The sequence below is a fragment of the Berghia stephanieae genome, chromosome 8 (assembly GCF_034508935.2).
Source record: "Berghia stephanieae isolate SIO BIC M18660-M18661 chromosome 8, UCSD_Bste_1.3, whole genome shotgun sequence".
NCBI classification, from domain to species: Eukaryota; Metazoa; Mollusca; class Gastropoda; order Nudibranchia; family Aeolidiidae; genus Berghia; species Berghia stephanieae.
Window position 1 is genome coordinate 19,976,145 of NC_088367.1, and position 72,089 is coordinate 20,048,233.

A 72,089-nucleotide genomic window follows, 5' to 3' on the forward strand; every position below is an offset into this window, starting at 1 on the left:
GTAAACAACAACAATGATATGACTCATGACCAATGTGTCATTTCACCACATTAAAACTTGTATGAAAATTGCTCATTTTTTGGTATATATCGATGACTCGGAACATGAAATAAGCACTTATGTCCACACTTGGTCAGAAGTATCATAGCCACTTCTTGTAATGGGCCATCTATAAGATATACCTTTGAGAAAAAAAAAGAATCTAACAATAATAAAAACAGATTATAGAAAAAGCACCATATAAATCCAGATTCATTCATCACAATGCCTCAAATCCACACCACGATCATCAATTTATACAATAAAACCAAAGATTACATTAAATTTCTGTAAGGCAAAACAAAAGGATGAAATAAGATATACATTAGGTTTCCCTGTCATCAATATTCAAAACCGTTTAGACTGTTTGTTTCAATCTTTATATCATACACGTAGTTATATAGAGCCAGTGACACAGACAGGTCATTGAGTCCAAAAAAAAAAGAAGGGAAAACAATGTAATATTCCAAAGATTTTTGAGTTTATTATTATTACCTCTAAAACTCAGACAAAGGGGAATGGTTAGAACAGATAACAGCAATTTCCTGCCCTAGAGTATCATCCAAACTCATGAATGGGACAGCTGCCAAATGGGATGCACTGAAACAAATACAATTCCTCATGGAGCCAGAATGTATCCCTGTTTTGTTTTAAAGGGTTTTACGGCGCTTGCAACACATTTAGGTCAGATCAGCGCCAGTAAAAAGGAAGAAAAGGGATTGTAAAAAGTTATAGTATTACAATTAAAGCACCCAAGAAAAGGTACAACAAAGGGGAATTGGTTCAAATAGGAAACAGATGTAGATTCCAAGAGCACACTATCAAAGTACTTAGTTTGAGATCACCTAAAAGTCTCATCCAGACACAAGCACAGGCTCCCATCTATACTTTTTGACTGTTTCCCTCTCAGCAAGGGCATCCAGCCAGGGCCAGGACAAAACCAAGTAATCTCATTCCAAGACAAAGACACAAAGTAATCTCATTCCAAGACAAAGACACAAAGCAAGTTGGAAAACAGATATAGAGGGATAGAATACACAGTAGGTACCTCCCTGCCCCCTATGGGAGGTAGGGAACCCCACCCAGTATCCTTGTTTCTGTAGCACTAAAGGAACAATAACAATTGCATGCTATCCATCGAAAATCCATCTAAAGTGTGACTGGTGTCAAGAAAGGCAACCTCCTCATCTATCTATTCCCCCGAGATGACATGCTCAATAAAATCAGAGAAAAGTTTCACTAACCAAATAAGCTCACAATTCTCTCCTAAGTATGGACCAGTTATCAAACAACGAATTTAACGTAAAAATGATCAGTCATATCAAATTGTTCTCTGCAAGTTATTCAACTAAAGTCATTCTCCATATTAACACAAATAATTTTAACCCTAGTTTTACATTTTCGACTTTAAATTCAACTTTCACCATCGAAGGCATCCTGACATAAAAATACAATGAAAAGAATAATATGGAAAGAACACCTTTCGGTATTCATCTTTTCATTGGCATTTTTACGATCCCCAGTCCCCATCATTCTCTACTTTTCCTGGCATAATACCATTTTGAGACAATGGGTACCATTCTTCAGTCATTTCATCATAAATATCTTTGCATTTTGATTCAGAGGACACGGGGGGAAAAATTAATAATTTCCTTGTTTTGCCTTACATAAATTGTATAGCTCTTTAGTTTTATATTTCCATTGGATTCATTGTTACAACTCATGCAACATACTCGTATCCTCAAACTCTTTCTTTAAAAATATACTCAATATTAGAACAATACAATAAATGCAAAATTCATCATCCCTGCATCTATCATTCACGTGCACAATTAAAATCGTTTTATCATGTTTTATACAAGTGTCTGTAAATCTAAGAATATAAATGTATATATCATTTATCTCTCTATCATATATAAAGTGTATAATATAAAATAAATTATAAAATAAAACTAAAAGAGATTTTATTTCATTCTCTGAAAAAATGGCAACAGCGAATAATCTTTCACAGTGCTGCATTTATTTTACTAAAGGTTAATGAGGTATCTTGCGAATCAAAATAGAAAACAAGAGGTAGAATTGTTATGTAGTTTTAAGGGTTTTACGGCGTTTGCAACACATTTAGGTTATAACAGCGCCAGTAAAAAGAAAGAAAATGGGATAGTAAAAAGTTCTAGAAATACAATTAAAGCACCCAAGAAAAAGTAAGACATAGGGGAACTGGAAACAAATAGGGATCAGATGTAGATTCCAAGAGCATACCACCAATGTACTTAGTTTGAGATCACCTATAAGTCTCATCCGGACATAAGCACAAAATCCAACAAAGAGGAATACACTCAAATGCTTACATTATACATTCAAAATAACAAATATAATAATACATAACAGAGAGATGATTTACAAGGAAAATAATATCATCTCTCAAAACAATAACTATGCATTTGACTGTTTCCCTCCCAGCTAGGACTCTCGCCAGGGCCAGGACAAAAACAAGTGATCTCATTCCAAGACAAAGACTGAAAGCATGTTGGAAAACAGATATAAGGGGATAGAAGACACAGTATGTACCCCTCTGCCCACTATAGGAGGTCAGGAACCCCATCCAGAGGTAGAATTGTTAGTTGCTTCTTCTTTTCATCATCTCAACTTACTGAAACAGAACACAGTCAAATAGGGTAACTTTGTCTCAATGGAGAAACTCTTTGCATCTGTGAATTTGGAGAATTTGAGGCTGCTTTGCCTTATTTCACTTATTTTCCTTGTTAGAAGACTTGGATTCTTATGAAAGGAAATGACAACAACAAAACTAAATACATTCTTAGTGATCCAAAAACAAAGACAGAATATTTCCTTTTGAAATGAAGTTACATGAAATGATGGCTTTACTGTTACTGCACATTAACAAAACGTATATAGTGCTAGTTTTAAAATAGTTCTGGGTCATATTAAGAAGAAGAATACAAAAATACAAAGAAAATTATGACAGATTTACAATTCAGAGCTTACAACAACCTATGATCTAGGCAGCCTAAGAAAAAGCATGACATATGTAACTCAATGCATCAAACTGGCATTATGTCGGAGTGAAGCGGGTGCCAAAAAAATGGAATCAATGTTGATCAACAGTTTATGCACTGTAAGAATCCAGAAACATTCTACTTAATAAAACATACAGACTTTATCCAATTTTTAAAAACTAAAAATTCAATTATCAGCCGAGATAGTATCATTAACCCTCTCCTTACCAACTACAGGAAAAATCGTCAAATTTGTTATGATACAATGAACAATTTTCTTATTCAGATTCACAAAATTTGAAAAAAAAAATCTTTGTTGTAGCTATAAGATTTTAATGGTGTTATGTAAAGGTCGTCTTACTGAACATATTGCTTTTGAATTATGCAATAAAACCAATTTTGTGATGAATAAGTATGGCATTTTGGGAAACATCCTGAAAAAAGTCAATAAGGTGAGAGTTAAGAAACAGTGGGTTACATAATATGATCATTATTCCTAAAAGTAGATCCGATCCAGTCCAGCAGGAATTTAACTTTGTACCCCATCTTAAGACTCAAACTTGCCACAACAGGATTCCAACTGAAAGAGAGACACTCAGCTTTTTTTAAATAAAGTATATCACATATATTGTTGTAACTCACTGAATAGCACGAAGTCGACAATTCTTAAGTGGCTTCTATTGGATTTAGATAAATATTTTCAAGTTCAAGTGCTTTAACTGATGTCTGCTTTAGAATGCATTTGAATAAAACGCCCATCCGGATAACCAATCATCAAAACGCAAGATAAATTGTAGAGAATATATTTTGTAGTCTTTAGTTAAAGCTTCCCTAATGTTTGGAAATTCTACACTTCTCCCCTTCACATACATTTTCACCATATTAATAAGCGATCTCACACTTTCATTTATTGAGAGGATGGCAGCTTTGAGCAGAGTAAAAGTTTTCATAATTTTTAATCTTCATCATATAAACCTACTGACTCATGAGGGGAGTTGGGGGGGGGGGGGGGACAAGTATCGTACAAAAATAAATGCAGCACTGTAAATATAAATATATTACCAAAAAAAAAAATAATAATCTTATTCATTTCTTACTACTTTCACTCTTCTGCTGCTTTCATCTGAAAGATGGTATTCACACCAAGAAAATGACAACCTGGAAAGTTCCTGATTTTGCATTTTAAAAAAAATACTGGATGTTTTCTGGCCTAAGAAATTATAGACAAAACTTAAAGAATTTTCAAAGACAAATGATTTTTTAAAATGTAATTAATAACCTGATAAACTAAAGGATGGATATATTTGTTGTAACTGAGGAGTAATTCATAAAATCTTTAGTTACTACCTGCAAAATATGCAAGCCAAAGGATTAAATGCAATTCACAACTTTATTATTCTCTTTGTTGTTTGTTTCTTGGCATTTAATGGCACATTCGCCACGATTAGATCATTTAAACAGTCAGATTACTCTCTTTGATTACTCTTAATCTTTGATCTTAGAATGTTACTAGTAATTCATCCGTAATTACTATGACACGGCATGCTCTGTATTAACAGATTATAAAGAAAACAATCAAGAGAGATATTAAGATTTAAATATAGATCCGTTGAAATTGCTCTGTTAAAAGATTTGTCCCAAAATTTCTTGTGATTCGTGGAAATACACACTTCAAGATGAAAGCAGCAGAAGCATTATAAAAAATTCTACCATTATTGTGATTGAGCATCAATAGGATTTTTGGGAATATCGTAAATCTCTGCAAAGAGAGGAGGTAGAGAAATGCGATGCCATTGTGACCTGTACCATCGCAGAAGGTCATTGTGTCTTGACCCCAGTGTGCGAAGTTCTGGCGCCTTCATGATGATGGAGGCAAACAGGTTCTCTTCAGTGGAGTGGCTGCGACTGATTTGTAATTGGAGGGCTTCCACAAGCTGGTCTTGAGTTCTCTCCACAGATGACGGGTCACTTAGGCCTTGTCGATCTGAGAATGGGGAGGAGACATAATAAAAGATATTAATTATTTGATTAACATGCTTTGAGGTAGTTCTTCTTCCCACAAATTGTGCCCATAAATGGAAGAAGTGCAATAGTGATGGAACATTCGGCAACCTTTATATATATATTTTTTTATTTCTCACTTTTCTGACAGGCTATTGTTTGCCAGCTTAAATATTTGGTGATGAACATGAAGCCATGTCTTCTGCCATCTTCTTTCCCCTTAACATTGGTCAGTTTTGACTAGGAGCCAAGGGGTGATTTGTAAAGTAATATACTGATGCACAAAAGAAATGCACCATTGTAAAGCTATCACCACAATCCTGATTTTTCTTACACCTGTGTTTGAAAAGATCTCAACGCGGTAAATAAGAACGATAAATAATCACATTTTTAATAATGGAAAGTGTGCGTTTGAGGTGCAAAAGCTTAAAACAAGACATGTGGCATGTGCAACTTGATCGGTTGCTGTGAACTGAACAAAAAATTGTTGTTCAGTAGTGTTCACCATGGGTATTAAAAGGCCACAAAAATGAGACTCCTATTCATTCACATTCAATGTAAACAAGATGCCTAGATTAAGCGAACAGCGTATACCAGCAAAGAGAGATTGCAAGATGGCTAAATTGTTCTAGCACAACAATATACCGCTTCCTTTGTTGCTATGAAGAAACTGAGACCAGCAGCGATATGCTAAGAAGCGGTCGACCAAGTGTGACAACTCGACGTCAAGATCGCTATATTGTGAGCAGCCATTTACAAAATCTATTTTTAACAAGCACAGCAACCTGTAGAGAAGTGGCTAGGAAACAAGGAACCGTATTGTCTATGACTATTCGATGCTGTCTTTCAGAAGCTGGTTTGGTATACAGCAGGCCTCATATTGTTCTTGATTTGTCTTAATTCTCCTACAAATCGTCGAGAACTGGAAGATTCCTTGCATCACGAATGGAATAGCATACCGCAAAAAATGCTTCAAAGACTTGCCTTACCCATGCGCACACTGTGTCGATCCCTAATTCAAGCCTGCTGAGGTCATACATGGTACTGAAGTGCAGTTAAACACGATTTCTCCTTGAATTTTGTGCATTTTAAAAACTGACACCTACTTCTACATTTTTGGGTACTGTGATTTAATTTATTCCCCTATCATTGTGAATTTGGATTCATCTTGAAGCAAAATGATTCATCTTTCAACACTGACCTAAAGTTTGACACCAGATTTCAGTAGATATGTTAAATCTTCATTGAAAGAAGTGGTGGGTTACTTTTGTGCACCAGTATATTTTTCAAAAGGTGCTTGTTAGTCTAGAAATTCTCGTAAGGACTGTATGTCTCAGCTTTGTATCCAGTATTGAGAATTACAAAACAATTGCCTAGAATTTAGTGATGAAAAGAATTTGGCAAAAATTCTTCAAAAGAATCACACTTTTTTCTTTTTGGAAAAACCTGAAAATGTCATAATAAAGTACCCGAAAGGCATCTTGGAAAGATAAAAACAAGGAGCTGACTTAAGGATATCAAGAAGTAATGACTGCCCCCCTATAATCAGGAAAAAATAATAATTAAAAAATAATTTTTCTAGGAAGACAAAAATCCACTGTTACAAGTTATGAAGAGGAAAAAACTTAGCATACCAGCTGTTGTGAGCACGATACCCGTAAAGAGTCCAATCTCAGTGTCGTTCAAATTGAGTAGATTGAAATTGGACACCATCTCAAACATGGACGTTACAAAGTCAGGCTGGGGATAAGAAATATTACATTGTTGACAATAATACAAGATTAATCACAAATAATGCAGAAGATGCAAACTTGAGCTTTTTTTTTTTTTTTAATTCTGTCGCGCAATATCCACTAAACACGCTCAAAGCGCTTTACAAAGAGTCCCTGACCAACAGAAACACTTAACATGTAGAACGAGACACGACACCTGTTAGGCAGTATTACATTTTTTTTTTTCTGACAGAGACAACACTGTTGATGACCAGGTACTCATTTTACACCTGAGCATTGTGAAAGAATGTGAGTAAAGAGCCTTTACCAGGGACTCAACTTTGCACCAAGGCTCGAACCCTTCCGATATGAAAACAATTGTCATTCCCCCAGACCACATAGCTGCACTAACTAAATATTGAACCTTTTAAATAGGATGCTGTTCTATTCTTTGACTTTCCAATATCTAACAGACCTAGCTACTGCTGGGAATACAGTAGGCTCAGGAGAAAAACATGAGATAAATTGAGCTATCAAGACCCCCGTACTGGGAGACTGTATCCTCCTTGCCAAATGCATTCACTCCATTTCAAAAGGAATATAATATCTACTTACAGCGTAGACCACAGCCAGCTCATCCCGTGGTATACAACTGCCATTTTCAAAGACAACAACTCCGTCTTGCTTGAGAATCATTCGTGACATGCGAATCAACCAGATCTCAAAGAAACCCGTCTTGATCAGAATCAGCTGGTCGTCCTGGGACAACTCAGAAAAATCTGGGTAAGGTAAAAAGATATAGTTTTATAAAATAAAATTTTAAAAAGTAGTCCTTGGAAGACTTTGGCCACAAAAAAAACAAAGTTTATTCTGCATTCTGAAGTAAAAAAAAAATGAAAAGCAGAATCAAGGGTGAGAATGACTGGTCACAAAAAAAGGAGGAAATTACTAAGCGTGTAGATCCAGACTCATCCATGAGAACAAAACCTGTGAATTTGAATTTCATTAAAATTTACTGGTAAGCATTCCAAAATGTATCTCACAGCAATTTCTGACACCACTCGGTGGAATTTGAAAAGTTGAAAGAGTCAATTACAACATATGGTGGTTGTCGTGGTGGTGGTAGGTATGATGATGTGGTGGTGGTTGTAGTAGTAGTGGTACTAGGGACGATGATGTGGTGGTGGTGGTTGTAGTAGTGGTGGTAGGAGCGATGATGTAGTGGTAGTTGTGGGTGTAATAGTAGTGGTGGTACAGGTGTTGGTGTAGTGGTTGTGGTGAGTGTTTTTTTTTCTATCCATTAAAGAATAATTTGACTAGTAGATGAGAGACTTAGTGGCCAGTGCAATTGCTTGTTGATCACTCTCTCTCAGCAAGGGTTGGCTCTGACACCGTAATATTTATAATCTCTGTTTTTATCTGTCACTTCTCCATACCTTTATATTTCTCAAGATTAATAAAAGCCTTTCACTTTGCAAGAAAGGACACCCACAGTAAAGCTGTATTTTTGACTCATTACCTCATCTGCTGTTAAGTTGAATTAAAACTGTTACTCAAAATTGAGTTTAAAATCTAAATGATAAAAATAAACTTAAATTTATATGCTTTAATGTTAATTCTTGAATTGAAAAGGAAAAAAAATGAAAGAAAGGAAACCTCATTTTTTTTTTTTTTTAAACCTTCAAAATTTCAATATTGTTCTAATCATTTCTACTTTAATTTTTCGCTTTCAATGTCTGGCTCCCCAAGACCAAAATTGCATACTTACTAGGTACCCGTTTAGAGAATTCGACAACGCTGTGTATGGATGGAGTGATGAGGTAGGCCAGCTGTTGCCACATGTACAGTCGCTGCATTTCCAGCTCCTCGTTGGTAAATATCACTTGACCTTGAGGGATGCGAATCTTTGACCTCTGAAATAGGGATGGTGGAAAAGAGTATTAAATGTTCAATGGCACAGACAATACTCTCTCATTTTAGTACCAAAGAAAAAGGAATATGATATATAAAACAAAAAGTTAAACAGGTTAAATAAATCACTCTATAGAAAATGCAGAAGAAATTTTGGATGCTCGATGGCAGTTAGTTGAGCAAAATCATAGAGAGAATAACGCTGAACAAAAGTTGTATCTATCATTTCTCTACCACAAATGCTAAAAATCAAATGGGAGGACCTATCACTAACCCAACCAATCACACTAAAACCTTACTTCTAAAAGGATCACTAACTGCAAGCTAAATCTCAAACAGATCTTCAAGAACTACAATACATAGCACCCAACAGAATACCTTGGAAGTCATAAGCAAGAACAATGAGGGGAAGTAAAAGCTGTGAGGCCTATATGGCATAAGGCAAATAACAAGTTAGGGGAAAAGGGCATTTCTTATTTTCACTTTGCATCATCAGGCCGTTTCATACTCTAATCATATTCTCGTGGAAACGATGACAGAGGAGACTTTTGGCGAATATATCAAATAGCAAACTAACCTTATTCCATCAAAGACCTTGAATAATTTTAAGAAAATGAAACCCTGACAAAAAGTGGAAATACCCACGCCTTTTACATCTAGTGCTGAGAGATATAAAAATTAAGCTCAAGTAAAAACTTGGGCTTATGGATTTAAAAAAATTAAAACAGTCTTTTAGAATCATAAGAAAGACTAAGATGCTGAAATGTATCCTTATGTGGAACCAAATGGGCAACAAAATTGCTTACTGCCCTAAAGACAGGAAATAAACATATCGCAAAATACTTCAACCTGATCGAACAGATCCAGCTCTTAATCAATGGTGGCAGGACAGATAGGGGTCATTCTCTGCCCTTTCCCCACCAAAGTAAAAACTGGATTCTGTCCCCGGAATCATGTTCTAACAAAACTGACATTTTTGGGTAAATTGATTAATGACAACTACAAAATTACCCAAGCAATGTCCTGCCAATTCACAGAACGGTCCTCTGTGTCTCAAATAGCTGCAGAAGAAATGTGTAATTTGCAAAATATTATAAGCAAAAATATAAATTAAAAAAAAAAAAAATTAACCAAGAGTACTCAAGACTAAATCAATAGTAATGAAGTGTTATGTTAGTGCATGATTCCACTTACAAAATCAGCCATTCAAACCCATGTGATGAGAAAAAAAAAATAATAAAAATAAAAGAGAATTGCTTTTCCTTTGCCATCCTTACCAAAGAGGCTGGATTTCGAGGTATATTCTTGATTTTGTCTTCGGTAATGGCACAGTGAGCATGGTGAGCCTGTGATATATTGAGTATGATGTCATAGATGGCAAGCTGCTTGGATTCCACTGCTGATTGGTCCTGGCTGGAATCGGTTGATGACACGCTGTGGTCCTCTACGCTTCTGGAACGTTTTGGAACACGACCATATCGGACAGCTGAAAAATAAATACACCACAAGAAGAGCTTAGCTTGTTTAATCAAAAATTACAGTTAACTTAGGTGGGCAAATAAGTGACTGATCATTTCAATCTTGTATTATTATTCTAGTTCAAGGACGAAACAGTCTTGGAAAATTGAGTTAAAAAGTTAAAATAACTAGAATTACAAAATTTGATATTTTGAAGAGTACACATTCATTGTCTTTAACATGGTTAAACAAGTTCAGATGAATCTAATAATTTAGACTTTAAAATAAAGTATATTATTTACATCTCGTTCACACACTGTCATAATCGAAGATAGAGTAGATGCTCATCAATATGAAATTTGTTGTGTCAATGAAAGATGATAAATCAATTCTTAAGTGAACATGGTAACTTATTTGACGATGAGGGAGTGCTATAATACTATGACTATGACAAAATGTTAGAGATAATAATATGAGAGAACATACTGTCACATATGTGACCCACCATCTCAAAGCAGTAACATATAGGAATGATTTAAACCCCGAAATGTGAATACAGAATCAAAATGGTATGAAATAGTGATGTTGAATTTTTCTTTTGCAATATAAGAAATTGTATTCGATCTCTGAGGGTCTGGCATAAAAAGAATATATGCCGGGAATAGCTTCTCAAAGCGTTTTTAAAAATTAACAAAATTGATGCTTTGTCCATGTTGGTTTGTTACAATAATTATTAGAATTGCTTAATATTGGCATCTTTTTGTATCAAAACAGCACATTTCACATTTTAATGTCTACCACAAAGACTGAAAAATAAAAGTAAGAAGAAGATAAAGATTTAAAAATGATAAGATGTAATTGACTTACAATCCCTGGACATGCCAACTGCCAGACACTTCTTGAATCGACAATACTGGCATCGGTTTCTATTGAGTCGTATTATCATACACTTCCCATCCCGCAGACAGCGGTATTCTATCTGTTTTTGGATACTGCGACGGAAAAAACCCTAGAGACAGAATTTTAAAAAGAAAGTAAATTCACTTTTTCTTTTCTTTTTTTGAACGGTTCATTCATAAAGTTAAGTTCAACAGTTTCAGTATCACATATTTTTTTACACTTTCATCATCAGACCTCAGACAAGCTCTTCCTCATCCATAACCAATACAGAAAACACTCTCTAGAGCGCAACAGAACAACTGAAAAAGACTCCCACATACTACAACAGTGCACAAGTTCAAAGGCCACTGGATTAGAGACAACAATAGAAATACCATCAATAATCCGTCTAAAATGAGCTAGTCATCTATAGACTTTCCATACATGCTAAACCAATCACACACTTTCAGTCAACTTCAACTTGCAACTTCAATCATACATCTCTGTGCAGCCGAAAATAATTGCGACCTTGAAGTGTGTGTGATGAGGACAAATGAACATGCCTAAGCCTCCATTTTGATCTATCTATTTTGCGGTCAAATTCCAATTGGTCATTATTCTTTTGATATTTTTGGGCAAGGAAATTCCATATTCGGATGGTCCTTGGGAAAAATGAGTTGAGCATTAACATCGGATGTCATGCTATTCTCAAGAATTGAGAAATCAAAAAAATATATAATAAGAGTAACTTTATCCCTAATTAAGATATTTATAAAATTTTAAGTTGTATTTTACTCAGAAAGAATCGCCTTGAACATTTGCCCTAACTTCAGGGATTCCAATTTTTTCACATGAGGCATGTTTTATCAGGACATTAAACAATTATTATGACAAGATCATCTTTGCTTTAGTTTGATTTTGTCAGTTAGAGGCACTGGCAGGAAAAAAAAAAGGACAGTTCGATTAATTTATAATTATAATTTGGTGCAAGAAACAATCTTTGGTCACCGCACATGAAATAAAAGTAAGACATGGGAAATGGTTCTCAAATGTATATCCAAGCAACAATCAAACCCTAAACCAAACCTAAAGTCACTCTCAGTCTGGAAAGATGAAAGCACGAAATCCCCACCCACAGTGAGACCCTCGGATGTTTTATAAAACTAATACAGGTCACCACAAAGGATTATTTAAAAGGAAGAAAACCTTATACAATAACATCAGATCAACTCCCCTCGGGAAAGAAGGACACCTGTCTAGATCTGGACAAAATCTCATTCACAAAGTAGGATAGAAAGTGACCAACCAGGAGTCTAAAAAATAAATAAATAAATCTAATTTTCATCTTGGCCAAAAAACTAAAGAAATAATTTAAGTTTGTGACTAGTTGACCATCTTAATCCATTGATATATAAATTAAAAGTTTCCTGGCCATTATTTTTTGAAGGTGCTTTATCAATGCAAGTCAGATCTCACTGTAGATCTATATCCCAAGCCTGTCCTTGCAGGACAATTTCATTTAAGCAATTGGAAAGCCATTAGATTTTTAAAAAATAATATGAGCTTTTGTATAGCGCAATATCCACTAAACATGCTCAAAAGCGCCTTACAAGGGGTTCCTGGCCAACAGCAACACTTAACATGTAGGAGGAGACATGACGCCTATTAGGCGATATTACAATTTTTTCGGACAGAGACAATGCTGTTAACGGCCAGGTACTTATTTTACACATGAGTACAGTGAGAGAATGTGAGTAAAGAGCCTTTTCCAAGGACTCAACTATGCGCTGAGGGAGGCTCGAATCCAGGACCTTCTGATCAGAAAGCGAGTGTCATACCACAAGACCATATAGCCGCACAAATAGCCCCCAACAATCACCATGGGTGAGAATGACTGGTCAATAAAAAGGAGGAAATTTTTCAGCGCTTAGATCAAGAACCATCCATGATAAAATAACCTATAAATTTAAATTTCATTAAAAGTTATTGTGATGAAATCCAAAATGTGTCTCCCAGCAATTTCTGACATCACTCGGAGGAATTTCAAAAACTGAAAGTGTAATTATAACATGGTGGTTGTAGCAATGGTAGTGGTAGGGATAATGATGTGGCGGTGGTTGTAGTAGTTGTGGTAAGGATGATGATGTGATGATGGTTGTAGTAGTAGTGGTAGTCGCCACATATATCTCCGGTATTCACAGATTCACTAATGCACACATCCCATTGTTTCAAGTTGACCAGAGACGCCAACTTAAAATTTGGCTCACGTAAATTTCAGAAACAATTCCGAACAATTTCAATGCTTAAACAGGAATTTCTGCATACAAAATATAATCTATTGAGATCTATAGTCATCCTAATACCCCTTGTTTCAAATCAATTAAAGTTCCAAAACCAATTTATGGCGTATAAAATATTAAAATGAATGGTAGTTGTGGTGGTAATAATGATATGATGGTGGCTGTTGTAGTGGTGGCAGTAATGATAATGTATGTGGTTGTGGTGGTTACAGAAGTGGTGGTGGTGATATTGTTGTGTTGGAGGAGGTTGTAGTAGTGGTGGTAAGGATGTGGTAGTGATTGTTGTTTTTATGGTGATAGTGTTGTGATGATGTCGTAGTGGTGGTGGCAATGATGGTTATGATGATGATGTGGTGGAGGTGGTTGTAGTAATGGTGGTGCTTCATGAAATGATGGTGTGGCGATGGTGGTGGTTGTAGTAGTAGTGGCAGTGATGATGATGATGATGATGATGATGATGATGATGATGATGATGATGATAGTGGTGGTGGTGGTGGTGATAAGGTGTGTAGTCGAAGGTGAAAAGAGAGAATGATGGCTGATGTGAAAAGGATATGATCCACTTTATAGATTTAGGTTTGTCTGACAGAAGGAAAGATAGTGTGTGTTTGTGTGTGTGTGTGTGTGTGTGTGTGTGTGTGTGTTTTGTTTGTTTGTTTTTAAGGGTTTACAGCGCTTGCATCACATTTAGGTTATATCAGCGCCAGTAAAAAAGAAAATGGGATAGCAAAAAGTTCTAGAATTACAATTAAAGCACCCAAGAAAAAGTAAGACATAGGGGAACGGAACAAAAAGGGATCAGATGTAGATTCAAAGAGCATACCACCAATGTACTTAGTTTGAGATCACCTATAAGTCTCATCCGGGCACAAAGAGGAATACACTCAAATGCTTATATTATACATTCAAAATAACAAATAATATACTAATACATAACAGAGAGATGATTTACAAGGAAAAAATAATATCATCTCCCAAAACAATAACTGTGCATTTGACGGTTTCCCTTCCAGTTAGGACTCTGGCCAGGGCCAGGACAAAACCAAGTAATCTCATTCCAAGACAAAGACAGAAAGCATGTTGGAAAACAGATATAAGGGGATAGAAGACATAGTATGTACCCCCTTGCCCACGATGGGAGGTCAGGAACCCCGCCCAGGTGTGTGTGAGTGTGAGAGAGACAGGGAGACAGAGTAAGAGAGGGAGGGAGGGAGGGGGAGAGAGAGAGAGAGAGAGAGAGAGAGAGAGAGAGAGAGAGAGAGAGAGAGAGAGAGAGAGAGAGAGAGAGAGAGACTGCCCAAAGTGAATATAGTGATAGGTACAGAAAGATGAAAGTGAAAACTAACCGAGGTTAAAGTACAGAGTGAACGTTATTGTTAGGTGTGTGTATGTGCTTTATTTGTTAATCGTAAATATTAGTTAACGTATGTTTCATTTTGGCAATTGTCAGGAAATTAACATTTTAATTGAATCCCCCCCCCTCTCTCTCTCTCTCTCTCTCTCTCTCTCTCTCTCTCTCTCTCTCTCTCTCTCTCTGTGTGTGTGTGTGTGTGTGTGTGTGTGTGTGTGTGTATCATTGTTAAGTACATGAAGATGAAAAGTGAAAACTTATCGAGGCTAAAGAAATGGGTGCACTTTACTGATTTGTGTGTGTGTGTGTGTGTGTGTGTGTGTGTGTGTGTGTGTGTGAGAGAGAGAGAGAGAGAGAGAGAGAGAGAGAGAGAGAGAGAGAGAGAGAGAGAGAGAGAGAGAGAGAGAGAGAGAGAGAAATAGAGTTCAAGACCTATCTATGCGACGATAACGTATAAATTTGAATTTCATTAAAAATTTACTGATATACAATCAGAAATGTGTCTCGCAATAATTTCTGACACCACTTGGAGGAATTTCAAAAGTTGAAAGCGTAATTACAACATATTGTAGTAGTAAGAAAAGATGGCGGTAGGGATGATGATGTGGTGGTGGTTGTAGTAGGGTCGTGATAAGGATGATGATATGATGGTTGTGCTGTAGAGGGGTTGGGAATGATGGTGTGGTGGTGGTTGTAATAGTTGTGGTAGGGATGATTTGGGATGGTTGTAGTAGTGATAGTTGAGATGATGTGGTGGTGGAGGATGTAGTTGTATTGGTAGTAGGAATGATGATGTGGTGGTGGTTGTTGTAGTAGTGATGGTAGGGATGATGATGTGATGGCAGTTGTAGTAGTAGTGGTTGTAGCTGTAGTGGTGGTGGTGGCAGGGATGATGATGTGGTGGTGGTTGTAGGTAGTAGTAGTGGTGGTGGTGGGGATGATGATGTGGTGGTGATGGTGGTAGGGATGATGATGTGGTGGTGGTTGTAGTAGCAATGGTGATAGGAATGATGATGTGATGGTTGTTGTAGTACATGTGGTGGTTGTAAAAGTAGTGGTGATAGGGATGTTGATGTAGTGGTTGTGGTGAGTCTTTTTAAAAAGCGGAAAAGTGATGGTGATGGGCGGAGATAAACCACCATTTAGGCGGAAATCCGCCTTTAGGCGGAAGATTCTCAGCCCTGAATCACCAAGCTCACCTTACAGCCCTCACATGACGTAACTCCATAATGATAACCGGAGGCTTTGTCACCACACACTTTACATGGCACGAAAGGACGCTTGGAGCTGTCTGGCATGTCTGGAAGGACTTTGCTCTCATCATCTGGAGAAGAAGAAAAACAAATTAAAATAAGATAAATTAATACAAAAATGAATAGATAAATATGTAAATAGATAAATATATAAATAATATAAATTTTATCAAAAAGTTTAGCACTATTATTTTATGAGTTTTGTTTTTATAATTTTATACATTTGCTCTAGTTCTACTTGTCCTGTCGAGCAATTTATTAACCAAAAATAAATAAACAAATAAATCAATCAATAAATAACAAAGAATTGTCGATATGAACAATTTGACATCAATAGGATTAAATAATATGTGAAAGTACTGTAACCAGTCTTTCCTTCTTTAAAAATAGCGAAATAAAAAAATCGTTGAATCAATGTAGTTCTGCAATTTGAGCTAATAGATAATCTGTCATTCCTCGCAATTTTTTCTAGCTGTACGCAGGCCTGCAATACGAATATATTATCTTAATAAATAATACAACTAATATTTTGATTTTTAAGTTAATTGTACCTCAACTTTTGAAATATCATATCATGAGATATAAAATTAAAATGAAATCGATACAAAAACGGGGAAAACAAAATAAAAACAAACAAAACATTTTTTAAAAGAACCCAAAATAAACAACAAATAAAATAAAAATTTAAATAAAGAAATAAAAAAAAATAAAACAAACAATACAAGATATATATTAAAAAATCATTTTGGTTATTTATAACGTTTTCACTACCTTCAAGACGCTTCAGAATACTATATCTGCCCCCCCCCCCCCTCCCCCGCTCCCTAAATCGCCCTCTTTTGTACTTAAGTCCCCTTTTAAAATGATGTGTGATTTTTTTTTTCTTCTTCTCCTTTTTAAACTACAGCACTCAATACTTAGTCAGGCGGTGGATACCTTAAACTTGTGGAATAATGACTGCTGTTGCTTCTGATCCTGATCCTCCTTCTCCTCCTCCTCCTCCTACTACTAGTACTATTACTGCTGCTACTACTGCTGTTGCTGCTACCACCACTACCACTACTTCAACTACTCGATACAGACGACGTCGACGACGGCAACAGTGATGATAATGATGATGATGATGATGATGATGATAATGATGATGATGATGATGACGACGACGATTAATACGGTGATGAACAACTTATCATTATTATCATCATCGTAGCAATTCTTAACTGGGCTGTGGTGGTATGCAAACAATAGCGACCTCAATATTGGACCACGGAATGTGGGGTGGGGGGCGAAGAGACACAGAAGTATGTGAGAGGGGAGTAGGTCTTCTGGCGCAGGATGGCAACGACTAACTCATTAATAGCGAGACTAAACTGCTATCAAAAAATAACGTCTCGCATTATTTATCCGGCTGTGAATGCAGACCCCTACCACACGCTTGATAATAGTCTAGTTTGTGGATCTAATCGCTTTCAGAGAGAGAGAGAGAGAGAGAGAGAGAGAGAGAGAGAGAGGGGGGGGGGGGGGGGGGAACCCAAACTGCATGGTTTTTACCCATTTCCTTATAAATTGTCGTTTAATTTGACCATTTATATTTCTGAGCAAAATAATCACAGTAAATTTTCATCAATTTTTATTTTAAAATCAAATTTAATAATCCGAGGGTGGATTGAAAAAAAAAAATCGAATTTGGCCAAACTTATCTTGACCCTTCCCCCTTTATAAAAAACAACGACAAAACAAAACAACCCCCCCCCCCCCCCAAAAAAAAAAAAAAACAAAAAAAAAAAAAAACAACAACCACAAATCCGTATGAATAGCGATTAGAACTCTACCGACGTTGTAGACATTTGCAGGTCTGATAACCCAAGTTATTATCAGCTCGTTGTTGTAATGGAATTTATACTCTCAAACCAACGCAAAATATTGTCCATTGCCCATAAATGCATTCGGTTATCAGACCTGTAAATATGTGGACGTCGATCTGTATACCAAACGGAGATCTGGGTTCCAGTTGATACTAAAATCGAACCTGGACTGCTAAGGGTTAAGTAACCCATGATGACCAAATCTAGGCCAGTCAGTGAACGACCGACCTATCACTAACCCCTACAACTAACACTACCACATCTACACCGTGCCGCTCACTGCCACCACCAAAACCACTACCGCCGTCACTCCTTCCACCATCACCACCGCAGCCAATACTTCAAATCAGACCCAATAAAAATCGCCGAATCGGGCACTCCTAATATTCGGATATGCATTATTAATTTCAACTCGTTAAGCCGGTCACAGCAAGTTTCCCAAGTTCCCGTATCATGCGATAACAACATCAACAACACCCATCATCATCATCATCATCATCATCACCATCACCACCACCACCACCACCACCAACAACAACAACAACAACAACAACAACAACAACAACAACAACAACAACAACAACAACAACAACAACAACAACAACAATGACGCGATATAAATATCGAGAAAACAATGAGATAATTCATAGATGCATATGCCTATACATGAAGATCAGGAAGTTGAGTTATATAATTTTAGACAGCAATAAATCTCTCTCTCTCTCTCTCTCTCTCTCTCTCTCTCTCTCTCTCTCTCTCTCTCTCTCTCTCTCTCTCTCTCTCTCTCTCTCCACGATCGTGCATAATAAGGGAAGATAACATGAGAAGCAATCAAAGACAAAACGAAATACCGCCCGCAGTCTGACTCATTAAATCTATGGCTGTCAAAAAACAAACCCACAGACAAGCAAACAAACAAAAGTACCGTGGAATGGGGTGGCTAAGACCAGCCGCCAAAATGTGCTCTGTGATGAAGGGACAACTATATGCTTGTACGATATACACCTAATCCATTATAGATGTCCTTTTCAGCATCTTACTCTCCCATCATAGATGGGCCAGATTGCGGTGGTGGGTCACGTTTTTGGTTGTATTTGTTTTGTTTTTTTCCATTCTGAATGATATGCGTACGTACCTAGATGCATATATTAGCAGGTCTGATAACAGAAACGCGATTGTGGGCTTGATTTATCAATGTTGTAAAGAACAATATTAATTTGCGTTGGTTTGAGAGTATTTCCATTACAACAAGAGGCTCATAACACATAGGGCTATCAGACCTACAAATATGCACATATCAAATTAAGAAACTAGGGAGCAGGGACCGGTATAAGTATAAGATGAAGATCTGAACAAGTGTATATGAAAGTTGGCATACAAAGCAAGAAAGAAAAACACAACTATCGGGAGACTCTGCGGTGTAATGGTAGCACGTCTGACCGGTAATCAGAAGGTCTGAGATTCGATCCCCAGTTGAGATAGACTGATTTTTTGGGATAGTTTTTTTTTTTTTTCTTTCTTGTATTTTTCCTTCTTGCTTTGTCTGGCACCTTTCATAAACATTTGTTCAGATCTTTATCAAATATGTACACATCAGTCTGTTGCGTTACACACTAAAGCGTTATTAGGGACCCCAATAATAGTACCTATTGGAAAATAACGGATGGTGTGGCAAAGTTTATCCTTGTCATAATGTGTCAATACTACCATACAGCCTAACTCTGACAATACACACTATAAACATTTTGGCCAGACAACTTGTCCTCCAAATATCAACCGATTAAAAAAATGACCCTCATCTTGTACAAACTCTCAAACCTGGGATATCTGAAGTCCCAGGATTTAGAGTTTTTGACAAGGTGAGGGTCATGATTTTAATCGATTGATATTATTTGAAGGACGAGTTTTCTGGCCAAATTTGTTAAAATGTGTGTGTGTGTGTGTGTGTGTGTGTGTGTGTGTGTGTGTGTGCGCGCGTGTGTGTTTAAAAGAGTACTGCAATATAAAGTTAAAATCGTATGACATCCCTCGGGGGGACAGGGACGTAAACACCTCCAAACTGGAAGAGAAGTTGCCAGGCTTCTGTACCAGGAAGAGGAGGCAATGGGTCGCGGCGAATCAACTAAGGCCGAGAACGGTAGCGTCGCTTCATCAGTGCGGACCATAGATAACACAGGACGGTAGTCTGTGGTGTGGACTGTCCACATGTCTCACATCTACGCATTGTGGCAAAGAGCCCGAGACCGCAGAGTACCTAGTCGAGTGTTGCATTGTGACGAAGCTTCCGGGCGGGTTCGCGACCGTACACGATCATTAGAAACTGTTGTTATGACGTTTGCCCAAAACGATGTACAAGACAGTAGCGCACAGATAGAAAGAGTAACCACATGTATTAAAAGTAGTTATTTACTTCAGTAGTTCTTTATTCTATTTAAATTATAAGGAGGGCCGAATGAGACATCGATATATGCGTTAGTGTTTGATATTTCCATCGATCTGTTTTAAGCGTGCTCGTTATAAGTATGATCTATTGTAATTTTATGCTGGGGTCGATGGACAGACTTGATTATATCATTATATTATGTCAATGGTCTCGAGCCATGTGTATGCCTATTATTAGCATAAGTCAGGTCAATATTCTCAATGAATGTATGAGCTTTGTTCTCTCACAGATCTTGACTGTTTTTTTAGGGGAGGGGGGGGGGGGGTCGTCTCTCAACTGTTATTGAAACCATTGCAGTCTGTGTATGAGGTGTAAAAAAAAACAAAAAACAAACAAAAAAAACAAAAAAAAAAAAAAACAAGGGAATAAACAAAACGAAACAAAACAAAACAAAAATATCTTTTTTAAAACATGAGAAAATAATCAGACCACAAAAACAAACAAACAACCCTCCCCACACACACACACAAAAACAAAACAAACACACAAAAACCTCCCCAAAAAAACGAGACTGTCTAGTAAATCGAGCGTTGCTCTGTAATAATTAAGCTTTGTAGGCCACAGCTGCTGGTGAATATAAATTTCCCAATAAACGAAAAAAAAAAAAAAGTACCCTATATAATATGGTGTTTGAGTAATCCATGATGTCATTTTGAGTTATACATTGCCGTCTTTATGCTTGTGTTAGGTTTTTCCTGGGTTTAAACTCGCTATATTCCGATTTAAACGACTGGATCTATTTTCCTTTAAACCGAGTTCCTGATACCAGCGTTTATTTTCCACGTTCTCATGACATGCTTATCAACAATACGACCAGATCCACATGAATATATTTAGGCCAAGTTCGATCACAGCTAAATGAAGAGAGGAAAAAAGGTGGATGGATAGTGTCACAAGGTGCGTTCGCAACTCGCAATGGATGCGAAGGCCGCTTATGACCTTAAAGTGTGGAGAGGTAGACGTGGACGTTACAATCACCAACAGAACACCGTATCTGACAAGAGAGCCATTATTATTTATTTAAAGTAAAAGAAAGGGGAACAGCTCATAGTTATTGAGCAAAAGAGAATAACATTGCATATATTGACAGGAAAAATCAAAAGTACATACAAGTAAAAAGTAGTAATGCAATATAAAATTCATGTAAGTTTTAACCAAAATAAACTATACTTCACCCAGGTTCCAACCGTTCCATTAATTCCCACTAATAATGAAATTATTAATTACATATAGGGTCAAAATAAACTGTTCATATTCCGAAAGGAGAAAAAAATTAATCAACAAAATTGTTCACACAGGGTGCGGTGTTCCAGCCTGTTCAAATCCAAAATTGTTCCTAATAAAACACATAGATCGAGTGTTACTTCCTCATCTTTACAAACGTTACATTGTATTTTGTTCATATTTCTCAAAAATCATATTGTTCAAAAGGGTTCAAAACACATTTACCGGGCGCTATGTCCTAGCCCCGTCAGCTCTTCACTATATTAGAAGATAGATATAGATATATTAGTAAAAATGAAATTAACATAGACACAATGATAGCGTAAGTGATCAATTAGTATTTACTTAAAAATAATTCATTTAACTGAGGTCACGTTCTCAATTTCAACACAATTAAACTCAATGAATTAATTATTCACTAAAACAATAAAACTATATTATTTTAAACTTTAAGATAAGTGAAATAATTTTACGATATTAATCACTTAATCACTTGATGATTACTCAGCACATCAAAACAATATTATAAATTTTATATATTCTCACCGAGCACAAATTACAAAAACACAATATCGCTTAGAGCCCATAACCGGGTACGATATACAAAATACTGGCCATATTAGGCCCACTTCGGCTACAATACAGCCTAAAACACAATGCTGGCCAACACACAGGCCCAACACATATCGCCTGAGAGCCCATATTCGGGTGCGACATAAAATACTGGCCACTTTGGGCCCTTTTCACTGTGGCTTCAACATAGCCAAACAGAATTCCAGCCAACACACAGGCTGTACAGGTCGTTCTTCTTCGACCTCAAATCGCAGACTGCCAGTTGAACATCGACCCAAGCCGAAACATAGGACAGGGTATCTAACGGTATCTCGGTTGATGCATAAGATTGATGAGGGTGTCTTAACACTGATGGAACATGATAACCCTCCGTTCTTTCATTGCCTTCATAGTATACACCACCCACGGCGAAAACAAGGGAGTCCCTATTCCAACACCCATCCTACACTCATAAATCATTTAATTATACGGGTTGCATTCTACCCGAGACCTTGGTGGGTATGACAACTATCTCCCTTTGTTATATAGAAGGCATTTCTTTACATCACTCCCCACTGGAGGACAAAAATCCCAAATTTTTGATCAAAACTAAGAAATGCCTGACCACTAAGGCAGCCGAGACAAAAAGTCTGGACCATAATTGTCCGAACCTTTCACAGACATCAACCGAAAACGATACTGGTGGAGCAACAGTGACCATCTCATCAGACGACCATTTTCTGACTTGGCTTTTTTTTTTTTTTTGAGATACAACAAAGGAGCGTGGCCAGTCTCCACAATGAATTCTCTGCCCATAAGATAGCTGTTCAAACTCCTGACAGCCCACACAAGAGCTAAACACTCTTTTCAATCACTGAATACAGTTGTTCTCTCGGTAACAGTTTCCTACTGAGGTAAACAACTGGATATTTACCATGGTAATCTTCATCGTCAACAACAGCTGCCACGGCACATTGAAGAATTCCACTTCCGTTTATGTCCGCGGTGCTCCGGTCATAGTACCCTTTCAATAAATTTGCGTGGTACGTTTTCTTTGAAGTACCAGCCTGTATTACATAATTATTATGTCCAACTACACGTTGAACTTCAAATGGACCTTGCCATTTCAATTCAAGTTTGTTGTGCTTTGTCGGGAGCAACAACAACACTTTGTCACCTTCTTTGAAGTTGCGCATCTTGGCCTTTCTATCAAAATATGCCTTATGCCTTTTTGAGGCCTTCTTTAAATTTTCATGGGCCATATGGATAGTAGTCTCAAGTTTTTCTTTTAGGTCTACAACATATTGGTATGTTGTCTTTACCTCTTCGTCCTCAATAGACTCCGTCCACAACTCTCTGAGAATTGTCATCGGGCCTCGTACTGGGCGACCGAACAATAATTCAAAAGGGGAGAAGCCCAAGGACTCCTGTGGTGCTTCACGGTAGGCAAACAGGGCCGCATTGAGATATCGATCCCAATCTGACGGTCTCTCTTTAGCCAATCTCTTAAGCATCCCTTTGAGAGTGCCATTAAACTTCTCCACCAGCCCATTACACTGAGGGTGATATGGACTTGTGGTAAGTTGTTTCACAGACAGTAGTCTACAGACTTCTTTCATCAAATCTGAGGTGAACTGTGTACCTCTGTCACTTAATATCTCTTTTGGTATCCCCGTCCTACTGAAAATGTCGACGAGGCCTTCCGCAACTGTCGCGGTTTCTATGTTTTTCAAGGCTACAGCTTCCGGGTACCGTGTGCAGTAATCTACCACAGTAAGCATGTAGCGATTCCCTCTATTTGATGCAGGAATAATTGGTCCTACCAAATCTACCGCTACTCGCCTAAATGGTTCGTCTATCAGCGGAACTTCAGTCAGAGGCACTTTTGGGGTCATTCCTTTTGCCGTTGACCTTTGACATTGGTCACACGATCTACAGAAGCGGGTGACGTCATCCCAAATGTTGGGCCAGTAGAAATTGCTGAGAATGCGCTCAGTCGTTTTCTTGGCAGCGAGATGTCCAGAGAGTATGGACTCATGAGCTAAACGCATCACTGTCTCTCGCAAATCTTTTGGGACCATGACTTGTCTAATCACGTCACCGTGCTCAATCTTTGGTGATTGAAAATATCGTACTAGAACCCCTCTATCATATTCAAACCAACTTTTATTATTGGCACCAGTCTTTTTCACTTCTTTCGTAACTGCTGCCTCTCTCGCACATTTCAATGTCTCGTCTTTGGTCTGTTTTTCTTTCAAAACAGCCTTACTAACACCTGTTTCCACTGAGGGGGCAGTGATCAATGGTTTCATTCTCTTCTCTTTTTGTGCCCTCGTCTGTGCTGCTTGAGCTGAGTGCTCACAATCATTTCTCATGAGATTCTCGTGGACTGAATCAGAGTGATCGTCATATTTTATTGGCGTTCCTGGGCATTTGACTCCTGGTATATTTCCCAAAATGACGTCATACAAAGGTGAGGCCATTTCTAGAGCCGTCACTCTTCCCTTGTAATATGGACAATCAAGCCACGCTTCAGTTAGTGGGGCACTCACAGTCTTCCCATCAGCTAGACTGACCTTCACTCTCTTTTCTTGTTCTTTCTTTTCTCTACTCACAAGGCCTTTTCTAATCACAACACAACTACTGCCGCTGTCTCTCAACACTTTAACTCTTTGTCCATTTATCCAACCAATAGCGACCGGCATACCTGTCGTCTCTATCGCGTGTCCCGAACATGCTGCGGACACCGTAATTAATTGTCAAAATTCTTTATTTTCCCTCGGCGCTTGACGTTGAGAGTTAGTGTTGTTCCTGATACCATTGTTAGCAACATGATGTTGTGCATTGTTACAACACGGCAGCGGTTCTGGAGTATTCACAGCCGCTACTCCAAAAGTCTTCTTATCAGTATTCTCCATCCTTTTTCTTTCCCAGCACTGCTCAGTGGAGTGGTACCTACGACCACAGTATCCACATTTCGTGTCTCTTTGTATTGCAGAGATTTGTGGTCTGTTCTTACAATCCCTCTTCAAATGTCCAACTTTAAAACAGTTGTGGCATCTAATTACTGAAGTAGTTGGTTTCATGACAGGTTTGTGACCATCTTGCTGTTTGCTTGGAACCTTGTCATTCTGATATGACACAGTTCTTGAGAAAGCGCCGGCAGTCCCGTGCGCTTCGACATATTTCTCTACAGTGTCGACTACTTCCATATATGTATTTGGTTTTCTTTCCTTCAGGAAAACCACCAGCTCCTTGTTACAAACATTTACGAGCTGTTCTTTAACAATCAAGTCCAAGATGTCCTCAGGCTTTGTTCTATCCTTGCCGGACATAGTTATCCACTTTTCCAGATATGTGGATATACGGGTTCGAAACTGACCCATCCTTTCTCCTATTTCTGGTCTACTTCTACGGAAACGCTCTAAGAAGCCGTCTTCCGTTAAATTGTAGCGTTTCAATAACGCGCACTTTACATTATCATACTGGGTAGCGTCTACCTCGTCCAAGCGAGTGTACACGTCCAACGCATTGCCTCTAAGCAACGCCGACAAATGAATCGCCCAATCCTCTTCTCTCCATCGATTTACGGTTGCATATCTTTCAAACCTGAGTAGATAGCTATCTATCTGATCTTTCGATTCATCAAAATATGGCAGGCGAGGACTTTTAGCTCCACAACTGCCAGTCGAGGGTTCACTGTCAGTGGAGGAAGGGGTTCGAACCGGGACCACTGAATTTTCAATTTTTAGGCGCTCTAGTTCCAGCTGCCTTTCAACAAGAAGAGCTTGTTGTTTCGTTTGTTCTGCGACTGCATCACGCTCTTTCTCTTTCTCAAACCTATCTCTCTCCTTTTCCTCTCTGTCCCGTTCCAACTTTTCTTCCACCCACACTCTCAGTTCGTCGCCATGTAAACCCAACTTTTCCCCACATTTTAACAACCGTTCCACATCCATAATGACAAAATATTTATCGCAACGTACTTTTTAAAAAATCGATAGATTGAATAATATAAAAAGAGAAGGATCAGCTAAATGCAGATAAAAATCTACCCAATATACCTATTGTCAAACAAACAATAGCGAAATCAGTAATAACAGCTGACGCTTCGTCAGTTCAAAAAGTTAAAACATCAAGCGATGACCACTACATTATACCAAAACAACATTATCTAGACTTTAATCAAATTAAAGTATTAAGGCCCATCATACTGGCCTTTCATAGTTCGTGGTTCACTCGCTTTATGAACAAAACAATAAGTAGCGATACGCCGCGCGTACCCTACAACATCAGTGTAACCTTGTTACGCCTGAACAATTACGTGATATCATTTCACTAACCCAAACTATAGCTTTACATTACAGACAGTACATAGTCGTTAAATGATGAGAAGTAGCGCTTGAAATTAGATCTGACAGCCCAACCCCCTGATATGCATCAGTACAGGAAGCGACTCTAAATCCCCACAACAATAAGAGGCATTGACTTCTCAGAAACGAAGGTGTCTGTTGATGTAAAACGTCAGACCACCAAACCACACAATACGAAACCCTGCTCGCAGCGCCAATTCAAGTCACAAGGTGCGTTCGCAACTCGCAATGGATGCGAAGGCCGCTTATGACCTTAAAGTGTGGAGAGGTAGACGTGGACGTTACAATCACCAACAGAACACCGTATCTGACAAGAGAGCCATTATTATTTATTTAAAGTAAAAGAAAGGGGAACAGCTCATAGTTATTGAGCAAAAGAGAATAACATTGCATATATTGACAGGAAAAATCAAAAGTACATACAAGTAAAAAGTAGTAATGCAATATAAAATTCATGTAAGTTTTAACCAAAATAAACTATACTTCACCCAGGTTCCAACCGTTCCATTAATTCCCACTAATAATGAAATTATTAATTACATATAGGGTCAAAATAAACTGTTCATATTCCGAAAGGAGAAAAAAATTAATCAACAAAATTGTTCACACAGGGTGCGGTGTTCCAGCCTGTTCAAATCCAAAATTGTTCCTAATAAAACACATAGATCGAGTGTTACTTCCTCATCTTTACAAACGTTACATTGTATTTTGTTCATATTTCTCAAAAATCATATTGTTCAAAAGGGTTCAAAACACATTTACCGGGCGCTATGTCCTAGCCCCGTCAAAATTACAAAGTTCAAAGATGCAAACGCATTTACCGGGCGCTATGTCCTAGCCCCGTCAGCTCTTCACTATATTAGAAGATAGATATAGATATATTAGTAAAAATGAAATTAACATAGACACAATGATAGCGTAAGTGATCAATTAGTATTTACTTAAAAATAATTCATTTAACTGAGGTCACGTTCTCAATTTCAACACAATTAAACTCAATGAATTAATTATTCACTAAAACAATAAAACTATATTATTTTAAACTTTAAGATAAGTGAAATAATTTTACGATATTAATCACTTAATCACTTGATGATTACTCAGCACATCAAAACAATATTATAAATTTTATATATTCTCACCGAGCACAAATTACAAAAACACAATATCGCTTAGAGCCCATAACCGGGTACGATATACAAAATACTGGCCATATTAGGCCCACTTCGGCTACAATACAGCCTAAAACACAATGCTGGCCAACACACAGGCCCAACACATATCGCCTGAGAGCCCATATTCGGGTGCGACATAAAATACTGGCCACTTTGGGCCCTTTTCACTGTGGCTTCAACATAGCCAAACAGAATTCCAGCCAACACACAGGCTGTACAGGTCGTTCTTCTTCGACCTCAAATCGCAGACTGCCAGTTGAACATCGACCCAAGCCGAAACATAGGACAGGGTATCTAACGGTATCTCGGTTGATGCATAAGATTGATGAGGGTGTCTTAACACTGATGGAACATGATAACCCTCCGTTCTTTCATTGCCTTCATAGTATACACCACCCACGGCGAAAACAAGGGAGTCCCTATTCCAACACCCATCCTACACTCATAAATCATTTAATTATACGGGTTGCATTCTACCCGAGACCTTGGTGGGTATGACAACTAACTCCCTTTGTTATATAGAAGGCATTTCTTTACAGATAGGATGTATAACAGACAATGGATGGATGGATGGGTGGGTGGATGGAAGGATGGACGGATGTATGTATGAACGGATGGATAGATGGATGAATAATACCGATTAAGAGACAATGGATGGATGAGTGGGTGGATGAATGAATGGGTGGATGGATGTTTAATACTCATTAAGAGACAATGGATAGATGGGTGGGTGGATGAATGGATGGATGAATGGGTGGATGGGTGGATGAATGGGTGGATGGATGTTTAATACTCATTAAGAGACAATGGGTGGGTGTATGGATGGGCAATTTAATAATAGATAAACAAATTTGCATTGCATTGACTGGTTTGATTCAAGGATGGATGGATAATAGCTGGTTGGCTAGTGTGCCATACTGTCTCACACACACACACACACACACACACACACACACACAACCCCCCCCCCCTCTCTCTCTCTCTCTCTCTCTCTCTCTCTCTCTCTCTCTCTCTCTCTCTCTGTAACAACATCGACATACTCGATACTCCGTCGATTGTTTATTTGAAGAAGAAGAAGAAGAAGAAGAAGAAGAAGAAGAAGAAGAAGAAGAAGAAGAAGAAGAAGAAGAAGAAGAAGAAGAAGAAGAAGGAGGAGGAGGAGGAGGAGGAGGAGGAGGAGGAGGAGGAGGAGGAGGAGGAGGTGGAGTAAGAGGAAAAGGAGGAGGAGGAAGAAAAGGAGGAAGGAAAATGGATGGATGGATCAATGGATAATATGGGATATTAAGAATGATAGATTGGTGTTTACGTAAAGGCACAGGTGTATAGACAGACAGATGCTTTGATCCATAATTTAAAACACGATCGAACTTTGCAAAGCCCAGCATCTGGTTCAATAAAAGGATGAACAAAGAGACCAAATGAAATGTCCTATTTGTGCCTTTTTTTGTTGTTGTTTTGTTTGTTTTTATTATTTATTAGACAATTACCTTACACGTGCTTATAATAAAAGTAGATTATGACGGCCTACAAAACAACATAGTTGTGCACACACAGCATTAATTAAAAAGTCTATCAAATTTTTTATTTGATCTATCTCTTAATTATTCAACCGATATGATAACGGATAAGTGTTTGTTTGTATTAAATGGTCTACGGCGTTTGCGACGCTTTTAGGTTATTTAAGCGTAGGTAAAATGGAACAGGAGGAATAGTAAACAAAATATTTATTTTAATGTTAAATCTAAATTTCCAAAAATCCAATTAATAAAAATACATTCAATTTTTTTTTTTTTACAAATGATTTATGGTTTACAAAGGAAAATATCTTCAACAGAAAATAAAATACATGACTGTCTCCCACTCAGTTAAGACTCCGGTCAGGGTCAGGTCAATACCGAGTGATCTTATTCTAAGACAAGTACAGAAGGCAATCCGGAAAAGGAATGTTTATTATGAATTCATATTATTATGTGTTCATCAGAAGACACAGACCATAAAGTCATCATCATTAATATCATCGTCACAGCCACCACCACCACCACCCACCACCCACCTCCATTATAATCATCATCAAAGTTAACTTCTTCCTCACCACCAACAGCATCATCATCATCATCACATCATCACCATCACAATAACACCGCCACCGCCGCCACCACCACTTTGACCATGCACCACCTCCACCACCACCATCCAATTGGTAGCGGGAAACCGTATTTGTCCGATAAACGCTACAATAATCGGAATAACTCAAGCTCTGCAGAACTAGTTTATTATTAATTAGAGGAATTAAAGGAGAAACAAAAAATGGAAGAGAGAAAAAGAAAGAAATAATAATTAACGAAAGGAACTGGGATGATAACTCACCGATTATTAGCTGCCCTTTTCATGACGTCATTGTCACTTCTAACCATATTATGCCATTATTTACTTGAGAATGGGGAGGCCGGAAAGGGGGGGGGGGGTGAACATAGAGAGATAGATAGATAGATAAAAAGAGATAGATAGATAGAGAGAGAGAGAGAGAGAGAGAGAGAGAGAGAGAGAGAGAGAGAGAGAGAGAGAGAGGGAGAGAGAGAGAAACTTAGGTATGAATTATATTATTGAAATAGTATTGTTGGAAACTCTAGGGCGAATAATAATAACAACAACAACAACAACACAGAGAGAGAGAGAGAGAGGGAGAGAGAGAGAGAGAGAGAGAGAGAGAGAGAGAAAGAAAGAGAGAGAGAGAGAGAGAGAGAGAGAGAGAGAGAGAGAGAGAGAGAGAGAAAAACTTAGGTATGAATTATATTATTGAAATAGTATTGTTGGAAACTCTAGGGCGAATAATAATAACAACGACAACAACACCAATAATAATAATAATGATAATAATAATAATAATAATAATAATAATAATAATAATAATAATAATAATAATAATAATAATAATAATAATAATAATAATAATAATAATAATAAAAAGGCCAGGTACGGGCACTGCTCCCGGACGGTGTATTTATTGACGGATACGATACCTTATCTTTCTCCCAAATCGGTACGAGGAGGATCGGACTCGAGTCTGTTGCGTTAGAATGCGTGTCCATCTGAGTGACTGTGAAGTCTCGTGACAAAGGACTTTAAAACATAATGAATGAATGTGCAAGTTTATATTAAGGAATGTGTCCGTTTATAATACTATAGCCTCTTTAAACGGTGTCACCATGCTCAATATGCTTTGCGGTGCTTTATTTGTACATGATAAGCCTCAGACATGAAATAAAATCTTTAAATAAAAAATCAAAAATTAATTACAACGTGTAGGTCCTTACAGTTTGCAGACCCATCTTAATGTGATTTTCTTTTTAAAATACTACATCAACATACTATAAATGCCTACAGCCGGTACTCATTCACAATTTACCAGTGGGCTAATGCGCGCGCGCGCGCGCGCGTGTGTGTGTGCTTGCGTGTGGATGTGTGCCTGTGCGTGTGGTGTGGTCTATTTGTGTGTGTGAAAATAACGCGTCAAACTAGGATACACCTCCATAGTATGTGCCAGTTATGAAATGATTATCACCTTTCCGGCCACTGACTTTGTGACAAAGAGTCCTCGGTTACCATGGGATATCGCATAATTCGAACATTAAATTATGACATCGCGTCGGTAGTGGGGTTCGTCGTCTAAGCGATGTTGAGTGTGGTCAATTACCGGGTGGGTGAAAAGCACTCTAGGCAGTGAGCTGTTGGGTAACGCACTTTAAATATAAAACAAACAAAAAATAAATCTCTCACCCACACGCCCTACACAAACACACAACACACAACACACACACACACACACACACATTCTTCAGAATTTCTTTGAAGCCTTAAGTCTAGAATTTTTTTAGATGTTGGGGGGAGTGGAGGAGGGGGGGGGGGGGCATCTTAATCATCTAATAATAAAGAAATTTGTTTTCTGGGACAAGAGCATATTAATACAACGTAACGCGCTTGTAAAGCGCTTGGAGTGCATTTTCTTAAATATTGCGCTGTACCAAAGCTCCGTTTTTTTCACGAGGAGTATTTAAAAAAAAACAACTCTTATTTAAATAATCAGATACAAATCTGTGCTCATCAATAATTAAGTAGATGTTAGGTGATGTTGGCCTATAACGGGGTTTTACTAACACGGTATGTTTAAATAACCAAGGAAATAATAGGGTTTGTTTGCTCACGGGTGTGTACTTGACACGATTCGCCTGATCTTAAACGAACAAAAGAGGAATGGAGTAGAGTAGAGACAAACATTTAAAAAAACGAGAGAGAGAGAGAGAGAGAGAGAGAGAGAGAGAGAGAGAGAGAGGGAGAGAGAGGAGAGAGAGAGAGAGGGAGAGAGAGAGAGGGAGAGAGAGAGAGAGAGAGAGAGAGAGAGAGAGAGAGAGAGAGAGGGGACTTAAATGAAACGATATCATCTTTATGGCAACGAAGCTGGTTTTATTTCGAATCATCCCGTTTTAAAAATTCCTTCTTGTTCTCTTCCTCCTCCTTCCACCTCTTCTTTTTATTTTGCTATAATTTCTTTTCGACAAAGACGACGGTGTCGCCGGCAAGGTACTCAGTATGGTGAGTAAATATGAACGTAACGATTTTTTTTTCTAAAAACAAAACAAAAACAAAACAACTTTGAGCCGCCCACATCGGGATTCAAACATTCGATCCACATGTCGCAAGACGAATGCAATATCACAATGCCACAAATCATAATTATAGCAGGATTAAACAGATCACAGAGTGGGAGAGAAGAGGGGGGAACGAGTGGGGGAAGGGAGAGAGGAGGGGGAGGGGGGGGGGAGGAGGAGGAAGAAAAGAAAAACACCCCCCCCCAACCCAAAAAAAAGCAAAAAAAAACCAACAAAAAACAAGTCCCACAATCAACTACAACCCCATCAATGGAAATCTAAAATGGGTTAGTACCAGCGACATCTATATGAAGTCCTAGGTTAGTACGCATCTTATTAAAATAAGGATGGTGTTGGACAAGTGGGTCGTTGGATAGCCAGAATCTAGTTCATGAATATTATTTACAAAACCAATTCTCACCTTGTTCACACTGGTGAGGTGCGAGCGTGAGTAGCCTAGAGACAATTGGACAGATTGTCCGATTATCGCACGAAGCGGAAAACGTGTTTTTTCTTTCTTTCTTTCTTTTTCTGTTTTTTTTTTTCTTCTCTTTTTGGAGAGGGAGAGGGAGGGGGGGGGGGGGGGGGGGGGGGGGGGGGGGGGGGGGGGGGGGGGGGGGGGGGGGGGGGAGGTGGAGCTTGTTTTGTGGTGTTGTTTGTTTGCTTTGTTCTCTGGGTCACCTTTCGTCTATTCCCTTCCTCGTTTCAGAGATCATAAGAGTCTACTGAGGACTTCTTCGTTCTGAGGCAAATGGTATATATATATATATATATATATATATATATATATATATATATATATATATATATCACTGTTGGGCGTCCTTTTGTGTTATCACTCTTACAATGTATAAGTCGATACCTATAACCGGGTATGCACTCATTTACATAGCAGTCGAATTGCGTAACATGTGTAGAGTGAGTAGAGTGCCTTCCCCAAGGACAGTCTCGGGGCCGGAGTTTTGCAATCTTTGCCAACTGCCTTGTCAGTGTCTACCTACGCTAAACATCGCGTGACTTTGTTACAACAATGCATCAAGGACCACAAATAAAACAATTCAGAATATGGTATGTATAATAATAATATATCAATACCATCGTTTGGGTATTACAATAATATTAAGATGAATGAAATATTTGGCAATCGGTTCTCTAAAATACCTGGCATACGACCGTCGCGTGTGTCAAAAAATACAATATCCTAAGACCTACAAATTTACTCTCTCTCTCTCTCTCTCTCTCTCTCTCTCTCTCTCTCTCTCTCATGCCCCTGCCCCTCTATGTGTGTGTGTGTGTACGTGTGTCTTCGTCCTCACCAGTAATAAAACACACACATACACACACACACACAGAGAGAGAGAGAGAGAGAGAGAGAGAGAGAGAGAGAGAGAGAGAGAGAGAGAGAGAGAGAGAGAGAGAGCATAATAAACTAGACCATGTTCTTTGTCATGCCGATATTATTACAGAAAGAGCAGAAGCACGCAGGTCAGTGACCGAACCGCCGGCTCCATAATAACTCTCCACTACTACACTCCAGTCGATTCAGGACGTATCCCGTCGTACTTGAACAAAACACATTATTGTAATTTATTTTTGTCCATTCTGGCCAGAAAAAAAAAGTTTGTAGAAAACATATCAATCGATTAAGATGAAACTCCAATATGGCTAAACGTACCAAACCTGATTTTTCAAGGACATTCTTTTAATGATTCAAATCTAAGACTTTAAGGCTGGTAGAGGGTCGGTCATCTTAAAGGATCGTCATTTGCAGTTCGGTTTAGGTTTTCGGTCCAAAATGAAACAAAATTGTTTAGTCATCGTTCGGCAGCTGTGGTCGCCAGGCGTACAAGCACCAACACAGCCAAATTACAAATTGGGGGCGATCTATAGCTATCCAGCCTTTCTTCCAGCAGCAACTCATTAACCCTTTATAGATGGGAATCTATTTTACTCCAAACTTCGCAGGGTTTCTTCCCGTTTTCACCAAAAAAGTGTGAAAGCGAATCGCAAGTAGCATTGATGTTACTCCTCTCTTATTGACAACAAGTCAGCTTTTTACTGTAAATTTGAACCCTCTCAGTTCAGATTGACAGTATGGGTGTTGAAACAGAGGAAAACAATAAATTGAATCTGTATAGAATTTCTTATTGTGGACTGTTCGACGTTTCACAAACTGAGACCACTTTGTGTTTTATATATTTAAATTCTTAAAGTGGTCAATGACTCCAATTTACTGACAGATCGTCCCAATTGTGGCTGTGGGCCCTGAAATGGGCGAGAGCTGAAAGCTACAAACATTTAACAAAACCGCAAATGAGGCTTTCGTGATGGGGAACAAATCCAGACTTGTCAACCAATAACTACCACGAAACTTTATTTTTTTAAAACATTTTAATCTCAATAATACATATTTTCGAACAAAACTTTAATATTTTCATTCGAAGAGGCATAGTCTAAATGTTAATTTACCAATAAATGCCATGTCTTAGAAACGAATCATCTGAGCGAAAAGCAGGAGGGCATGAATACAGATTAACAACTCAAAATCTCATTTGTTAACATAACAACATAACATGGCTAAAGGCTTAATAATTTAGGAGTGTATCCTTAAAATCCTTTTGACATAAAAATACAAAGTGATCTATCAACAATACCGTCATTGAATCAATGAACGAATGAGTAAGAAAACACTACTGGTCGTATTGAAATCTTAGATAATACAACTTTCGGTCGATCGAAGCTTTGAAATTATCATTATTCCACAAGTAAATGGTTCGAAACAGACGTGCACCATCAGGCACAAGAGCACATTCATCCCAACAGCCATCAAAGAAATCAACAAAATGTTGAGTAGAGATAAAATGACTGACTGAACAATGGTGACTGGAATTAGAAGGGATAGATAGATGGATAGACAGAAGGGAGGGGGTGGAGGGGAAGAGAGAGAGGGGGAAGACATATATATATATATATATATATATATATATATATATATATATATATATAGAGAAGAGAGAGAGAGAGAGAGGAGAGAGGAGGAGGGGGGGGGGGGGGGGGGGGAGAAGATTATTATTATTATCATTCTTCTTCTTCTTCTTCTTCTTCTTCTTCTTCTTCTTCTTCTTCTTCTTCTTATTATTATTATTATTATTATTATTATTATTTTATTATTATTATCATCATTACTATCAGTATTATTATCATCTATATCACTAATATTTTAATTACTTTTCCCCCCCCCTATTACAAGAGCTGTAACCTAAGAATAATAGCCTATTTGGACAATAAAGATGATGATGATGATGATGATTATTATAATTATTATTATTATTATTATTATTATTATTATTATTATTATTATTATTATTATTATTATTATTATTATTATTGTTATTATTATTATTGTTATTATTATTATTATTATTATCATCATGGGCTCATTGTTGTAATTGAAATCTCAAAAATGACACAAAATATTGTCCATTACAACAATGTTAAACTAGGCCCATAATTGCGTTCGGATGTCAGACCTGCATATATGCACAAGTCGTTCGAAACATTAAAGATTAGTATTACATCTGGATGTAAATAATATATATTTCTTCAGCCCTTGCATGATTAAAATACATGAAAACCTAACAATTTGATGAGGTCACTTCTTTGTTTCATTCATAGTATTTTGTTTCATTCCTAGTTTTTTTTTTCCCAGAGTCTTTAAAAAATATTTTCACTTTTTCTATTTTGGACAGCATTTCTCAATTTAAAAAAACCCGCAGATTTTTAATCATCTCTTGCACAGTTCATTATAAAGGCACAAGTACCTTATCATAGACGGTCGAATTAGCTTTCATTGTGTGTGTGTGTGTGTGTGTGTGTGTGTGTGTGTGTGTGTGTGTGTGTGTGTGTGTGTGTGTGTGTGTGTGTCTGTGTGTGTAGTAGTGCTGGGCGGGTACCCGGGTACCCGCGGGTACTCGCGGGTAATAAAGTCAAACCGGGTACTCGAGTAAAAGGGACGGGTAGCGGGTACCCGCTTCAACAAATGGAAACCGAGTGATAATTGGATGTAATACAATTTTGATCTTACATATTTACATTCACATGACCTTTTTTCAAAAGATTTTCCTCTTTTATTTTTCAATTACATTGATTTTTTTGTTTTATTTGTTAACACACATTTGATTCAATTTTGGAATCAACAGATTAAGACTATACTAGTTCTTATCTTTTAAAGGAATCTCAGTTATTTTTAAAATTTATTTATTTTGGTTTCATTGTAATTAATTATCCTTGTTTCTTACTTTCGTTTCATTTGTTGTGATAAATAATAAATAATAAATGACTAAAAAAAAAATTAAAGAATAAAAACATAAAAAAATTTAAAGAATAATACGTGAGTGTAAATATGATATAATTTTTAAAAATTAAATAACAATGAATCAAAGCTTCCGATGCGGCCTCGGCGAACTCGGCGCAACGGCCCATGACAAAGGCGGCGCGGGGCAATGCGTGTGCCGCGCAGCATGCCGGAGGAGTCTGGTCCCGCCCAACCCGCCTGAAGTGCGGCTGAAACAATTGCGCTGCGGCGCCTAGACTGTCGTGGACATCATGTATACAGATGAGATCAGTCGAGGCCGACTCGGAAGGAATAATATTAAAACGTAAACCTTGTACACCCACATCAGAACCCCCCCCCCCCCCCCCCCCCCCATGACTCTAACTTTAATGAAAACTTAACCATGTTTATAGTGTAATAAAATAACCAATGCTGCATAGGGAAAGACCACGTGCACCGTAGTTAAAGCAGCGAATGACGCTCGGTTAGAGAGCGGGAAAGTGGGTGGCCACCCTTGGACTCCTTAGGGAGCAAGGGAATAGGTTACTAACAAATTAATCAAAAGTTTCTCTTTAAAAACATAACCACCTTCATTACCAGTTCCAATCTGTCCCCATAATTTAGCAATAGCCCAAGAACAACAACCGACCACAAACAATAACTAAGGCCACACGACGATTGGCCTGTGTACTCAACATCCCACCAACAGAAACATTTCAGAACCCCCCCCCCCCCCCCCCCAAACCACCAACCCAATATATCCCCTAACTGCCCAATTAACCCCTCACCCTCCATGAACGCTTTAGGCAACATCAACATTTCAACCCTTTACTTCATCCTTTAACCAAAAAAAAAAAAAAAAAAAAAAATTATAACGAACGGCACAGAAAAAAAATAATGTCAAAGCCTTTCTACTGCTACTACCACTAAACATACGTTTGATGTTGAGAATGCGTGACAATAAACCTAACAAATAAAATTGTTACTAATTAAGAGGGTCGTTAGATAGGATGGCCTGGGTCTAAAAAAAACCCCAACAATATGTGTGAGAGGTCAGTCAGTGTGGCTATAATTGTAAAAAATAAAATTAAAAAAAAAAATAGCTTAACATATAATTATATTGAAATTATATTTAACATAATTTAATCATCTCAACAAAATAAATTATTCAAAATGAAGTATAATCATTCATAATATATTCCATATCTTTTGCTTATGAATACTAAGAACCTTGGGTTGGCGAGTTCATGACATCGTCCTTACAAATATATGTCAATTCCTGTAAATGACAGCTTAGAGCAATTTTAGTTAAAGCGCGTCTCTTATCGCCCCCCCCCCCCCCTCCCACTCTCTCTCTCTCTCTCTCTCTCTCTCTCTCTCTCTCTCTCTCTCTCTCTCTCTCTCTCTCTCTCTCTCTGCTGCTGCTGCTCTCGGTTAAAATGACCGCGCGTCATATTATAATGCTCTGAATTGTTAATTCATTGAGCACTGTCAGAACTACTGTATGTATGTATGTATGTATGTATGTATGTATGTATGTATGTATGTATGTATGTATGTATGTATGTATGTATGTATGTATGTATGTATGTATGTATGTGAGTGTGTTGAAAAAATCAAAATTAAATATCTCTCACAAATTTTTAAAAAATGGATCTCTCTCTCTCTCTCTCTCTCTCTCTCTCTCTCTCTCTCTCTCTCTCTCTCTCTCTCTCAGAAAAAGAGGGGCGCCAAGGCGAAAAAATATCATGGCCTCATTCAAGAACAAGGACACACGGAAAGACGAAACATAATCCAGAAAAAAAAATCAGCATTTTCTTGCGAAGTCATCACCAACACCATCTAACAAAAACAAAACAAAGACAAGACGGTTTTTGACAGAATTTGAACAGCTTTTCACCGATCTGTCAACAAAAGACAATCTTTACATCTTAGGGGATTTCAACATCCATGTGAATGACGAGTCAGATAACAATGCAGCAGATTTTCTCTATAGAATTGAGGCAAAGAACCATGTCCAACTCATCACAGAACCAACACACGAAAAGGGAAACAAATCAGACCTCATGATTAAAAACCGCGATGACACTTTGTTGAATAACACCCACGTACAAAGTAACCACATATCAGACCAGCAATCTGTTTTATTTGAAAAACCTAAACCCACAAAATAGACAGTAACATATGGAAAATATAAGTCAATAGAAATTGAGAAAGTTTGAAATAGCATTATAACATCCGGTCTTACCACCAAAGTTGAACGTGCATACATAACGAAATTATGTCTGAGCTCCTTGATCACTATGCGCCGTTGTCAACCAAAGTTATCACCATAAGGCCTGGCCTTGGCTCATCATGGTTCACTGAGGAAATTCGGTTGTCAAAGCAAATGAGACGAGAAGCGGAAGAAACGTGGCGGAAAACAAGACTCACATTACGTAGAAAGTTATATAAACAAGCACGAACTGCAACTAACACTTTGATAATCGAAACCAAAAGAAAATATAATATTATGTTAGAGACAAGGTGGACAATAGTAAAGGCAACAATAAGAAGCTTTTTAATGTCCTGAACGGTGTGATGGAGGTGATGATAGTGGGGGAAAATTACTGCCATCACACCAAAACAAATCAGAACTTGCAGAGCGCTTCAATGGTAACTTCAAATAAAATATGAGATCATTCTATCCAACGTGGACAATGGAGTCAACACCTCTGAATATGAAGATAGTATACCAATATCATGCTCATTGTCCAATCTCTGATCTGCTTCAACAGAAGAGGTTAGTGAATTAATTAAGGAAGCCCCAAATAAACAGTGCAAACTTGATGTTGTACCAACGTGGCTTTTGAAAGAATGTGTAAAGGAAGTCGCACCTGCTATCACTTCGATTGCAAATAGGTATATCGAGAATGCAGACATTCCAACCTGCTTCAAAGAAGCTCTAATTACTCATCTCTTGAAAAAGAAAAATTTAGACAGCGATCAATTAAAAAACTACAGTCCAGTCTCGAACCTTCATCTCATGTCAAAATTAATAGAGAGACTCATTGTCAAACGTCTCAAAAACTACATAAATTTCCACAATCTGCATACTGTTTTTCAATCCGCCTTTAAGCAATCACACAACACAGAAACAGCATTTGTTGACCTACTTGACAAAAACGATAATGCAATACCACTAATGGACCTAAGTGCCGCGTTCCACACTGTGGATCACGCAATACTATCAGACCGAATGCATAGGTTCTTTGGAATCGGAGACAAAGGTCTAGAATGGTTTTCATGCTATCTACGAAAGAGGTCACAGCGCGTTTTCATAAATGATTCCCTTTCACCACCAACAATGCTACAATTTGACCCAGTTATACACTCCCATTTCATCAAAATAAACATCCAAGAAACAAAAGAGCTACTCGCCCCATGTCTAGAAAACGGAATCCAAATTAATTAAGTTCCACAAAATAAAGACACGGAAACCACTCAATCATCGATACCAAATAATACATATGGCTTTAATCCAACCGGATTTTCATATTTTATTGTAATGTCTAAGCATATTCCGATAAGAATAACAAAATGATAAATAAGGAAATACGCGCAAGGTATAATACAGTGTGTTCAAGAAAGTATTCTTCTTATGTATAATAATAATACTAATAATAATAATACTAATAATACTAATACTAATAATACGAGAATAATAATAATAATAATAATAATAATAATAATAATAATAATAATAATAATAATAATAATAATAATAATAATAATAATAATAAGAAGAAGAAGAAGAAGAAGAAGAATGATAATAATGATGATGACAATAATAATAAAAATATTAATCATTATTATCATTTTTCTTCTTCTTCTTCTTATCATCATCATTATTATTATTATAATTATTATTATTACTATTATAATTATAATATAATAATAATAATAATAATAATAATAATAATAATAATAATAATAATAATAATAATAATTATTATTATTATTATTATTATTATTATTATTATTATATTATTATTATTATTATTATTATTATTATTATTATTTATTTATTTATTTTTTAAAAATTATTATAATTATTTTTTTTATTTTATTTTTATATCACGTGATAATTTGGTACCTTCATATTTGTTTAAATACCTGTAAAATAAATAAATTAAATGATGAAAAAAAATGTTAATAGTAAATTAATCACTGCCCTCTTAGTGAATACGATGCGGTTCTGACTAAGTACAAATCGGTTTTTGGGGTTAATAATAGATAAATAATCCCAAAATTTCTCATTTGATTCAGTTAGAGTCGAATCTCCTCGTTCAATGGTTACTGTGAGTTGCCATTGGATCTCTTAATATATCTATCTATACAATATCCATGTCAGTATAGTACGGCAACGCTCGCGTGTCCGTACACAAGGAGCTATATGGTTCGGTTCCAAGTCGAGGCAACTTACTCGTTGACACCCCCCCCCCCCCACACACACACACACACAAATGTCTTGGTGTAGGATGAGGGGGGGGGGGGGGGGGGGTTAGGCAGTTTACGAGGAGCGAGTGGGGACGGGGGATGGGGCGAAGGGGTAGTTGACCTGATTTGAGGCCAGCGGAACTGTTCTTCAATAAGATAAGAACAGAACCGACCACACTCTGTAGAGTAATAGTACAACCCCTACATAATATACTGGCGGGCTGTATTATATTTACGACCACTCAGCAATAATGTGTTATAGGTAATTATCTTGACAGGGCGCAAAGAGAGGTGTGTTAATTTGAACTCTCTCTCTCTCTCTCTCTCTCTCTCTCTCTCTCTCTCTCTCTCTCTCTCTCTCTCTCTATATATATATATATATTATATATATATATATATATATATATATATATATATATATATATATATATATATATATATCTGACAGTGCCCATCGTTTGAAAACACTTTGAAGAATTCTTATGTTATCTGAAAAAGAAAGTCTCTCTCTCTCTCTCTCTCTCTCTCTCTCTCTCTCTCTCTCTCTTTCTCTCGTACACCCACACTGTTGCTTTACAAGAATAACAAAACAAACAAAAGCATTTAGAACATAAATAAAAAATAAAACGACAACCATCAAACGGATGATTAAAACAAACAAACAAACAAACAACAACAATTAGTGTTCTCAGAAACCTGGAGAATGCTCTCTCTCTCTCTCTCTCTCTCTCTCTCTCTCTCTCTCTCTCTCTCTCTCAGACTGCCCAACAATCATCTTCCAGACGTATGATGTATAACACTATATCTCAACCAGTTTCATGCGTTTACCTCTTTCTTTTGAAGTGAGCAGACACCGGTATGTTATAACCTCTACGATAAAACAAAAGGTGATTGATCTTAGGCGTGTCGTCGCCATCACCTTTGTACTTCTTTCTTTCTTTGAAAAAGACTATCGATTGAGTCGGTATTGAATTCACGTGAAAAAGCAGGTGGTCATTGTTCTCTCTCTCTCTCTCTCTCTCTCTCTCTCTCTCTCTCTCTCTCTCCTCTCCCCCCTTCCTCTCTCTCTCTCTTCTTCATCTCTTCTCTTCCTCTTTCTCTCTCTCTATACTATATACTTTCTTTTATTTATTTATATTTTAAAATCAAATTATATAATATATACTTTGATTAACAATAAGTTATATCAATGATAAATTTGATTAATTTTAATGCTTACCAACAAGTAATACTTTGGATCTAGTTATGATAATGGCTGACCAAAAGGTTTTTTGAACTTAAAACGATATCCTTGTTACGGTTATTTTTTGTTTGTTTGGGTCTTTATATTCTTCAACATTTTATTTTTGTTCAATACAATACTGAATAAAGTTATAGGCAAAAAGAATATTTTAAATTCAAAATCTGAATCTAAAGAAAAAATATCTTTATATACTCAAACACCTTGGTTTCTACCTTAATTTACACTCGTCGATTGAAAAATAGTGTATTTTAAAACTAAATTATTATTTCATCAGTGCTAAATGCCTTCGCACACCTTTCCTATATTATCTTGATGTTTGTTTGTTTGCTTTTAATGGTTTTGCGGCGCTTCCAACACATTTAGGTCATTTCAGCGCCAGTAAAAAGGAAGAAAACGGGATAGTTAAAAAAATATATCTAGATTTACTAGTAAAAGCACATTAGAAAAGTAAGACAACGGGAATGGTACGAATTGGGTACATAATATGTAGATTCCAAGAGCACAAAATCAGTGTAATTAGTTTGAGACGAGATCACCTAACAGTCTCGTCCAGACACAAACATAGGATCCGAAACTCAAATGTTACATTATACAATGAAAACAACAATAAATATAACGATGCATAACAGAGCGATGATTTACAACGATAAAAATATCTCCCAAAACTGCGTCTAAGCAAGAGTTAGTGGTATGGCACTCTCCTTCCGATCGGAAGGCTCTGAGTTTGAGTCCCAGTCTGAGCGGCACATTTTATTATTAGTAGTAGTATTAGCAGCAGCAGCAGTAGTAGTAGTAGTAGTAGTAGTAGTAGTAGTAGTAGTAGTAGTAGTAGTAGTAGTAGTAGTAGTAGAAGAAGAAGAAGAAGAAGAATAGAAGAAGTACACATTTGACTGTTTCCCTCCCCGCCAAGGACCCCAAGGGAAAGACAAAATCAAGTGATCTCATTCCAAGACAGAGACAAATAGCGAGTGGGAAAACAGATATGGGGGTATAGAAGAGACAACAAGTGACTGTCCTCCCCACTGTGGCAAGTAGGAACCCCATCCAGTAGATGCCCTGTCAAATATCAATTTTTGGGTCACGTGATCTGACCTCTTTGTGAATAAGATTATGTAGTCATCTCAAAATGCCTTCGAACACAATGGTATTTTGTTTACATTAGTAATAGAATTCATTTCTGAGTAAAATAACCTTATCACTGATTTTGCTCTCGAGGTCAGGTTGAAAACATCGAATTTGAAAGAGAGAAAAAAAATATGGTTGAAGTCATACGACACTCATTGGATAACAGCCATTGTCTACAGACAGGTTCTCATTCACACCTAGGTCGAGTGGAGACAATGTGGGTCACAGAACTGCAATAATTGTAAGCCACTCAGTCACTGTCCACGCTCAACTACGCTTCACTTTTGTTTCAAAAACTATGACCACACCGTTAAACTGCCAACGGCTTTGAATAGAAAGGTGCAACAGACGCTTGGCGTTTTTGTATATAATTACCCCGGGTTTTCTAAGGCTTTGTAAAACAAAATTTAATAATTTGTTTGTAAATAATATTTAACAAAAAATTTGAAACCTCTGAAGTTATTCTTCACTAAAGAAAAGTGAGAATGTAAGAAACCAAAACAATCCAAAAAGAAAAAAAAAAGAAGACGAAGAAGAAGAAGAAGACGAAGAAGAAGAAGAAGAAGAAGAAGAAGAAGAAGAAGAAGAAGAAAGAAGAAGAAGAAGAAGAAGAAGAAGAAGAAGAAGAAGAAGAAGAAGAAGAAAGAAGAAGAAGAAGAAGAAGAAGAAGAAGAAGAAGAAGAAGAAGAAAACGAAAAAGAAGAAGAAGAAGAAGAAGAAAAAATAGCCTTGTTATGCATTGGATATGATATAAATAAATTGCCCTCTATGTTCAAATTTTGAAGTGTATTAATTCATTTGTTGAGGTCAACGCACAAATATTGAAAGAAGAAAAAAAAAAAAAAAAAGAAAAAAAAATAAGGATTAAATTTGCTGTAAGCATTTGAAGTAAAATTCTCACAAAACTTGGCAGGCAACATCAAAACCATGAAAATATAGCAACGGCACAAACGTTTACACTAATCGTATAATGTTTATTGCTGACAATTAATTTGTTGGAGAATGATTGTCCCTTCTACTTCTACCCACGCCTATCAACAAAAGAAATCAAAACAATCATAAAAAGTCTAGACCTATGAAGGCAATGGTTTTTTTTAAAATATCTTTTTAAATATTAAGCTAAATCCCAATATTCAAATGTGTTATTTAAAAGGAAGGATGCAAAAAATACCCCCCCCCCCCCCCCCCCCCCATCCCTTGACCAGGGAAATCGCAAAGAAGCATGGCATGGGCACAATCAATCAATCAATCAATCGAGAGAGAGAGAGAGAGAGAGAGAGAGAGAGAGAGAGAGAGAGAGAGAGAGAGAGAGAGAGAGAGAGAGAGACGGGGGTTAACGATTTTAAATCAATTCAAATTTGAGTGGATTATGAAATCCCCCATGTTTTAAAAGCCCCCGGATTCACAAAGGCGGGCTAGCCTAACGATGAGGTCGAAAGTGCAATGCCCGGTAACGACTTGATGAAATGAAAACGATCATCGTCATTTTCTTTCTCCCTTTTCTTTTCGTCTTTATCGATTTTCAAAACAGAGTCGGTATTGACCTGCTTTCGTACCAGTCCACAACATCAAGTCATGATAGAAAATTTTAGCGGAGTCGGAAAACAAAAAGGAAGAAGACATATTTCTCCCACTATACGTTAAGACCCCAAGAAAACACAAAACAAACGTTGAGCCTAAATGATTATTTTAAGTTTTAGTCTTAACCCTTATTTTATATTATATTTAGCTACAGTCGACGCTGTGCTCAAACATGCATCGGGCGCGCACGCCCTAATACTAATTCTAGTATTTATCTGGCCCCGCGGTTTTATGCATGTTAAAAGTGAAAAATATGCGTCAAGATTAAGTGAATATGCATGCAAAAAGGAGCAAAATATGCAAATCACTCGACCTAAAAATTGCCCAAAAAATCGCATGCGCGTTCAACCAAACATTCAAAGGTTAAGGGGGCTCGACACCCAGAGACAATTCCACCATTTCAACATCTTTTGTCCAATCTGATCCATTTAACTTGGAATATACTTGGTAGTGTTGTTACAAATAGCTAGTTAAATCGTATATAGTTCACTGATTTTTCATTTTATGAAAATTTTTAATAATTTGCCCCAAAAAGATGCAAAAATGTGAAAACTTTCTGAATATAACCACTTAAAAAAAAAAAAAGAAAGAAGCCATTTATCACAAACCTAAATAGCCAGCTATTTGTAACAGTAGTAGGAGCATACACATGCCAAACCTCAAAGCTCTAGCTTCGAAGTTTCAAGAAAATCAAGTCCAAAGATTGAACAACACAATGCTATTTGAGAAATATGCGTTTATATCAATAAACTGGGTTCATATTGATGAAACATACATTTTATATATTGTTGCAAACAAGAAAATACTTAGTATATTGCATTCCATTCTAATTTTTTTAGAACAATTTAAAAAAGCAAAGTCCTAAAAATCGAGCGAAAAATGGAAAATATGCAATAGAATGGGGGAAAAAATTAATTTTTTTTCAATGGCTAGTAGAGGGTCATAAATGTTCGAATTTTAGACATTTCTGTTGATTTTTATGTGAAATGTACGATGTTTTTATAATTCTAAGATATCAATATGTGACCATCCGCCTCGAAACGGTATTAAGTCGGATTCTTCAATTTTGGGTTTTTGGTACCCAATCATAGCTTATTTTATGCTTTAAATTTGGATACCAAATTGATAAAGTTTTGATTACTCATTGCCGAGATATGACCGTTTGAAGTAGGGAGAGTGTAAAAACCAAGTTTTGAGATAGTCGACTTTGAAGTGAGGCACCGTTTTCACGCACAGTCAAATCCCTTAGATACGGCATTGAAAATTTGACGAGAATAGTAAAATTTACAGAGACGCCAATTTTCAATTTGATTCACATGAATTTCAGACACCAATCGGAGGAATTTCAATGCCGAAAGAGGAATTCCCGCACACAAGAAAAGGGAATTGGGATAGTAGTGGCAGTGGTTGTAGTAGTAATGATGATGTGGTGTGAGTGATTGGAGTTGGAGTAGTAGTAGTAGTAGTAGTAGTAGTAGTAGTAGTAGTAGTAGTAGTAGTAGTAGTAGTAGTAGTAGTGATGATGTCGTGGTGGTGATTGTAGTAGTATCGATGATGTGGTGGTGGTGGTTGAAGTAGTAGTGGTAGTGATGATGTGGTGGTGGTGAATGTAGTAGTAGTGGTTGTGATGAAAATGTGGTGCTTGTGGTTGTAGTATGTGTGTGTGTTTGAGAGGGAGAGTGCTAAATTGCATCTAGTGATAAGTAGAGCAACATGAACTTGAAAAACTAACGAGGCTAAAGTTTGAGGCGAAATATTTGTGATTAGCTATTATCTGCAAGTACAGGAAGGTGAACATGAAAATTAATCCAGTCAGCGCAATTTTTCATTTTGTGTGTGTGTGTGTGTGTGTGTGTGTGTGTGTGTGTGTGCGCGTGCGTGTGTATGTGTGTGTTTGTGTGAAGAGGGAGCGAGAGAGAGAGAGAGAGAGCGAGAGAGAGAGAGAGAGAGAGAGAGAGAGAGAGAGAGAGAGGAGAGGGAGGAGAGAGAGAGAGAGAGAGAGAGAGAGAGAGAGAGAGAGAGAGATTTGCTAAATTTGTTTGAAGGATGTTTACGGCTTGCAACACTAATTGCGCGTGACGTTGTGGTGGTTGTAATAGTAGTTGAAGGGATGGTGGTGTGATGGTGGTGGTAGAGATGATGATGTAATGGTGATTGTAGTTGTGGTGTCATGAATGGTGATGTGGTAGTAGTTGTAATAGTGGTGGTTGTAGCAGTAGTGGTGGGGACGGTGATATGGTGGTTGTTGTAGTAGTGGTGATAGGGATGGTGAAGTGGTTGTAGGAGTAGTAGTAGTAGTAGTAGTAGTAGTAGTAGTAGTAGTAGTAGTGATGATGATGTGGTTGTGATGGTGGTTGTAGCTGATGTAGTAGCAGTAGTGATGATAATGATGATGATGTGGTGGTGGTTGAAGTAGGAGTGGTAGTGATGGTGGTGGTTGTAGTAGTAGTGGTAGTGACGATTATTAGCAGTAGTGGTGGGACGGTGATATGGTGGTTGTTGTAGTAGTGGTGAGTAGGTGATGGTGAAGTGGTGTGTAGAGTAGTAGGTTGTAGTAGTAGTTAGTAGTAGTAGTATAGTGATGTGGTGTGGTTGATGTAGGTGGTGTGATGGTGGTGTGTGAGTTAGTAGTAGATTGTGATGATGTGGGTTGAAATGGGGCTGTATTGGTAATGATGATGATGTGGTGGTGGTTGTAGTAGTAGTGGTAGTGATGGTTGTTGTAATAGTGATGATGATGTGGTGGTGATGGTGGTTATGGTAATTTTAATGACCAACAGGCGCATGTGATGAGCGTTGACCAATCAGAATCATTCATTTGTAAGGTTGTCAGGGAAAAACCGAGATTTGTTCCCAGTTTTTAAAGTTCATTATTGGTTAAACCATGAAATTGTGGAAATAGTCATGCTTTCTCTGAGATAGATAAAGACACACCCTTTGCTGCGGTATCTTACATGGTATTGGTGGAGAAAAAGACTAATATTACTAAGTCTTGGAAAGGGTGGCTCTCTGAGAAAAATTCAACTCTCGTTTTGAATGTGTCACTGATAGTTCGTTTTTAAACTTAAAATTTATATAACTTATCGCAAATATTTATGTTGAATTATTGTGTTTTTGTGTAGAAAAATGATTGTTTTTTTGTAGTTTCTGAAACAACCAAAAACTGAAATTTGATAATTTTGACCATTTCCATTTTAAAACCAGTTTTCTTCGTTTTCCAAACCCCGACTTAATACCGCTTCGATGCACAGGGTCACATATGTTCTCTAGTACAAAAATCTCAAAATCGAAGAAACGGCATAAAAAAAAAAAAAATTTTAATTGTCACAATGCTACAAGTGGTCCGAAAAGAAGTCAATGCCACTCGCAATTACCTTTTTGCTTCGATTATTATAAGTTTAGCATTTATTGTTAAAATTATTTCGTTTTTTTTAAAGCAATATGTGCGCATATGCAGAGGAACACAAAAATGCAAAAACATGTGATGGAAGGCGAAATATGCGGCCGCATGGCGCGCGTTTTTCTGGAGGGCCAGATTTATTATAACAAGCTGAACCCCGGCCTTCGACCAAATCTTGATCTCGAACCCTGTGCTGGAACAAATGGAACGCTATCAATTCCTCGAGAGGAATTCCATCTCAAATTTAACGATCGAATCAATCATATAATCGGATATGGACGGAGACACAATAGTAGGATGCCTTCGGTGTGAATTAATAATAATAATAATAATAATAATAATAATAATAATAATAATAATAATAATAATAATAATAATAATAATAATAATAATAATAATAATAATAATAATAATAATTATCATTATCACTATCATTATTGTTGTTGTTCTTAGCGTAATTATTATTTTTAATATTATTATTACTATTATCATTATTATTATAAAACAAAATATTCACGTTTGATCCTATTGAAATGAGAGAGAGAGAGAGAGAGAGAGAGAGAGAGAGAGAGAGAGAGAGAGAGAGAGAGAGAGAGAGAGAGAGAGAGAGGGAGAGAGAGAAGGGGGGAGAATCGCTTACAATCTGCTTTTATACTTTTAGTCCATATCACGTACGTGAGCTTATTAAAATAACCCCCCAAAAAAGACCAAAACAACAACAAACAAACAAAAACATAAACAAAACAAAAAGAACAATAAAATTAAACAACTTAAGATTATTCATCCATACGTATAAACAACCTCGGAACAATTCATTCGTGCATACGAATAAGGAAAGGGATTGTGTAAGAAGAATGTACTCTCTCTCTCTCTCTCTCTCTCTCTCTCTCTCTCTCTCTCTCTCTCTCTCTCTTTTTTTTTTTTCCATTATTTCTAATATACGGAGATCATCACAAGATGGTTCAAAGTTTTACTTAAGTCGAGGTCTTGGAGGAATATATCAATACTGCGTTACCCTGACAAAATACATTTTTCTCTTTCTTCGTCTTCTCATCCTCCTCTTCCTTCTTCTCCTCCTCATCATTTGGGGATGAGTTTAAGAAGTTTTAGACCAGTTCACGGACCACCTTAATTTATCAATAAGAAGTATAAGTATAAGATCTCTAGCCAGTGAAATTAATAAATAAATTATTCATCAATACATTAATTAATAAATAAGCAGGAGTGTGGAAGAATACACACGATGGCCGTGGACATGATGAATTAAACCCTGACCGTCTAAATCATCGGTCTGTCCAACAAATCCATCCAGCTATATTGTACCTTACAGCTCTACCTCACCCTTATATATATATATATATATATATATACATATATACACACAATTCTGAACGCAGAGAATACCAACGAGCACAGAAATCCCTTAGACTCATTCCCAACAGCAAAAATTTCATACTAGTACGTATTGAGTATCATACGGATCCAGAATATAAATGAGAGAAGTCAAATTACCTTTTCCCTACCAAGGCCGGCCATAATCATTAAAGAGTGGGTGGAAGAGAAACATAATAGAGCCATTAGACAACGAGTTAGGCCTACTTATCTATAATTCCTCCTCCAACATGCTCTCACACATGCACGCGCGCGCGCACACAAACACAAATATAAATATATAAACTTATCTCGTCTTGTGACAATGCAGGGGACACTGGGGGTTCTCAATGACCGTAAAGGCGACAGGGAACACGAAATGAGGTCCCCGTCGCCGTGATCTAAAATAATACAATTTACACGTGACATACATTATCTCCCTCTACTCAGGTTTAAAGTGATAACACATATGAATTACATGCCTCTTCATAGCCTACAGCGAGCTCGCATTCACGTCACATGTCATTCAAAGTCACGAAATAATACTAGAAAAATAATCGCGATCTTCAAAGTCACAAAATAATACGTGAAAAATAATCGTCACATTCAAAGTCACGAATTAATATGTGAAAAATAATATTAAAATTATTTTCAAAGTCTTTTCAACTTAGCAATACTCATCAGGTAAGTAGATTTTTAAATCATATCCTACAGTCAATATCACTTTTCAGACAGAGACAGTGAAAAGAAAAATGTTTTCACGATTGCTTCGTTAACCTTGCAATGCTGTTCCTTTGTGTCGCGTAAAGTACACTCCAAAAAAAAAAAAAAAAAACAACAAACATACAAGCAAACAAACTGAAATTTTAATTTGACGATTATATTCAGTACTGTCGCATTGTGAAAAAACCCCAACCCAAACACATTTTTTTAAAATTTGGCCGGAAAACTTGTCCTTCAAATGATATCGATTCATTAACAAAACTTAAACGACCTTCTTCAGGAAGTATTTTCTGGCCAAAATGTTAAAAATATGTTTCGGCAAGTGATTGCAGTGAATGTCTATTTTGTTTATTTTATCCACGTGAATCTGTCATATCACAGCACTACCGAAAACAATCTAAGTTGAAACCAGATGTTATGACAGAAGCAGAAAGGATCAAAAGAACACTCTACGATGATGAGCATTTACTCATTATGATTAAGTAAATACACTCTTTTTAAACCAAAAAAAAAAATCAATAAATAAATACAATTAAAAAAAAACAAAACAACCCAAACAAACCTGCACACACACACACACACACACACACACACACACACACACACACACACACACACACACACAAAGAATAAATAATAATCATAAATTTTAAAAAAATCACTCATCCCATTTCGCACGCTTCGTAATATTCGACGTGGGTCTGACATCCGAACGCAGCTGTGGGCCTATTTTAACATTGTTGTAATGGACAATATTTAGCGTCATCATTTTTTTTTTTTTAGATTTCCATTACAACAACGAGCCCATAACGAATTGGGTTATCGCACATGCAAATGAGTGCACGTTGGTAATATTTCATGAATATGGCTTAACTATAATTTAAATCTAAATCGAGGCGGCGGGCCACATATGACAGAATGGCGTCAAAAGTGAGATGACGACGTTAATCAGAAACAGAAAGAAGGCAATGTCAGGTCGAGTCAATACGAGCCTATCCAAGACGTTTGACCCCTAAAGTATGTTACAATATAATGTCAATGATAACTGCAATAAATTCTACTTTATATTTTAATGAAGTTTAAAATTTTAGAAATACTTTAATCAGTCCATGGTCAAAAGCGTTATGTGTATCTAATTTAAACGAAACACTTCTCTCTTCATCAACCTCACCTATGACGATGAGTAGTGGTCGGGAGTGTAGTGGTTTTAGTTGTAGTGATGGAGATGTAGTGGTGAAGTAATTTTAATAATGCAACGGTGGTGGTTGAAATAATGGTAGTAGTGATGATAATGTGGTTATGGTGATGGCGGTTGTAGTGATAATGAAGATGTGGTGGCGGTAGTTGTGGTAGTGGTGATGATGATGTGGTGGTAATGGTGATGATGATTGTAATAGTGGTAGTTGTGATGATGATATGGAGGTGGTGGTGGTTGTAGTTGTGGTAGTAGTGATGATGATGTGATGGTGGTAATTGTTGAAGTGGTAGTGGTGATGATGATGATGTGATGGTGGTGGTTGTAGTAGTGATGATAACGATGCTGCTGCTGCTGATAATGATGGTGGTGGTAGTAGTAGTGATTGTCATAGTGTAGCAGTAATGATGATGGTGGTGGTAGTGCCAATAATGATGTGAAGGTGAAATGATGATGATGACTATAGTGGTAATTTTAATTTGAGTTAATTAAAATTTCTGGAATTAAAACTGGACATGAGGAGATTGAAGCGGGACCCTGATTTCAATTCAGTGGGAAATCGCAAAATAATGGGAAATTCCCACCTATGGTACTATGATGATATGAGGCTTCTGATTTGTAGGTCCCTAGTTCAAGTCTCGCTCTGATGGACAAGGTTGAGTCCTTGGAATAAGCTCTTTACTCATATTGATGTTCCTTAGGTGTAAAATGAGTGTCTGGTCAGTAAAATTTCTCTCTGTTGAAAAAATATATTTGACATCGCTTTCCAGGCGCCATGTCTATCCTACATATTCAGTTAATGCTGTTGCATTGGGACCCCTTGTAAAGCGCTTTAAGCCAATCTACCAGAAGGTATCACAATAAAATCTCACATTAATTTATCTCGTTTTCTTGGGTTGTGTTTTTCTCCTTCTCTTAAATATTCAAAGGGATAAGGAAACAAATGGTCACTTACCGACACTGCTGCGGCCAGAGTCCTTACTATTCCCTTTGGAAAAGAATTCACTGGTCTCACAAACTGTGTTTATGGCACTGCTAGGGGAAGAGGAGCAGGAAGAATTACTAGAACCAGACCCACAGCCAGCAGCTAGACTACCACCACCACCAGTACTGCCTTTAGCTTGTTGTAGTTGCTGTTGTTGCTGCTGCTTCTGTTGTTGTTGTTTATTATTTGATGGTGGAGGTAGCATCATCATGGTACTGGTGATGGTGGGTGATGGTAAGTCATATCCATCATTACCAGCACCCTCATCACTACAATGGCTTAAGCTTTGGTGATGCTGTCTCAAAACGTTAACATCTTCTATATCCAACTTTAAACAACCTATGGAAGATTGCACTTGTTGTTGTTGTTTTTTCTGTTTTTGTCTGAGTTGATGGTAGACTGATGGTGGTAGGGACAAATCATTACTGCTGCTGCTACTGCAACCACTGCCAGGTGAAAGCATTATGGTGGTGACAGCAGGAGGCGGAGAGGTAGAACTTGATGAGGAGGTAGCGAACAGTGAGCCAGAGCCAGACAAACCAATGTAAGAAGCACACGAATCTGGTTCCATGGTGTCAGTAGTGGTGATAGAGAGTGGTTTTGATATTGGCCTGGCTAAGGATGGTGATGGTAAGTCCAAGAAATGACAAATTGTGCTGTTACTATTACTAATAGTTTTACTTCCAGTTTTAACAATGTCACTGGTGCTGCTGTTCTTGTTGGAACTGTTGTTGCCTTTACTGTTTGAGGTAGTGGTGGAGGTAATTTTGGATGGTCCAGCTGGTAGGTTTTGGAGAAGTGGCAGGCCATTGCTCTCGTCTGTGCCACAGTTATCATCACTTTTGGTATTGCTGACATTTCCAGCTAAGGCTGCAATAGAACTGCTGCCATTGGATTTACCACTCTTACTGGCGACAGGCAAACTTGGGGTTGTCATTTGTGTTAGACGAATTAGATTAGTTGCTGTTGACAGTGAAATGATTGACAGGGTAGTGATATTTTCTTCTGATCGTGATACTCATAAAGAGTAATTAGTATGACAAAGCACCGATTGGGTTACCAGGTCTAGTAGTAAATGCCTGGCCATTGCTGCAACAGTATCACCAACAATAACTATAACATTTGGTGGGTGATTATTTCTTTATTATCTTGACAAGGAGGAGGGCAAGGTTGGTGAAGCTTCCTCTATGGGCAGAGGAATCATCGAACATTCTCATTCATCACCTGTGGATTATACGATATGCCATCAGATCAAAAGAAACAAGTGGCATAATAGAACCAACTGCTTGTTTTAAATTTAAAAAAAAATATTTTTAAGGTGCTTCTAATTCTTTACAACCTTGCTCGCATCAGTGGACATAGACAACTAATCTGTAAATTTTACTAAGGGAAACATTAAAATTAGAAGAAAAAATCTCCTTCAGCCCAAAATGCATATTTTTTACCCTAATTTATATGAATTAAAATACATTAGAATTAATGTAGTGTACTTCATTCTGAACATACATCCAAATCAAAATAGGGTCACCACACTATTTCTTTCTTGAAAAAAACAATTAACCTAAAAAATCTGAATAGAGCAAAGTCTGTATAATATATATATGTGTCAAGTCCGAAAATGGATGACACTGGGATAATCAAAATATTACAAATGAATTGAATTCTTGGTGCTACATTAATGTGTCTAGACTGAGATTACCTTAACTCACTCAATCCTAGAGATTTTTGCGACTTTTCAAATGTATTAAAAATGAGTATGTACAAAGATAGTGTTATTCAACCACCATTAACATGTAAAAACTATAAACATTAGCTTTGATACTAGGCCTATAATTTGTCTCAGAAAAATGTAATAAATTGGCAAGGGGTAAAAGTAACCCGGGTAAACTACGGATATAGTCGGTGTTAGGGTTGACTGAGTTAAAGTGAATTCAATATTCAGGATCCCCACAATCATGTGATATTGTCATCAACAAAGAAGAAGAAGAAGAAGAAGAAGAAGAAGTCGTTTTGCAGTCTGTCCACTACAACACTTTGTTGAGCAAACATCACATTTCCAAACAAACACCGATTTTGAAATATTTTAACACCTGACATATTTCCATTGGTTTATACCTCTAAAGATATCCTCATGCTTAGACAAAAGAGGCTAGATTTATTGCTATAAATTGTATAAATCTGTGATTATTATAATAAATGTGTGAAATTGACATTTCGGGTTCAAACCCTTCTTCAGAAAATAAACGAAGGAACATTGAAAGCAAATGAAATAAAGTGTGAATGAGAATTGTAGCATGTGTACCAGGGCTAGAATTCTCATAACATTTTATTTATAAAACCAATGAAATACTACATGTGTTGTATAATGCCCAATGGGCACTAGTATTATTTATGGTATATGTCTAAAAAAATATGACTGATTCACTTTCCAACAATTTATTTACACTAAGAACCATATGTTTATTATTATAGAATAAGCCACTATAACCAAAAACAATATGTGCACAAGATTTATATGAAAGCTAAGCACTAGAACAATCTGCTTGAAATATAAATATAAACAATATTATCGATGGTCTCATGTTTTAAAAAATGATGTCAAGAGGGCAAAAACTTTCCTAAGACTAAGAGCGGCTGGTCATTTTAGGTGAAGACTTCCCTGATCCATAGTACATATTCATTTCAATGGAGACTCAGTCCTGTCCCGTGGAAGTAAATGCTCCAAATAAATAATGAAGTATGACAGAAATTTCATTCATATCAGCAAGCGAGCACGCATCGATCTTCAATCTTAAAGCTGCAACAGTATTGGATTATCATTACCCATGATATCCAAATTTAAATAAGCAATAATCAATTAGACATCACCAGAGCAACACATTCCACAACCATTTTGATTTTAACAATGTGTATAAAAATAAAAGTACAACTTTACTCTCTCTCTCTCTAATACTCAATGGAATAACCTGTCATCTGACATCAAAGGAAATTGAGGACCCCGAATATTTATCTAAGCATTTCTCACACAAGAGCTACAGTATAAATGAATGCACAACTGTTTTGTAGGGATTTACATATTTACATTGATAATTACAGTCACGTCTCCATAATCCAAACACCCAGCATTTTGTCCAGATTATAGAGACATCCAGATTGTGGAATCAGTACCTATGTGGCAAGTTTAGTTTAGACCTCAGACTGTGGTGATCTAAGCCACAATAAACAACAATAGGACCATACCACTTTCATGATTGGCCAACGTGTGATTTAATGGAATTGTCTATGTTTCCATAATTTAAATTACATCTTTTTTATTTTTTTTTTCATTTAAAATTTAGGAGATTTGGATTGATTTTGTAGTTATTTTTATGTTGCTTTACTTCTTCAATTTCACATGTCTAAATTAAAAAAAAAAGTATGAGGTGAAGTTCATTAGGATTTGTTTTCCTCAAGGCATGAAACAGTTTTACACAGAACTTGACTACTGAGCAAATTTCTTTAATTTGGAATTCAGAGATAACAAAATCATACACCCATCAAGGTCTTACATTTAACTTAAATTAAATGAATGTATTTGTGTTTAAGGGTTATAGTTTGAAGGCGCTTGTGACACATTAAGGTCATTTCAGTGCCAGGAAAAAGGGGAAAAAATGGGATAATTTAAAAATTATACAGTTACAAATAAAAGCACACAAGAAAAGTAAGACAAAGGGAAATGGTACAAATAGGGAACAGATGTAGATTCCAACAACATACTAATACTATCATTTTGCATAGTTTGAGATCACCTAAAAGTCTCATCCAGACTAAGAGGAATACACTCAAATACTTACAATTACAATATATAAATTCAAAACAACAAATATAAGATAACAGGGAGATGATTTACAAGGGGAAAAAACATCATCTCCCAAAGCAATATCTATACATTTGACTGTTTCCCTCCCAGCCAAGGACTCTGGCCAGGGCCAGGGAAAAAACAAGTAATCTCATTTCAAGACAAAGACAGAAACAAATTGGAAAACAGATATAGGGAGATAGAAGACACAGTAAGTGCCTCCCTGCCAATATGGGAGTACCTTAAATGACAACAATAGCCTTTGTATGCCCAACGACATCAAGTGACGTGGGTTAGATGGATGTTTATCAGAATCAGAACGTGTAAACTGACCAGTCACACATGATTGACGCCTGCTAATTATTTCATACACACTGCAGGCACCACTACGTTAGCTTGGGAGGCAGGGCTTGGCCCCCTGCAAATGACTGGACTGGATGTGTTTTTATGCACCTCCACTGATGGTGTATCTTAACGGACCATTTTTATACACCTCCATCACGCATGCGCATCCCACCCAATTTCATCAGCGAAATTATGTTTCTGTATTTGGACACGGCGAAAGTTATATTGTGACATCTGTAGGATGTTTTTGTTAATAAATTTATATAAAAATAATAATAATTTAAAAAATCGAAATATAATACCAGAAAATAGAAGTTGCATTGAAGGAAAAATAATGTTTCAGAAAGACCTTATTAAATCTGATGAACAGTCAGGTGGCTCCGTAGCCCAGTGAGTTCGATTTCCATTGTAGATATTTTTTTTTTTATGTTTACTTTATTGAGAAAGACATAATTTTTTAAAATCTTATTTCTTTCTTTTTTTTTTTTTGCTTGTTTTTTTTTTCTTTCAAAAACTTTTTATCATGTTTTTAAAAAAACGTAGATTTTAATTTTCTAAAATTATTTATTTATTTGAGATCAGTATTTGTGTGCCATGTTTCTTTTCACTTTTGATTTTTAAAATCATTGTTATTATTCTTTCATTTATCATTGTATAAACGTACATCGGTAATCACTAAGCAGTGTGCTAAACTACAATCTAAAACTATTTAAATCTCATGGACGTATGCAGCAACAGTTTCATTAATTTACCATCACCGCCAACGGAGGTGCATAAAAACAATGCGTTTTTGTACACCTTCAACGGAGGTGCATAATAACGCCACCAGACTAAAAAGTTACCTCTCCCCCCCCCCCCCCCCCCCCCCCCCCTCCCAGCTTAAAATTTGATCTGACAAAGCACTTGAAATTGGATTATACTCCAATCTTTTGTCGATTGCATTGAACTAGAGTAGGGGGACAGAGGGTGTTGGTCAGTGAGATGTTCAAATTATAAAGTAATAAATCCACTATATCTTTGGCTTGTTCCAAAAATAAGTTTTTGGATCCGGAAACAAGGTTTTCCGGATTATGGTGTACAGATAAAGAAGAAAAAAAATATCCCAGGGCACTCTATCCAGGTAATGGAGACATCCAGTTCCAGTGGAGTTCTGACCTTACGAGACAAGGCCCGACTGTTATTTGTTGCACGCACAAAATTTGGGTTGAAGAGCAAGCTATGGCGTCTATCTCATGAAATAATGGATTTATATAGATCTAGGTGTGGTTGACATGCAAAGTTTGTGACAACACTGACTTATTGAATGGTTTTCATGCTCCCTGAGTCAGGGCCTGACTGATAAGTTTAGTGACGTTCTATGTCTAAATATTGCTTGTTAATTACTAAATTTCATGCATGTAGCTTCACAATACTAAGTGTCTAAATACTAGGTGAAACAAATCTAAATTAAGTAAATTCGAGCTTAAAATAGTGCATATAGGATAGGATAAATCAAACAAATCAAATACTTTTTCAGCAACCAAACTCTCCCCCCCCCCCACCCCTCTTTTTTTCTGGACTAGAGCGACAGTAAAATCTATCTATCCTATCACAAGTAACAACAAGGTGGTAAATTTCAATTTCTATAAAATATACCTGTTTTCTTCAGATATCTTTCACGCTCAAAATAAACATTGATATAGTCTCAATTTAAAATGAATCAGACTCGAAATGACAATGGCAAGCATTCACTATATCTAGATAGTTGCAAGACTTACAGATCATGATTCAACTAATAATGAAACTGGGAATCCATTCACCTTTTACTAAACTCTCCGTAGTAATAATAGTAATAGAGGCTATTTTACATCATCTCCATCCATTCATTACTAAATCTAATATTTATTTTACAAACAAAATCATCAAGCAAGGCAGAAACAGTTACAATGTTACTACAGAATCAGATAAATAGGGTATGGCCTCTAGTCTAGTTTGATTTTTGCCGTCTTAGACTTAGCTACTGTCCGAGAGTCAAAATGGGCTTTGTCTTCATTCATATTGCGACGGAGATTTCATCTGAATTGATTCTAATCAAAAATACTAAGAAACAATAGAATTTATCCCATTTAACATTTTCAATGATACGTACCAGCATATTTTCTGTTCTTGGTATAAAAACCACTAATGATATGAATTAGATGGCAAAGAGCACAGCTGCTTTGAACACATCAATAACTGGCTCTTGGCCTCTGTTTATGTCCACACTTTTTCTCCTTTCAGCCTCAGACAATTTTCACAGGCTATCTATTAGTGTTGGTTTATTCGGTTGCTTTTACCCGATCGACGCTCGAGAGTCAAGACACGAATGGGCTAATCGTCCCAGCAAAATGCCTGAGCATCGAGCGGATGAATCGAGCAGTTGGGTAAATCGAGTCTTTCGAATCATTTCAACGATACCAATTCAGTTTGCCGTCCGATACCAATCACCAACGTTTGCACACTGATTTGAGCAATGCTGTGTTCTTTTTTTTATTCGTCCGTGCCACGCGTGTGTGACAAGACTTCATTAAGCCAATTGGACTTTGTCCATCACCCACACGCATACACACACAGTATTTCTATCATCAGCAGCATTAAATTTCATTTAATTTATTCCCCCCACCAGGCCATATCGACCATACATCCATTTCATACAGTAGGTACCAGTCGCCTGTTTGGAGTCTTTTTGTATTAAAACTCTTTACAATATCCGTCATTGCTTATAGATAGGCATACATTCACACCTGAGTCAAGTGAAGTAATGTGTGGTAAGTGCCTTACACACGGACTTAACGTCTGGATCACAATTTTCAACAATCACTGTCACTCATCCGGCATTTGACAAGGCTCAACATCGCTTGACTTTAGTGACAAGACATACACCGGACCACTGAGCGACCGAATAAATAATCACCATCGGCGTCATCATCATCATCATCATCATCATCATCATCATCATCATCATCATCATCATCATCATCATCATCATCATCATCATCGGCTATCCGTACGGGGATGGGGGTGGAACCTGCTTAAGTATTATCATTATCTAACAGAAATACGATAATCATCATCATCATCATCATTGTCGTCGGCATCGTTATCATCGGGTCCGCGCTATCCGTGTGTGTCTGGGGGTGGAATCTGCTAAAATATTATTATTCGAAGTGGTTATTCGTACTACCACTACAAATAGGGAAAACTACCGCTTTTCATTATTTGTACTCCCAGCACTCTTATGTGTTTAAAGTTGCAAACCACCGCTCCTTTCCCTATCTGTACTCCGACAGCCAGATTCTTCTTGGCCAAGTGGTTAAATAGAACCTAACATAGCCAAACACCACAAGCATTCTGACTCCTTTGAAAAACTCATTGGTTTTTATTAACAAAACAATCGACTACAGTTGGAGAAACATTTTCTTAAAAAAAAAAATTAAATAAGATTTTTTTTAAAAATTAATAATAATAGAAAAGCGTTTCTCTGTGACCAATTCTGAACATCGCCATTTGGCAGCTCCAGTGATAACCAACGGCAGTCAAGTTAGCCACAGACATAAGAGAGAGTAAGTTTCCTTTGGCATACGAGATGCTCGTTGTTTTTTTTTTTTTTTCAAACGAATCACTGCTCGATGACGCCACCCGCTCAATTTTAGAGGATTCGATCGAGCATCCGCTCGATCAGCTTGTTCCCCGCGAATCGACTATGCTGAGTGCCGAGCTCGCTTTTCATGCGCTGTCAGATTGGCGCAAGTGGTGTACATAAATAAGCCAAGTTGTGATTTATAACGTGAAAGAATAATGATAAGTATTGAAATGTAAGCTCCAAATTATTAAAAGAAGACAGATACGACACGATTTATAAAGTGTGACTCTGTTACTGTTACGAATAAATAGATAAAAAAAAATTGTCTATTGATAGATGGTGTATACTATAGTCAGATTTTTAATAAGTGGCGCGTGTTTTTCTTCTTTTTCTCAGCTGTTCCTTAATTCACAGCTGCAAAATTTTGTACGAACCTCTGAATCAATTTGTCTTAATTAAAAATATTTTTTAATGAATTTTAAAACAATTGGAAAGGATTTCGCTTATTACAGCTATATTAAAATCGATAACAGGTAAGGATCGGAATCATATAATTTTTACATAATCAAAGGATTTTCCGCTTATCCGTTTTGACGGAATTCGTTAAAATTGAATGTTTAGTTAATTAAAACTTACACGATATACATACAGTATTTGATTATGAAGGAATTTTAACTATGGGACATCTACATTACATAACTAGCAATACACATTACTGATGAATAAAAAAGGAAAGTGAACATTACGCGCTACCAACATTATTTTGATTGCAAACTTTTTGAGAAATAGCTTGTGTTTGTGCCAAAGAAGATTACATAAATTTTATGTTGACTGGTCAAAAGTAGAAATTCATCAATTTATGATATTCTGTTTTCACAAATATGTACATGTGTTACACACCAACCATCACATTTTGATGACGAGGATGATGAAAAGGAGAAATGGAAAGGCCACGGAAAGATTTCGAGCATCACACTATCTAATGAAGTATAATTTTTCTCCAGTTTGCGAAGGTTGGAGAATGCATTTTTTAGTCTTCCCTCGTTAAATCATTTTTTTGCCTCGTTGCTGAGAGTAAATTATTTGATGTTCCTCCTATCAATCTTTCCCTCTTCTTTGGCCCAAATGACCCCGATTGTATACGCTCACAGTGATATTATGAGGGAATTCGCACAACCTCGTGTCAAAACTCCTTGATTAGATAGTCTGCTTTGAAAACTGTTTCTGGTTCGTTTCTTTTTTTCTTTTTACTAAGGAGTATAGTTAGCCCTTTGATAAATAATCAGAATACGTAGTGCTGCCTGATTGAAACCATGAAGTCATGTCAGCTTTTCTATTTGCCGAAGTTGGAGCCTTGAAGTGATCATGGGCCACCGAATAGAATTGTTGTCCAATACAATACAGCTGGGCGCTTCGAGGGAAGGCAACAAACAACTGTATTTAGCCTGTCTTCAAACACCTTTGCATTGACCCCAGAATGATATTCTCTATCTTCCAAGTGATGCGGAGAAGAAAAAATGACATGACATGACATCATTTTAAATATCCAGAATCTTCACCACCTGCACGAATAACAATAATCCAGAACCCATGGGCTTTGTTTTATCCGAATTATTAGACGTCCATTCCTGTGGATGATATCCATATCAAAGTTGTCTTTGATCCTTTTCCTACCACGTCGTTCCATACTGGTGATCTCTCTGTCGTATTTCGATAACCATCTTCTCATGGTTATTAGTATTAGTGAAATTCCAATTCCATCGCCGTCCTCTTTAATGGGTTATCGATAGATACAAGAAGACTTCTTTTCGCAGTTTTACGAGAGTGGAACCGATAGAGATTTCGCATCGTATCGTATCTAATATGTTTTTAAAACATTTAAATGTCGGATCTGTTCATTAGCACTGAACTTTGGATAGGGAGAGAGGTTAGGTGGGGGAGCAGGAGGAGGAGGAGGAAGAGGCGGGAGAAGAGGAGGAGGAGGGTTAGGAGAACACACACAAACAAACACACACACACACACACACACACATATATATATATGTGTGTGTGTGTGTGTGTGTGTGAGAGAGAAAGAGAGAGTATGTGCATATGTGTGTTTGTATTAATGTGTGTGTTTACCCATTGAAAATATCGATCTCCATGCCCACCCCATCGTCTCCTCATCTTGAAGTATACACATCGGCAGGTTAACCAAGCCAGTTGGTTTATTTGAAGATATTGACCTTAGTGACCTCAAGCTGCCAGTGGTTCCGATCTTTTCCAAACCAATCAATGGCCGGTCCAGCGGAGAGACTTCCACCGAGCTTGTGTCCTTTTACCATGGCACCATAATCTGCTCGCAGCCGACGTGTACTTGTATGCAGGTCTGATAACCTATATTGGTATGGACCATGGCCCTACTATAGTATCAATTACTGTAGTAGGGCCACGGTATATGCTCATTGTTGCAAGTGCAATACATGTATTATTATTATTATTATTATTATTATTATTATTATTATTATTATTATTATTATTATTATTATTATTATTATTATTATTATTATTATTATTATTATTATTATTATTATCATTATTATTATTATTAATATTATTATTATTATTATTATTGTTATTATTATTGTTATTATTATTATTATTATTATTATTATTATTATTATTATTATTCTTCTTCTTCTTTTTATTATTATCTTATTATTATCATCATTACTATCAGTATTATTATCATCATTATTACTACTATTTTAATTACTTTTCCCCCCTATTACAAGAGATGAGCTGTAACCTAACAATAATTGCCTATTTGGACAATAAAGAGTATTATTATTATCAAACCAACGCGACACCCAATAGTGTCCATTACATCAAGACCATAGCATTGTGTTCATTTCTCAAACCTGTAAATGTGTACGTCTACCTCCAGCGCGATAGGTAGCAAGGGAGGACTTAGGGAGATTTTTGTGTGTAAATTATTTATACCCATGATTTTTAATTGACCTCTATTTCGAAAGTTAAACGAACTCACCTGTGATGTTTAATTGGAACTCTGACGGGTCCAATTCCGAATTGGGTTACAAATGAAAAATCACGTAATACTAATACCATGCGATTTGAGAGAAACGATAAACCACGAAAGGTTCAAAGAGAGACTTTAAAAACCCCATCTCTTTTCACCACTATAATTCATCGTGTTGAGTACTTTCGAGTTTTACACTGTTAGCGCCTAGAGCCTACTGTCTGTGGAGATGGGCTTATTATTATTATTATTATTATTATTATTATTATTATTATTATTATTATTATTATTATTATTATTATTATTATTATTATTATTATTATTATTATTATTATTATTATTATCATTACTATTAATTTATATTCTTCCTCTTCTTCTTCTTCTTCTTCTTCTTCTTCTTCTTCTTCTTCTTCTTCTTCTTCTTCTTCTTCTTCTTCTTCTTCTTCTTCTTCTTCTTCTTATTATTATTATATACCTACATACCTACTCTTTATCTATGTCTTCATTTATTTCATGCAGTCCTACGCTTATTCTGAGTTGGACGGAATAATATTACGCCAATAAAGATGCCGTCCCACAAGATCATGACTATACAACATCAAGATGAGCTGGACTGGGTCACAGAATCTGCGGACTGATCTGACAACTGGGAAATGCAACAGACTGTACAAGACTGGGAAGAATAGCAAGCATTTCCAGTCGACCTCTTGTGAGATGAGATGACGCTGGAGTATGTAAGTAAGCATCGTAAGTAAGAAGTAAGTAAATAAATAAGTATTATGTAAGTAAATAAATAAGTAAATAAGTTAGTGAGTAAGGAAGTAAGTAAGTAAAGAAGTAATTAAGTAAGTAATTAAGTAAGTAAGTAAGTAGGCTACGTAGGTAGGAAAGTTAGTAAGTAATTAAGTAAGGAAGAAAATTTATGATCCGTAACTTTTGATCTGTAAATTGAATGAGGATTTGCGAACAAATAAGCATAATATTACTATTACTTTGGAGAAGCCAAGCTTCTGAAATCCAAAGGCGCCTACACCAAATTAGTTATATCTAATGCGATTATGTGGAGATCTCTACTCTATGATGGACCGATTGACTTCTCAGTCCATGGTTGGACTTCACTGAGATAGTTCTAGTATCGTACACCCACACTGTTGCTTTACAAGAATAACAAAACAAACAAAAGCATTTAGAACATAAATAAAAAATAAAACGACAACCATCAAACGGATGATTAAAACAAACAAACAAACAAACAACAACAAAATTAAGTGTTCTCAAGAAACCTTGGAGGAATGCTCTCTCGCTCTCTCTCTCTCTCTCTCTCACACACACACATCAGGAAGAACCACAGATAACAAATAATAAATGATGTGGAAGCATTTCATTGGAGCGCAAGGGACGTTACTCTTAACATCAATTTTCTAAACAATCACAACTTGATCATGGTTACAAGATGCACAAAATGACGATTGTTGGCATATTTTACATCATTTGTTTTAATTTTGTACTTTACACGGTTGATTGTGATTTACAGTTGAGTTCCTTAGATTATGGAAATATTGTAGAAGTATCCCAATCACGATGTGTTGTTTCGATTCCCAAAACTCTAGTTGATGACAAAGTGCTTTCTTTGCTGTCATCTGCTGCAGCTTCTTTTATTAACGAACCTAAAACAGCGTTTTACCTGGTGGATTTCTCTACCAAGCACCAAGATTCCTTACCTCGGTTTAATTACAATAATAGTTTCGTTGTATTTAAGTTGATAAGGAAGGACAGGTCTTGCCTTTTGACTCCTGAAAAACCAAGCGGCAAACTAAAACCGGAGATATATTCGTTTCGGAGAGTTTCGGATTACGATATTGATAAAATTGTTGACTTTATAAATAATAAATGTTTGACATTTCGTAAGCGAAATGGCTATCAGACACCTCAAGGAATTCATGAAGTATATATTTTAAATAACTTATACTCTGTCATCAATGAGGCAACAGAAAAGTGTGACAGTGGTAAAGATGAAGATTCTGAACTTGGTGAAGTTGACAATGAATCGTTTTGTTCAGTAAGTTCAGATGGCATGAAACGACACACAATCAAAACAGTGCACGATTCAGCTGATGAACACATACACAGTTATTCACAAAAAGAAACGGCACACCATTGTGATAGAATACCTTTACCAATAAAACCATCAGAGTTTCTGAATGAATATGTAACCAAGTCTAAACCCGTTATCATAGCTGGAGGTGCTTTACATTGGCATGTTTTTAAAAAATGGAAGAATCATTATCTGAAAGAAATGTATCGAGACATTAAAGTCCATATAAAAATTACTCCTAATGGTGAATATGAAGGCGTAGAGCCAAGTTCATTGTGGGAAAATAAATCTAAAGTAAAAATTCCACAAGATGTGTTGAAGCAACTGTCATTCCCAGATCTTGTTGTTGTAAGACCAGCAACAATGGAAATACAGTTTTCAGAATTCATTGATCTGATAGAGTCCATTGCATCATCAAAAAGTTCAAATATTTCGGCTTATCTTGAATATTCATCAATAACATACTTTCCAGGGCTGGAAAAGGATATATCTGAAATGAGTTTTATTGCAGACATCCTTAATTTGAAGCACACAAATATTTGGCTGAGTGATGGAAACACAGTTGGAAAATTACATTTTGATCCCTTCGACAACTTCATGTGTCAGGTTCCAGTATTTTTATTTTTATTTATTTATTCTATTTTTTTTTTTTGGTTTTTATTTTTGTTCACAATGCACTTGCAGCACTGTTTGCAGGTTGATGTCCCTGAGGAGAGGGTGGCCATCTTTTTTATTTACCTCGGAACTGGTCCGATATGGGTTGCCACATTGGCTTTAATATATCCAAATAAAAATAATGATAATGATAAAATTGATCAATTATAACAATGTATTTTTTATATGATACCATTGAGAGAGATGAAGCAGTATGTTGTTGAAAGCTTGCTCATTGGTTTTCTTGTGTATGTCTCTCCACATGAATTCGTCTAAGTGTGACGAAGGAGTTGTATTTGCAACCCCAGCATAACTTTTAAAATGACTTTTCGTGTTTTTCCAGAGACATTCAATTCTATTTGTGCTGGCACCGGTCATGGGATCCAGGAAATTCTGATCGTGAATAATGACCTGTCTGAATAATGTCTGTAAGGGAATATTCACGATTCCGTTATATGATGCCAGACCATCCAAATGAATGATACTCCTATTCGCAATGTGTTCTATGTCCCCTGTTATGTTTTCATTTGGCAATCAAGCTTTTGTCAATTTCCCCTGAGACTAGCAGTTTTACTAACAGGGATCTTATAAGCCCACAAAAAAATAAGCCTAACTGAAATAATGTGTATGAAAGATTGATTTCTCAAAATAAGAGTTGATACGCAAAACCTGATTTCTTCTCAAAATATCAATAGCACTATTATTGTCTCTTGAGAGGGAGACTTATGTTTAATAGATCTAGAGTCATCAATGTTAAAATGGAAATAGCACAATAAATCCATGAAATGATATAGGCACAAGTAAAGATATAGGAACAAATCTTTTCAAATAAGAAATAATGTGCACAATGATGTAAAGTAATTAATTTACAACAATGATAATAGAACTTTCGATTATGAATGGCAATTTTACTATTGATCTCAAATTAGACTCTAAGTGTCAGATTTTTTGGATGAGAAGCGCACAAAAAAAAAAAAAAAAAAAAAAAGAATAATTAAGGTAGAATTAGAATGGGGTCCTAAGGCGCAAATCTATATAGCTTTTACATCTAAAACTAATAGAAAATACACTGTTTCTTACCTCACAAAATGGACGATTCCAAGTGTCATAGCTACATTGACACTTGTCAATCAAAAGACATGTGTTGATTAAAAAACAAAACTAAAAAAAACTAAAAATACCAGAACTACCCCTTTCCCTTCACCCCACGCCCACAGAAAATGGAAGAAACTGGGACCTGATTATTACGTGGATTGAAAACAAGAAACATGAATTAAACAAGGGTTTTTAAGAAATGAAATGATAATAAACAAACAATAAATGTGAAAAAAAAAAGCGAAAAAAAAATTTGAAAGTAGTTCGTAATGTACAGACTAAATTGCTTCACACAACGAAACATATCTGGCCAATCTCAACGTAAACATAAAAAAGATAGCCTCCCCCTCGTCATGGACATCAAACCATGAACATTGTCTCATTCTTCCTTCATTCTCCTCCGTCTATTCCTCCCGTTCTGCTTTTTCCTCCTCCTCCTCCTCCTCCTCCTCCTCCTCCTCCTACTACTCCTCCTCCTCCTCCTCCTCCTCCTCCTCCTCCTCCTCCTCCTCCTCCTTCTCCTCCTCCTCTTCCTCTTTTTCTCCTTCTTCTTCTTTTCTTCTCCTTTTCCTTCTTCTTCTTCTTCTTCTTCTTCTTCTTCTTCTTCTTCTTCTTCTTCTTCTTCTTCTTCTTCTTCTTCTTCTTCTTCTTCTTCTTCTTCTTCTTCTGCTGCTGCTGCTGCTGCTGCTCTGTTGCTGCTTCTTGTTCTTCAACTGGAATTTGCATGTAAATAATATTTATTCAAAACTTAGTTCTATATTATTTTTCCATACAAAATTAATCTTTAATATGCTCTATTTGTCACTAGTTCAAAGTGTTCTTACATTTGGAATCGGTTGCTGGGGTGGAGCCATCACTGCTGGGGATAGATAAAGAAAATATAAAATTGTAAGAAGAGTCAAAAGCATTGTGCAGTCCACCCTGCCTACACAAAATGTGCTATATGAACAATATTCATATAAAAAAGATTTAAACATCCTCTATTTTTAGAATAAAATTTCAGGTAGATCAGGCAGGGTGATTAGTTTAAAATCCAGAACTGAACTTACCCTCCACCTCGAGGAGACTTTTTCGAAGTGGCATTAAGTTGGAGATCAAGGACAATGTGGATGGGTGAACAGTGGCTGTGAACATATTATATATTATTATAAAAAATTAAAAGGTACAAAATATTATATATATATATCATTAAACAATTTTGGGGAGCAAGTAGCAAACGTTCACGTCGTGCTCCTGTAATCCTTCTCTGAAGGAGACTGATTGCTACACTACGCGACCAGAGAGAATAAATTGGGCGGTAAAAGGATAGCCCCTCGGCCCAGACAATGGAAAACTTCAATGTTGTAAGTTTCAACACAGAAGGAATCTCCCATACCAAATGCAAGATACTGACAGAGCTAAAAGCAGATATAATTTGCTTACAGGAAACCCACAAAGACTCAAAACCACCTTGCATACCTGGCATGCAACTAGTAATACACCACGAACACCCAAAATATGGAAGTGCCATGTACACTCGAGAAAAATCTACCATACTGAAAAGCGATGATCACTCAGAAAATGACATTGAGATTCTCAGAGTAGAAACAACACTGATTACCATCATATCTGTGTACAAACCTCCATTAACCCCATTCAAGTGGCCCCAAATGAATCTATCCGATAGAAAACCAACCCTGATCATTGGAGATTTTAACAGCCATAACACTATATGGGGATATGAGCAAAATAACATTGACGGAGATGCTGTTGAGGAGTGGGCGGCCGGCAATGACCTCACAATCCTCCATAACCCCAAAGACAAGAAAACCTTTATGAGTGCCCGGTGGAAGAAAGGTTACAATCCGGACCTGGCATTCATATCCTCTCAACACTTCTCAAACTTTGAAAGGACTGTAGGTGAGCCTATACCGAAATCTCAACACAGGCCTATTACCATCAGCATCAAACCAGCTGTTAAAGCCCTCGAATCAAATGCGATACCACGATTCAATTTTAGAAAAGCAAATTGGGAAAACTTTACTCAAGATTTAGACAATGAGATCACCAATATAAAAAGTGACCCACAGAGATACGACGACTTTAGAACACTCATATGGAAAGTTGCAAAGAAAAACATCCCCAGAGGATGCCGAAAAAGTTATATTCCATGTCTCCAAGATGAAAGCAAGAAACTATATGAAAGATACATTGAATCATACAAGGTGGATCCTTTCAGCGAAGAAACCCTAGAACTGGGTGAAGAACTCACATCAATGATAGCCGATGAAAGATCAGAAAGATGGAAGGAATTAATAACCTCCACCAATATGACCCTAAACAGCAAAAAGGCCTGGACTACAATTTCAAAACTGAATAATGACAAAAATACCCAGACAAGAGTGGCTGCAGTAACACCTGACCAAGTAGCACATCAGCTTCTACTTAATGGGAAACCAGCCAAGAAAGCACGAGGCCAACTAAAAGCCCTGAAACGTGAAATGGACAAAGCCCTCAAGGATAGTGAAGATCATCTTGACTCTTTTACCCTGGAGGAGCTACTAGAGGCCTTGTCCCATCTGAAGGCAGGAAAAGCATCTGGACTGGATGGAATCACAACTGAGATGATTCAACACTTTGGCCCGAGAACCCTATCCTGGCTATTGGACCTCTTCAATGTATGCGCAAGGACAAACAGGCTGCCAAGTGCATGGAGGAAAGCAAGAGTAGTCGCCCTACTGAAACCGGGGAAAGATCCAAAATCCAAGAAAAGCTATCGCCCGATCTCCCTCCTGTGCATCGCATACAAGCTATTTGAGTGAATGGTTATGTCCCGCATGTCACCCAGTCTAGACGAACAACTGTCTCCAGACCAGGCTGGATTCCGACCAGGACGGTCAACATGTGGTCAACTTCTTAACCTTACACAATTCATAGAAGATGGGTTTGAGACAAAACAGGTTACTGGCACAGTCTTCGTCGACCTCACTGCAGCCTATGACACAGTGAATCACAAGATCCTACTCCTCAAAGTGGCTAAAATGATAAAGAATAAGAAAATTGTAAATATTATCCAGTCACTTCTCGAAAACAGGCGCTTCTTTGTTGAAATGGATGGCCGGAAGAGCAGGTGGCGCACCCAGAAGAATGGTCTTCCCCAAGGATCAGTGCTGGCTCCAACACTTTTCAACATATATACAAATGATCAGCCTGAGTTCCCAAATATCCGCCGATTCATATATGCTGATGACCTATGCCTCGCAACACAGGATGTGTCCTTCCAACCAATCGAGAGCAGACTGACAAATGCCCTAGACACCCTTACAAAGTACTACACTAAAAACTCGCTGAACACCAACCCAGGGAAAACACAAGTGTGTGCATTTCACCTCAATAACCACCAAGCCCACAAAAAACTTAACATCAAGTGGAATGGCCAGACATTAGAGTACAACTACCACCCAGTGTACCTCGGAGTGACGCTTGATCGAACTCTGTCCTTCAGAGAACACGTGAGAAAGACCAAGGCAAAAGTGTCCACGCGTAATGCCCTCCTTGGAAAGCTGGCAAACATGAACTGGGGAACTGACCCTAAAACTCTAAGGACCACAGCATTGGCCCTCAGCTACTCAACTGCGGAGTACTGCTCAGCTGTATGGGCCCGATCATGCCATGCCTCCAAGCTAGACCCCGAGCTCAACAACGCCTGCCGGATCATAACGGGCCAGCTGAGAGCAACACCATTACCACTGGTCTACCGTGCAGCAGGAATAGCCCCACCACACATCCGGAGGGAAACCCATGCCCAAATACAAAAATACAAACAGGAAATGGACCAGAGACACCCCCTTCATGACCACAATTGCCCCAAAAGCAGGCTCAAATCAAGAAAAAGCTTCCTCACAGTAGAGAGCCTTCACCCAGACCACTCAGCATTCTTCCGCCTGGACAAATGGGTAGAATGGGACAAGACAGCAAACGATGCCCTCCAGCCCCCAACAGAAAAGCTCCCAGCAGGCACAGACCTCAAGAGAAAAGAATGGGTGGCGTTGAACAGAGCTAGAGCAAAGGTGGGAAACACCGCCACCAACCTCTTTAAATGGAAAATCTCACCGGGCACTGAATGCCCATGCGGTCACCCCAGACAGACCATGGACCACATCCTGTCCGAATGCTCGCTGGGACCTCACTGCACCAATGCTGACCTGAGGGAATGCAACCAGACTGCCCGGGACTGGCTGACTCACTGGCGCGACAAGATATGATGATTAAACAATTTCTATTGCTATTAAATACCGACGAATACATATTCATTATTTTAAACGCTATCAACATAGGAATACATGAAAAAAAAAATCAAGGTAAGAATTGTTTTCTAAAGTAATAGGTCTTTAGCTTGCTTTTGAATATCTCCAGGAATTATAAATTTATAATAATAATAATAATAATAATAATAATAATAATAATAATAATAATAATAATAATAATAATAATAATAATAATAATAATAATAATAATAATAATAATAATAATAATAATGGTGATGATAACAGAGATAAATGCTAGTAATACGTACTCAGGTAGACATCGGCATCCTCGACTTTTCCAAAGCAATTGATACTGTGCCCCACCAAAAACTCCTGCAGAAACTAGAAAATTACGGAATTCGTGGCGGCTCTCAACACACATGGCTTGGTAATTTCCTCACAAAACGTACCATGAAAGTAGTCCTAGACAGCACGTCACCGGATGAATGTCCAGTCATATCAGGAGTACCACAGGGAACAGTGCAAGGACCCATACTATTTCTTTGTTTCATCAACGACCTA

At 37.1% G+C, this 72,089-nt stretch overlaps 2 protein-coding genes and 2 long non-coding RNA genes across 4 annotated transcripts in view; 1 reads left to right on the top strand and 3 right to left on the bottom strand.

Moving 5' to 3' along the window:
• Nucleotides 1-4,038: 4,038 nt before the first annotated feature.
• Nucleotides 4,039-59,084, bottom strand: LOC144978320 (ecdysone-induced protein 78C-like). Its single transcript, XM_078924194.1, has 9 exons — nt 58,946-59,084; nt 52,605-53,858; nt 15,871-15,995; nt 11,009-11,150; nt 9,961-10,169; nt 8,541-8,685; nt 7,388-7,551; nt 6,695-6,800; nt 4,039-5,043 (listed from the first exon to the last, which is right to left on the bottom strand). The coding sequence occupies exons 2-9, from the start codon at nt 53,569-53,571 to the stop codon at nt 4,772-4,774; spliced, it is 2,130 nt and encodes a 709-aa protein (XP_078780320.1). The 5' UTR covers nt 53,572-53,858; nt 58,946-59,084; the 3' UTR covers nt 4,039-4,771.
• Nucleotides 21,228-22,560, bottom strand: LOC144977799 (uncharacterized). The gene is made up of 2 exons (XR_013646406.1): nt 22,003-22,560; nt 21,228-21,714 (listed from the first exon to the last, which is right to left on the bottom strand). It is a non-coding gene; the product is annotated as an uncharacterized LOC144977799 (long non-coding RNA).
• LOC144977800 (uncharacterized) lies at nt 26,687-28,008 on the bottom strand. The gene is made up of 2 exons (XR_013646407.1): nt 27,521-28,008; nt 26,687-27,232 (listed from the first exon to the last, which is right to left on the bottom strand). It is a non-coding gene; the product is annotated as an uncharacterized LOC144977800 (long non-coding RNA).
• A 5,786-nt stretch (nt 59,085-64,870) lies between the features above and the next one.
• Nucleotides 64,871-72,089, top strand: part of LOC144978321 (uncharacterized) — a 13,836-nt gene continuing 6,617 nt past the window's right edge. Inside the window, exon 1 of the mRNA XM_078924195.1 lies at nt 64,871-66,138. Within this exon, the coding sequence (XP_078780321.1) occupies nt 64,891-66,138 (1,248 nt within the window). The 5' untranslated portion in view covers nt 64,871-64,890. The remainder of the gene's footprint in view (nt 66,139-72,089) is intronic.

What these genes read in the sequence shown, in the direction of transcription:
- LOC144978320 (XM_078924194.1), bottom strand. Translation starts at nt 53,571, where the DNA reads ATGACAACCCCAAGTTTGCCTGTCGCCAGTAAGAGTGGTAAATCCAAT. An exon ending in AGCTGGCTGTGGTCTACGCT is followed by an intron (nt 6,801 to 7,387) that starts GTAAGTAGATAT and finishes TCTTATCCCCAG; the next exon opens with CCTGACTTTGTAACGTCCAT. An exon ending in TATCGTGCTCACAACAGCTG is followed by an intron (nt 5,044 to 6,694) that starts GTATGCTAAGTT and finishes CCCCATTCTCAG; the next exon opens with ATCGACAAGGCCTAAGTGAC.